We start from the raw sequence: 72089 nt of genomic DNA on the forward strand, positions 1-72089 counted from the left end.
TCGAATCTCATAGGGCATTAAAAATAAAGACACCAAAAAGAAAGTTTGTTAAGATATCTTTAATACTTCTTGAGTTACTGGCATGTAAACTAAGGCACCATTGGCATATAATGTGAAAAAGATTGTTAAAGTCAACTGTTTTTACTAATAGAACTTCCAATCTCTGTGTAAAAATAACATTATAAAGCTGCCATCTTTCTGAAGTCATTTTTACCCGCCTATAACTTGACTCTGAATCTAAGGTGAAAATTGCCATTTTGACCTCCCTGTACAAAATAGTGGATTACTCAGTAAATATTCATCCATTACATGTAATATTTAAATGCTATAATAATGACTTTCATCACTATGCATGTCTGTCTTTCCTCAGAAAAGTATATTAGCGAAATCAAAAATTTGAGCTGGGGAATTTTTTCTGAAATTTGGTTGATTTGACATGGAGTGACCCTTATATTCTCTCATAATGATGATGATTGACAGGATTTAATTATTAGGCTCCTAAGCAAGAGTTCAAAACTTCATATCATATCATGCTGATTAATAATAGCATCTTGACCAAATCTGGAAAATGTTCTATCTAAGAGTTTGTCCAAATAAGATAATTGTGGTTACTGGATTCTGTTTTTCTGTATGTATTTTCTTGTTTCCAGTGATAGGCACTTTTGCAAACTGCGTTTGTGAAGCTATGAAACATTAATGAATATTTTGTTTTGAAGAATGTATCAAATTTTCCAAGCTATGTGATTTCAGCAAACAAGGATTTGTTATGTCATACAACTTTGGTTTCAAAATTCAAATGGTAGTGGGATTTTACAGCCTTGTTAGCAAGACCTATTTAAAAACATAAAACAACCACTACTAATTAATAAAAGAGCACAAATTATACAGTATTGGTCATTAGACATGACCATGTTCTCAATGCATTTAAGTCTTTACCAGCAGGTGTCATCAGTGTATGATGTTTTGTGCTCTTGCAACATCAAGACATCTTTAAATAAAAGCAAGATAATAGTACGGTCTAGTATATTTCTTGAAACAAACAACCAAACCTTTCTTTCTTTCTTTCTTTCCAGTTCCCAGCCCTACTTAGTCAAACTTAACGCCACTTTTTGTCAAGCCTCCAGGTCTAGTAAAAAAAAAAAGTGCAGTCACATTTACCATTGTTCTGTGAATTTCAATAAAATTTTGCATGAGGGCCAAAGATTTCCTCTTGCAGATAATCCATAGAGAAGCAGAAGTCTTCATCAATACTGCTCCAGTTGTTTTCCTAAACCATCTACTATTGTGGCCTACTGACATCTAGTGGAAAAAAAGAGCAATTAAAAGGCAATGAAAGAACCTCTGAACGATAATGACTTAAATTAACTATACTGTGCTTCTCAGGTAGAAAAAAGTGGAAACATTCTTATTCCCTTTTACTATTCTTATCTCTCCCTGTTAGTACAAGTGAAATAACCATTCGTATAACAGCCCTGGTGAAAAAAACAACATATGCTGGTAGGTATGTTTTGATGCTGGTTTAAGCTGGTCCTTTGCTGGTTTATGCTGGTCATGTTGCTGGTCAAGGGCCAGCATAAACCAGCTAAGGACCAGCATAAACCAGCAAAGAACCAGCTTAAACCAGCATCAAAACCATACCTACCAGCATATGCTGTTTTTTTCACCAGGGAGATGTGCTGTATTTGCCATTTTATAACCTCTTTTTAAAATGTGAAATTTCTTAAGAATCCTTATACTGTTCTGCTTGTATCTTGAACTACAGTACACTATTGGAACAGGTACAGTATGTTTAAAAAAAAAAAAAATCTCCATTGTGAGTTACGCAATCAGTGTGAGCTTACTTTGCACACTGAAACAAACTCATTCACCTCACATCTGTGCTAAATATCTGCTAAATGCTACTTTATAAATTTGGAGGTATATATTAGCATGTTGATGTTGTCCAAGTGAAGAGACATGAATAAAAAGCTAGAAAACATTCATATGCACATCATGGGGTCTTTAACACTGAGTATGGATTGTTATGCTGTCAGATGCTTTATACGATCTTTAAGCACACCCACAGGCAGTACACCCACATTAGTTAATGTTACTCAACATGTCTAGCAATGCATTCATACATATATGTAAAACACTTTTACACTCAATCTGAATCTGTTACAGATATGATTTGGCATTATTAGAAAGAATATAGTTGTGTAATTTGTATTCTTATTATGGTCATTTTAACTTTAAGTATTATTTTTTCTTAAAATAAATTATTTTTATGATAAAAATATTTTCTGCACATTTTGAGCTTCAAATGGCTTTAAACGATCCCAGTCAAGGAAGGGTCTTATCTAGCAAAACGAACGGTCATTTTTGAAACAAATTGACAATTTATATACTTTTTAACCTCAAATGCTCGTCCTGTCTAAGTCTGTGAAGTACCGACCCAGTGTTCACAAAGTGAACATGCAAAGAAGATCAAATGTCCTTTACAAAAAAAAAAAAAAAAAAACGATTTTGACGTTGAAGAAGAAAATGAGTCGGCAGTTTTTCGACATACCCTAACTGTGTTGACCCGGATTACACAGACTACTCATGAGACAAGACGAGTGTTTGAGGTTAAAAAGTATATAAATTGTAATTGTTTCGCTAGATAAGACCGTTCTTTCTTGGCTGGGATCGTTTAGAGCCATTTAAAGCTGCATTTAAACTGCATTTTGGAAGTTCAAACTTGGGGGCACCATTGAAGTCCACTACATGGAGACCATTCCTGAAATTTCTTATCGACTGAAGAAAGAAAGACATGAACATCTTGGATGACAAAGGGGGTGAGTAAATTATCTGTAAATTTTTGTTCTGGAAGTGAACTTCTCCTTTAACCAACAATTTAAAGTTCACTGATTTAAACACATTAAACACATAAATTAATTGTTTTATTAGCTATTGAGAATTATTACTAATGTATATTGGGGTCACCGTCTATAAACACTAACTTTGTTAACATGTAAACAAGACACAAACACATGTGCTCTGAAGGCATCATCGCACAGAGCATGATCATAGTTCACAGTTGGTTTGCTGTCACCCAAGGTAGGACTGAAAGAAGAGGATCTGGAGGACAGGGGGGAGAAAGGCAAATGGCATCTTTGGTTTGACACAATCCCCAAATGAGGATCAGCTGCTGCAACACGACTGACTGCTGCTTTGCACTGCAAAACTTATCAACGCCAGCAGTCACTGCATCTCTAAAAAGCCCCAACTGAGAATCATGAGCATCTATTTGCTATATTTGTCTCTCCATCACAACCAACCAACTGCATGGCCGCTCCAGGAACCAAGACACATATATAACGTACAAAATATACTGCCTATTTGCTTAGGGGCTGCCTAATCATATAGTAGGTAGGCAGTGACGTAACTTTGTTTTTAAAAGTGGGACAGGAGTGTATGTGTGTGTGTGTGTGTGTGTTTTTTTTTTGTTTTTTGTTTTTTGTTTTTTGTGCAGTTAATGTATTGACATAGAACTCATTTTTAATGTGATAGTTTTATTCTTACATGCCCTCTAATAATATGTATTATTAGCCCCATGCTAGATGTTTTGGGTTCTAATCCGCCTTGGCATCTCTGTTTTAACAGAAATTAATGTATCATTGGCATTATTATATCTATGCCGCAAGATGCTCAGAAAAGTGGTGGGGACAATATCAACCCTAGCAAAAAGTGCTGGGGACATGTCCCACCCCTAAATTACACCTATGTAGATAGGCATATTTGGACACACAGAGGGGCCTTAAGGAATCTCAGACACCAAGGCTGTAAAAGAGACTTCAGGGAGTGTTGGCCTGAACAGGTATTTCAATATTTCATCAAGATTGAATGAATATGCACCACAGACATGCACCGAGGGACGACTGCACCAGAAAAGTCCATTGTCCTTGGAGGTGACCTGAATGGTCACATTGTAACAGAAAGGCAAGGATACGCATAATACCATGGAGGTCTGTGGACAACTGGACTGTGGCAAAGTCCACAACCTAGCTGTGATTAATATAAGTTTCAAAAAAGACCAAGGTGAGACCTGTTGGTGACCATCATCAAAGTGACCTCATATGATTCTATCCCTGGACATTCAAATGGACCACCTGCAATAGGAAAAAGATGCAACCAGCTGGCCCAAACAGATTACGTGGTGGAAAATTAACATGCACAAGAACAAGCTTACAGCTGCACTGACCAGCTTTGTGGTAATTCATGATCAAACAGTGAAGATTATCTGGAACAGTGGAACAGAAACTGTGGGAGGAACAAAGGCAGGCCAAATATTCACTGATAAGCAAACATTATGGTGGAATGAAGTGCGATTAAGTAATTAAAGAAAATAAGCTGGCACTCAACACGATTCAGTGTCAAATTGGAACGATACTGATCACTAAACTTGGCGGTAAAAAGGGTGGTGGCTGTCGCCAAGACCTGTATGCACAGTTGGACATGCCAGAAGAGCCAAACAATATCTACCACCTCGCCAAGTCTCACCACAGTTCCACCAAAGACACCAGCCACATCTTGCAAGTCAGGGGAGCTGGTCAACCTCACAGGATCCATCAGCTATCATGCAAGAACGATCCGACTATTTTTTCAGCATTTGCAATCAAGAATTTTCGCAACTGCCAGTTCCAAACTCTCAGTCCCTCAGTCCCCCATGACATTCTCTTTAACCAAGTCAAAGCTGAGAAGAAGGTCGAAGTGGTGATTTTCAGACATTCTTCTGAGAAGAGGCAACGGGTATTTCCAGGCTTTCCTGGAGGATCCTGCATAGCAGTTGACAAGCAGTTGAAAATGGCTTGACAGATTTACCTCCACACTTACAAAAGTAATTGGTAACATAGTAAACATGGTAAATAAATCCACTGTTTAAAAAACACTGTGTTTGTGAGTGTTTACTGTTAGTGGCCAGATGCTTACATCATAATGCAAAGTTATTTTAATTATACTATTTTAATTAACTTTTACATTTTGACTCATCCAGCCTCATACGATTACAAGAAAAAAAAAGTTTTTAAATTAAAGTGAACAGATTTGAAAATATTTCTTGCTTCTGGACTAACAGTGGAAATTTGAAGTACAAACAACTTAACCTATTTAGAGTATGTAAATTAAGCAAATAGACTTTTATCCATTAAATTCGATACTGAATAATAACTGTGTCACTACCCACTGAATTGAACAGTGAGAACTGTAACAACAAACACATTTTCCTGTTCCCTCACAATAAAAGTAACACATTCTAAAATTAATAATAAGTATTTTTTTTGTTGTTGTTGTTCAAAAGTTAATGAAATAAAAAATGAATAAATATATAAATATATAAATAAAAATTCACCTCTGTGTGAATGTCCAGATGTTTTCTGGCTGATGATTGCATTATTTTGATAAAATATAATTATATTATATTGCAGATTTTTCAAATATTTATAGTATTTTTTTAACGATTTAAGTAATTCTTTGAGAGTATATAAGGTATAATAATAATGATATAATAATAATAATAATAATAATCACAACTGTTAATAGATTAAACTTATCATTCAACAAAAATAAAGCTTATAATAAGGCAAAATAATGTATATTTAAATAGCATCTCTTCATTACGACACGTCATTACAAATCTCTTTTTTTGTTGTCAGTGAAGTTATTATAATAATCTATAATATTCTATATTCTTTACATCAGCACTAATTTGTAAAGCTGGTCTTAATAGAGCAAAATAAAATGTAAAAAAAACAACAACAACATAAAAATACATTAATTAAAAATAAAAAATGATTAAATAAATAAATAAATATAAAATAATATATAAAATTATAAGATAATATATAAGATAATATGTATAATAATAAAATAAAATATATATAATATATAAGATAATATATAAAATAATAAGATAAAATATAATTATATTTCAGATTTTTCACATATTTATAGTATTTTTTTAATGACTTAAGTCATTTTTTGAGAGTATATAAGGTATAATAATGATAATAATAATAATCACAACTGTTAGATTAAACTTATCATTTAACAAAAATAAAGGATATAATAAGGCAAAATAATGTATATTAAAATAGCATCTCTTCATTACGACATGTCATTACAAATCTCTCTCTTTTTGTTGTCAGTGAAGTTATAAAAATCTATAATATTCTATTTTCTTTACATCAGCATTAATTTGTAAAGCTGGTCTTAATAGAGCAAAATAAAATGTAAAAAAAACAACAACATAAAAATACATTAATTAAAAATAAAACAATAAATGAATAAACAAATATAAATTATATATAAAATTATAAGATAATATATAACATAATATGTATAACTAGATATGTACATTTCCTGAAGAAAATGTGAGTGGTGCTTGCAGTGGCAAAACTCTGCACTCGGTTGCTAGGGTGTTGCTATGCGGTTACTAGGGTAACTGGGGTGGTTGCTAGGATGTTGCTATGCGGTTGCTAGGGTACCCAGGGTGGTTGCTAAGGTGTTGCTATGCGGTTGCTAGGGTAACTGGGGTGGTTGCTAGGATATTGCTATGCGGTTGCTAGGGTAACCGGGGTGGTTGCTAGGGCGGTTGCTAGGGTACGCAGGGTGGTTGCTAAGGTGTTGCTATGCGGTTGCTAGGGTAACCAGGGTGGTTGCTAGGATGTTGCTATGCGGTTGCTAGGGTAACCGGGGTGGTTGCTAGGGCGGTTGCTAGGGTACCCAGGGTGGTTGCTAAGGTGTTGCTATGCGGTTGCTAGGGTACTCGGGGTGGTTGCTAGGGCGGTTGCTAGAGTACCCAGGGTGGTTGCTAAGGTGTTGTTATGCGGTTGCTAGGGTACTCGGGGGGTTGCTAGGGCGGTTGCTAGGGTACCCAGGGTGGTTGCTAAGGTGTTGCTATGCGGTTGCTAGGGTATCCAGGGTGGTTGCTAGGGTGTTGCTATGCGGTTGCTAGGGTACTTGGGGTGGTTGCTAGGGCGGTTGCTAAGGTACTTGGGGTGGTTGCTAGAGTGTTGTTAGGCAGTAACTAGTTGTCAGAGATCATTACTATGGAGTTTTATAGAGTTCTTAGCCTGATTTAACACTTAGCTAATCACTATTAACATGTAGCTATTTACTGCTAGCATGACTAGCATCTTAAAAATACCTATTTGCTAGCATGAGCCAAAAGAACCAAGTCCCATGTCTGTACGATGTTCTGATGTAGAGATATAGGACTTGCTAGATGGTTGCTAGGGTACTCTGTTTGGTTGCTAGGGAGTGGCTTGGCAGCTAACAATGATGACACTCCAAAGGCTCCTTGTCAGTATGAATGATATAAACCAACCCACCTTTTATCTATGACATTCAGATTTGAAGATATGTCTGTGTGGGTTTTCGTTGCTAGGGTGCTCAATAGTGGTTGCTAGGGTGTGGCTAGGAAGTGGTGAAGGTGATTCATGATTGGCTGTTTGCTGCCCTGAGTCAAACAAACCCACCCCCATGTCTCTATGACACTGTGATCCAAAGATATCCATCTGGGTCTTTTATAATGGCAGTCTATGGGATCTGTTGCTAGGGTGCTCTAAATGGTTGCTAGGGCATGGCTTGACAGCTTCACAGTGATCCCGAGAGTCTGATTGGTTGTCTGAGTTAAATGAGCCCTCCCCCAAGTTTCTATGACACTGTAAACCAGAGTTATGTTCAATGCAAAATTCCTATGTAAATTACCATAGTAGGAAAAAAACATGTTTTTCATGGGCCGTACCTCCCCATAGTATGTCAATGGGGCCACTTTGGGGGGCTCTTGCGCCTCAGGGGTACAACTTATACCCCATTGTGAGGTATGTTCTCGCACAGCTTGCGAGCCTCTCCAAATGTGGTGAATCGCATGTTTCTACGAAATTCTCGTTTGGCGCTAGGACCCCTCAAAGTTGGCCGTAATGCATTGTCTATGGGATTTTTCGGCTGATTTTTCGCCCCGTGTGCGAACATCGTACCCCCAATCGCTTATAAAAGTCATAGCACACCATTCCCGAATAGGCCACACGATTTGACGCCCGTTTCATGGGTCTGTGACAAAAACTGCGGGACTAGTTACGCGCCGAAATTTGTACGGAAGAATAATAATAATAAGCACACAGCATAGTAATAGTGATGCTTCGCCTTTGGCAAGCACCACTAATAATAAGATAAAATATAATTATATGATATAGCAGATTTTTCAAATATAGTATTTTTTATGACTTAATAGAGCAAAATAAAATATATAAAAATACATAAAAATATATTAATTAGATACACATCATTCTTCGGATTAATTATTAAAAGTCATCATGAGACAAGTAACTGAAATGCTGCTGACGAGATTCAGAGGCAAAACACTTGGAGTATGTTTTTGGAATGTTCACTGCTGATTCAGATTGTTCGGCAGGGGGCGCCCTTTCTCTTTATATAGCTAAACAAATTAAAGATTATATTCTTGTGCGTCCTAATCAGTTGTGATATTTGTGATAATTGAATATAGTAACCTAATGACAGTTTGTCATGTATGTGGTTTTAGGTCTTGAGGTCACGTGTGTTGTTGTTTTGAGATGTTTGAAAAAATAGAATTGCAAAATGATATTGATAATTAATAAAATAATTATAATGTTTATAATGTATGCGAAAGTAATGTATAATAATGTATAGATTATAATGCCATTATAATAGCTTTCAAAAACGCAGATGCCAAACGCGCTGATGCTGGCTCTCAGTACGTTTAAAATCCATCCTGTTATTTCCCTGCGTGCTGACGTCACTTAGAGAAACTCTTGCGCGTGTGGCCTGCAGTTCGGACAGCGGTCAGATCGTCTGATCATCAAACACCAAAAAACTCTCACAATGGGAAACTGTCAAGTGAGTATTTCGTTTCCTTTTTTATCCGCTAATGCGCACCGCACATACGTCAACGTCAGAGAGAGATGTAACAGTTACTTAAACATTCTGCGCAGAGTTCGTACAGGACACGTCGCATAATCGATCAATTCAATGCGGGTGGAAAAAGGAGAAAAGAAAAATTAATATAAAGAGAAAAGAACAAAGAACACAGTTAAAATATCTCAATAATCTGGGCTGCGTTTTCCCCTGCCAAGATGCTTTTGACAACCGCAGCCCTTTGCATGAACTCTGAATGTGATGCCGTATTATGCGTCTCATGTTTCTTTTCTGAGCTTTTCAGGATTGCTTTTGTTGTTAAATGTTGAAAATCCTTTTATCCTTTCACTTTTCGAATATGTGTAACAGCGCTTTAGATTATATGTGATTTTATATAGGGAAGGAATGTATCATAGTCCCGTTATGTGAATGAGTCAGAGGAAGCTTTGGGAGGAGGCTGAGACAAACTCAGTTTCATTTTGGCCTGTAAAGGGGCCTCCGTCTGGGATTATAGTGTTTGGACAGGACAGGGCGCTTCCTATGAGCATTCCAGAGCCGGGCTTTTGTTCATATGGAGGAGGCTGGGGCGCTAGTAACACAATAAACCTCTTCAGTCACTAAAAGAGTACAAATACTGTATCAGTACAAATAAAAAGAAGGTATTTTATTATCATTATTGTTATTTTTAGGGGTGTGTTTTGGCACCACTACAACAGTAAAAATATTTTAGGGCTTTTAAATCTTTAAAATATGTAAGCAACAATTATTTTGTGGAAGGATCTAGATGAAACTTCACTACTCATCAACTTATCAATACATTTTAATAAACAGGATTTAACTAATTTTAGCTAATAATAACACTGGTTTTATTTGTTTTAAACACATATTTTTCTTAATAGCTGTAAGAATTGTTTTTATAATTTTTCAGTAATAATAAACAGTGACATTTAAATATTTGCTATAGCAGGAGTAGTTGTAGCATGACTCTTATATTAAATTCAATATTATGATCAATATTTAATACAGTTGGCACATATAATTGATATAACGGTTCACAACTGTTGAATGCTAAAACATGAATTTAGTGATCTGGGCTTGTATTACTTAATTACAGTTGAAGTCAAAAGTTTACACACCATTTGCAGTATCTGCAAAAATGTTAATTATTTTACCAAAATAAGAGGGATCATACAAAATGCATGTTATTTTTATTTAGTACTGACCTGAATAAGATAATAGTGGAATTTATAAAAAAAATACCCTGTTCAGAAGTTTACATATGTTGTTACCTGAATGATCCAACAGCTGTGTTTTTTTTGTTGTTGTTGTTTGTTTTTTGTTTTTTATTAAGTGATAGTTGTTCATGAGTCCCTTGTTTGCCCTTATTTACGTGTGTAAATCATAATCCCTGTTCTTCAGAAAAATCTTTCAAGTCCCACAAATTCTTTGTTTTTTCAGCATTTTTTTTTTTTTGTATTTGAACAATGTGCAACTATTACAGAAGGTTAAAACCTGATGCTTCAGAAGGAAAAAACTATGCATTAAGAGGCAGGGGTGTAAACTTTTCAACAGAATGAAGATGTGCACATTTTTCTAATTTTTATTTTATTATTTTTTTCATTTAGTACTGCCCTTCAGAAGCTACAGAAGATATTTACATGTTTCCCTGTAGACAAAATAAGTTAAATTTACCCTGAACTTTAGATTCAAAAAGTTTTCACCCCCGGCTCTTAATGCATTGTTTTTGCTTCTGAAGCATCAGTGAGCATTTGAACCTTCTGTAATAGTTGCATACGAGTGCATATGATCTCAAAATCATACAGTGATTGTTGGAAAGCGTTCAAATTCACAAAAATGCTGAAAAACCAACGGGGTCATTTTTATAAATTCAACTATTATTTTCACTTGTGGACTATATGTAAACATCTTTTATGTGAAAAATCCTGTTCAGGTCAGTACTAAATAAAAAATAACATGCATTTTGTATGATCCCTCTTATTTTGGTAAAATAATTAACATTTTGCAGATTCTGCAAGGTGTATGTAAACTTTCGACCTCAGTTGTATGCCATTTAATGTGAAAAGGATCAAACATGATGAACTTTTTAAATAATTCTCTGCTTTTATTTGACAGCCAACCGTTGTTCCTTATGAAGACTTTGATGTAGTTGCTGACATAAAGGCCATCCGGAAAGCCTGCAAAGGTTTAGGTAAGATGCTTAAGTCAGTCTTACATTGTAATCAGCGTTCAGTATGTTATCAAATTAATCTCCCGTACAATTTCAGTTCTATGTGCTGTTATAGTTAGTCTGCTATTTACTGGATATTTTCATCACTAGAAGATACATTTGTGGTCTTTCAATAAAATTTTCAAGGAACTGATGAGAAAGCCATCATAAACATCCTAGCCAATCGAAGTGCAGCTCAGAGACTGGAGATCAAACATGCCTACTTTGAGAAATATGATGATGTGAGTATTCTAAAAACATAACAGAAATAGTTTTTGGGAGAATGGCATTTGGACATCTTTTAAGAAAAAAGAGCATGCCTTAACAAATTTATGTTCTCTATAAAGGAGTTGGTGGAGGTTTTGAAGAGTGAGCTGACTGGTAATTTTGAGAATGCCATTCTTGCCATGTTGGACCCTCCTCACGTGTTTGCTGTTAAAGAGCTCAGGAAGGCCATGAAGGGCGCTGGCACGGACGAGGATGTCCTGGTGGAGATCCTGTGCACTGCTACTAATGCTGTATGTTAATTTGTTTTGAATTAAAAAGCTCTGCAGGTTCCTGTGTTTGTCACCAATTCCAAAACTGGGACAAAAGTTTGTCCCCAATATGAGTCATTTACTACTTTTTGTTTTCTAACAGGAGATTGCCACTTACAAAGAAACCTACGCCCATGGTAAGAATGACTTAAACAGTATACTTTCAACAATGCCAAACTAAAAGCTTCAACATGAGGCATTTAAATTTTTAGGTCCCCTCAAGTATTGTCTTAAAAATTGTGCTATGTAACACTATGTTTTGTCAGTTTGAATTTATGCATGAAATGCAAAATGCCTCATTGCAAAATGGCTACCAAAATTAAATATCAATTTATTGTGTTACTACTAAATATTCCAGTTTTTAAATATAGAATTTTTAGTGTAATTTCTAGATTCTTAGAAAGCTAGATTTTAGACACTTCAAAAAGCAAAATTCTTTTTATTTTGTTCATAAAGGGACAATATTGTGTATATTTTAGCATTTTGACCCACAATTATTCTACAAATTGTTGTCAAATTCACTGCATCGAATTTCATTGCTGGTTATAATTACTATTGTAATAGATAATCTCAGGGATGCTAACTTTTGTTTTTAGGGGAAATTTGCTGATTTAAATCCAGAATAGGATATTTATGTGATTTGCATAGATCTGATGAGTTTTTAAATTTGGGGGGATTACCAAACTAAATTCTGTACTTGCTGAAAGGCGAATGCTATCAAACCCTCCTGGGGGTATAATGCACAGGTTTCTAATTACAAAGGCAAAGGTTTCTATTTATGCAGCGGTGATTATTTTAGCTAATCACAGGAATGTCTATTGAAAACAATGGCCAATCAGAGTTGTTTACATAAGGTTAGTCAGAATCCACTCAACATCCTTCAAAACACTAATACACTGAGTTTTACACAATCTCAAATCCTCCCATTATGACAAATAAAGCATAGACTCAATGTAAATAAACTGTTAGAAATTAGATTAACTGATTATAATTTTTCACATGAATGAGCTCAGTTAGTCTGGCTGTAAAGGGAGCACTCTTTGCTCATTTTATTTTTATAATCTATTCACAATTTGAAGAAAAGTTTAGTTTGTCATGCTTCTAAGAGGACCTATGTCCACGTATACTGCTAAGTTTCACGAGTGACAAATGCACATAATTACAGGAGTAAATTTGCTGAATTGTTCCGTGAGTCACTTCTGAAATTGCTATGATTAACATTGATAACCATAGCAACAAACTAGACAGAACATCTGACTAGCCTGTGTCAAAATAGATCTGTGCATTAAGTGTTGTAGTTTAAATGCAGGACATCTCTTTTCATATGTCCTTTTTAAAGCCATGTTTAAAAGTATTCGACTTTTTAAAATTAAATCTAAAATGAATTAAAGGTATTTGAAGCATTACTTAATTATTATTAGCATTAATAATTCACTTATTTCATTTGTTTCGCATTTTCAAGTAGTTAACTTGTTAAAATAGTTAATTAACCCCTTTAGGCTATTGGGGTCTTATTTATTTATTTTTAAATGTTCCCTTCTTGTCTAAATGACACAAGACTTTGTAACTTTTCCTACATATGCTATTTATTATACTTAAGTACAATAAAAGTCTCAAATGCTGTTATAATAGTCATGCAAAGAAAAACATCTTTGTCTCCCCCTGATGAGTTTGCATGAGCTTCTCTAGGGGGCACTCCATCCCATACCTGTGCCACTCAATCCCGGACTCCATTTCCCATTTACCCCTGCCTAGGAACTGATTACAGGCACCTGTTTCCAATCAGGCGGGCTATTTAAGGGTGTTTTCACACCTGGCACTTTGTTTCAGAACCTGGCGCTTTTCCCCCCTTAGCTCGATTCATTTGGGCATATGTGATCCCAGCAGTCACGCTCGGATCTGTGCCAAAGTAATTGGTCTGTGATCGCCTGAAAGAGGTGGTCTCGGACCAAGGCTATATCACAACGTATAATGGGTCATTACAGTTCCGTGAAAAGCATTAGCTTTGTTGTTTTGCTAATACCTCTAAAAATTTACCTGTGAATGTTTGTGTGGGCACGTGTTCGTCATTCAAAATCAAAGCGTGCCTTTTCATTTTATAATCCTGTCTTATTGCTCTCTCTGTAGTAGGTGCATTTTAAAAATGTTTTCCAGACTAATCCTGGACTCCTGCTCATAATTAGAAATTAATATAATGACAGCTACAAAAAAAGCAACAATAAGCCCGCAAAGCTGTTGTTGTTCCATCCTGATGGATGACAGCTGAGCGGAATTCCGGAAAATAAACAACTCGCGGTGGAACTTGCACATGACTTTGCAGTGAGAAAGCGAACTGCAGCAAGAATAAAAAGCAACATTGTAATAATTGTAATCCCTGTTTTGGAAAGCAATCGATCTACAGGTGTGAAAGCACCCTAAGTTGCACCCTTTTACCCACTGATCGCTGTGTATTGTTTGTTTGTAACGTTATTCCTAGCCGTCGTGTTTTCCTTGTTTTCCTGGTTTTCCTAGTTTCCTGGTTTCCTTGCCTGTGTTTAGACCCTTGGACTTTTAGCATTCGTGCACTGTTTATTGTACGTTTGCCGCCTTGGAAGGTTCTGCAGCAGAAGCTGCCACCTCGGGAGGAGTTGGAGTGAACATCCCCCCCAGAAGGAGGTGGAGCGGACTCCTGGTCTGGAGCAGGCTCTGGAGCAGATTCAAGGACTGGAATGGGCTCCGGATTCAAGGACTGGAGTGGGCTCCGGAGCGTATTCAAGGACTGGAGCAGGCTCGGGAGCAGATTCAAGGACTGGAATGAGAGGAGTAGTAGAGCAGTGTATAGCCTAAACACACAGGATGGCTACCGCCATTATAGGAAGCACTGAGGACAGGAGAACAAGCTCTATAACAGCCACTGCTGAGGCCCTTGGGACGCCAGCTGCTCTGGCCGTAACCAGCGGTGGGTTCGCCAAACTGGAAGCCAGCCTCATATGCCTGTGCAATGCATGGGTGTCTTCAAATGCAACATTTATGATGATCGGGAACACTGGAGTGGCATTTGTGACAATTGAAGACTGTGGCATGACATCCATGATGGCTGGAGGCTCAGGTGTAGCGGCCATCATGGAATGAGTGGCTTCTGCTGAAGAACCTCCTGAGGTGGCACACGTACAATAAACAGTCCAAGAATGATCAAAATCCAAGGATCTAAACACAGGCAAGAAAACCAGGAAACTAGGGCAACACGGAAACTAGGGCGGCTAGGAATAATGTTACAAACAACACACAGCAATCAGTGGGTGAAAGGGTGCAACTTAAATAGTCCTCCTGATTGAAAACAGGTGCCTGTAATCAGTTCCTAGGCAGGGGTAAATGGGAAATGCAGTGGCAAAGGTATGGGATGGAGTACCCTCAGAGGAGCTCATGGGCACTCCAGCTAGAGATTGTGACATTATTATGTGTTCATTTCTTTTTAAAAATACAGTTATTAATAGGGTTGCATTATAAATCGTAATAATATCGCAACCGAAATTAGGAAAAGATGCGATGTTCATGCGCACATCTTGTTAATCAGGCACAGTTCTGTAATCAGTAGTAAAACGCTGCCTGAAGGTCAAAGGGCTCTCGCGTGAAAACTCCAAATACGCCCCACAGAAGAAACCCAGGAAATCCCTATAGCAGTTGCTGAATAAACAGAAGATTTAATAGCTTTCATTGATTCAACGTGACTAATAAACACATGACTACGATAATATATGTTTTATCTGAGTTCTTCTTATAATTTCCCTTACAATAAAGTATATAATAATGCAGTGCTAATCAACATAGCCTTCCACTGCTTAGAATACTATGAAATATGTCGCGTGCCTTATTCTAAGAAGCCACATCATATCACAGAAGGATTCATTTCAAACACTTTATTGATGTTATGAAGTGAGCTTGGAGTAAAATCATGTTATTAAATGTGGTATTTTCACATGCTTTCAAATGGAGCAGCATTTACTACACAGAGCCAACTTCATTATCGTAGCGCGGTTTGATAATATTGACATATGAAATAGATGATTTTGTCTCTGTGGTTTTGTGTAGCTTATGAGTGAACTATGGCTCTATGTAGTAAATGCTGCTCCATCTGAAAGCATGCACGTGATGGGAATTTTCTACTGATCACAGAACCGGCTTTACTGATAAGATGCGCATGGATATCGCATGCGATTGATTGTGGAGCCCGAGTTATTAATCCTCTGAATCTAGCATATGAATTTGTACAAAGATTTGGCCATATTTTAGAATCATTATGGTTTATATAATTTGCTAAAGATTCGTAAGACAGTATAATGGGTGAAAAAAAAAAGTAGAATTATCTGGGGAACAAAATATAGACAATGTTCACATTTACAGGGTTCTCAGAAGTGAAAATCGTCATAGCTGGGAAAACGTCTATAGGGATGAACGGAAAATACAACAAATTTTTACAAAAATATGATATCTTGATTCTATGATTTCATAAAAGGCAGAAAAAATATTAAGAGAAAGAAATTAAATTTGTTAATAACTGTGTTACTACAATGTTAATAACTGTGTAAGTGTGTCATCAGAGTCTGTAAAGGGTCCACACTTGAGATTTGGACAAGTGCTTTTCTGGTTTAGTAAGCAACCACCAAGTTACCCCTCAATTCACCTTAGCAACCACATACCACAACATCAGTTCCCTAAAGTTCAGTCACAATCATAGTTACATGATCACAGTTTTTCCTCAGTTTGAACAGTTCTACTGCTTTATCAAATGAAGCAAACTACTACTGTGTTGCTGTCTACAGTGCATGAAAGGGATTTGGAGGAAGACATTGAAGCAGACACCAGTGGGGATGTTAGGAGACTACTAACAATGCTTCTCCAGGTAAATTCGTTCTAAATCAAAATGGTTGCTTAGGCCTTACAAAATGACTACTCCGCAGTCCCGAGTGACATAAAATGCTCAGTGAGGGCCTGTGTTTAGTACCCCTCCCTCTTCCTGCTGTCCCTATAGAGCACTGGAGCTTGGCAGTGCTTCAGATCCCCTTTCATTAGATAAGTAGAAGCAGGATTCAGTGACGTGACTCAGATTGGATTTCACTGTCTCGGTCAAGGGCGTCAATACTTTCTCTTTTGTAGGGCAACAGAGATGAGAGCTACGAGGTGGACGAAGCGCTGGCAGAGCAAGATGCCGTCTCACTGTTTGAAGTAGGATGTGTGGATAACATCTACAATATGATCCTATGTATAACTTTGAAGACATAATGTTACATATCCTTTGAGATTCATAACATTTATTTGAAATTTTGTTACAAGATATCTTATAACATTATAAAAGTTTTTACTGTCACTTTTCATCAGTTTAATGCACCCTTGCTGAAAAAAAGGATTAATTTCAATAAATAAATCAATCAATCTTACCAGCCCTAATGTTTTGAACAGTAGTGTTTTTTTTTAAACAGTAGTGTATTTTTATGTTATTTATTAGTATGTTTAACATTCAACATTTATAAAATGAATTTTACATATAGTTATATATGATTATGTGTCTAAAAGAGTTTATATTTTAGATGCTGTCTACACTTATGATATTTCATTTTAGTTTGTATCTTACTGATTCCCAAAATTTTTGTCACCCAAACCCCTTTAAACCTAAAATACTTGACATACCTCCTTTTTTAATATAAATTGTTTTAATGTTAATATATTTAAATAATTTAACATTAACAACATGTCTGTGGTTCTCTGATGTGGGTTATTTGACACTCAGGAAAACAAATATTTCTTTGACATTTTTATGATTTAATTGTTTAGTAACTTTTTATCCACTCACAAAGCCCTTGGAGATCCCTTTCAAGTTCCAGTTTGGGAAACCCTGATCTGTCAAAATAAAAAACAAATATGTACTGTATGAGTGCTAGAATGCACAGATATCTATGAATGAATCAGTTCTATTCACAGATCCAGTTCTACTGTTGTTTATTAATGTATGTTTTAATTCTCTGTAAGGCTGGAGAGGGCTGCTTTGGCACAGATGAGTCAACTTTCAGCTACATTCTGGCCGCCAGGAACTACTTACAACTGCAGGCCACATTCAAAGCCTATGAAGCTGTGAGTTTGTTCTGTTCTTTGATCTCAAGGCAGTAACTTAGCACAATAAATTATGTTAATTCACATGTAACAGCTCTGGATGACTTTTACATTGTATTTCATGTTGTTCTCCAACAGATTTCTGGAACAGAGATTTTGGATGCAATCGATAAGGAAACCTCTGGAACTCTGAAGGACTGCTACATCACTCTTGGTTTGTTTTAATCACAGGCTTTGTTTAAAAAAAGCAGCGAATGCAAATTTTTTTGCATATCCAACTCTATTCAAGTTTTTTTTGTAATATGAACAACAAAGATATTACTGTACATGACATCTAAGTAAAGTAAAAACTAAGTAAAGTAAAAACTATGAAAAAGTAATTGTAATATCACACACAAGTTGTGGGGGTGTCAGACCTTCTACTGTGTCTGGATTGACCTGTTTTCACTGAGATCAATTCATAGTTCAGCCCATCCAAGACGTAGATGAGTTTGTTTTTTCATCAGAGACATTCATGGAGACATTTAGCATTCTATTACTTGCACGAGTGGAGCTTCTGCAGTGAATGGGTGCCATCAGAATTATAGTCCAACATCACAATAATCCACAAGTAATCCACATAACTACATCCATCAGTTAACATATTTTAAAGTGAAAAGCTGTGTTTGTAAGAAACAAATACAGCACAAAGGCATTTTAACTTTAAACCGTTGCTTTAGGTAAAAAAAAGTCCATTATCCATTTTAATGCTTTCTCCAGTGAAAAAGTCCATCTACCAATATATTTGTTTAGAAATGTTTTTTATTTGTAAACAGTGCTTGATCAGTGCGTATTTCCATCGTGATTCGGACAAGAGGACTTTTTCACTGGAAAAAGTAATATTATAGGTAAAGAACTCATATTTTAGCCAGAAGCAATAGTTTGAGGTTGAAAATGTCTTGATGGGTTTGTTTATTACAAGCGCACAGTTTTTCACCTCACAAGAGTCACTTCCAAAACAAAAATGTACAGATAATGTACTCGCCCCCGTTATCCAAGATGTACATGTCATTCTTTCTTCAGTCGTTAAAAAAATATATTTTTTGAGGAAAACATTTTAGGATTTCTCTCCATTTAGTGGACATCTATAGTGGACGAGCCCAGCCAAGGAAGAAGGGTCTTATCTAGTGAAACAATTGGTTATTTCTAAAAAAAAAAAAATACAATTTACATACCTTTTAACTTGAAAAGCTTGTCTTGTCTAGGTCTGCATGAACTCTGTTTTTTCTGGTTCAGTACAGTTATCTCATTTTCTCCTCCAACTTCAAAATCATCCTACATGGCTGTTTTACTTTTTTTGTAAAGGGTGTTTGACCTTCTTAGAATGTTCACTTTGTAAACACTGGGTCGGTACTTCTGCAGCAGTTTAGGATGATTTTGAAGTTGGAGGAGAATTTTTCAACATTTTCCCTAACTGTCTTGTACCGGAGTTCACACAGACCTAGACAAGATGAGCGTTTGAGGTTAAAAAGTATATAAATTTTACATTTTTTAGAAAATAACTAATCGTTTTGCTAGATAAGACCCTTATTCTTTGAATGGGTTTAGAGTCCTTTGAAGCTGCATTTAAACTGCATTTTGAAAGTTCAAACTCAGGGGCACCATAGAAGTCCATTATATGAAGAGGAATCCTGAATTGTTTTTCTCAAAAAAACATAATTTTCTTATGTCTCAAGAAAGACAGACATGAACATCAAGACATAACAAGGGGGTGAGTACATTTTCTGTAAATTTTTGTTCTGGAAGTGAACTATTCCTTTGATTGATGGACTGGTGTCATGTGGATTGCTTGTGGATTGTTGTGATGTTTTTATCAGCTGTTTGAACAGTTATTCTGACGGCACCCATTTACTCCATTGGTGAGCAAGTAATGTAGTGCTGTTAAGCGATTAATCGCGATTAATCGCATCCAAAATAAATGGTTTTGTTTACATAAGTGTGTGTACTGTGTATATTTATTATGTATATATAAATACACACATATACAGTATATATTTAAAAAATATTTAAATGTATTTACGTGTATATATTTATATTCATATTTATTTAATTTATACATAAATATATTTAATATAAAAAAAAACCATAAAATATTTTTCTTAAATATATACATGCATGTGTGTCTGTTTATATATACGTAATAAATATACACAGTACATATATTACATGAACAAAAACATTTATTTTGGATGCGATTAATCACGATTAATCATTTGACAGCACTAGCAATGATAAATTTCTTCCATCTCTTGATGAAGAATCAAACTCATCTACATCTTGAATGGCCTGAGGTTGAGTATTTATTTCAGCATGTTTTCATTTTTTGATGAGCTATTCCTTTAAGTCACTACTATATGCAAACACATCAGATTGGGTGCTTTGTGAACAAAGCTAAACTGCCATGATAAAATACATCAATATTAGAGTTTCCAGTTTTGATTATTTGCCTAGCAATTCTACAGCTAACTGGTTAACACTTCCTATTTAACCCATAGTGAGGTGTGCTAAGAACCCACAGCTATTCTTTGCCCGAAGGCTGAATGCTGCTATGAAAGGTGCCGGAACTGATGAAGACACTCTCATCCGCATCATTGTGTGTCGCTCAGAGGTATAATGCCAGTTATCAAATCATCTTTCAAAAAATAAAATAATAATAATGATCAGTTGTCAAATTGGAAATTAAACCTATTGCACTGTGGAATTTTACATGATGCAAATGTCTATAGATCTATAGATCACAGACACTGATATTTAGCATGAAGCATATTGTATACTGCATAAAGTATGTGCTAAAGAGGTTAGATTAGACCATCTTATAAAACAACCTGTAATGGACTCTCTTCTGTTTGAATAGATTGATCTGGAGACCATTAAAGACATGTACCTGGAGAAATATGATGTGACTCTAAAAGACGCCATCAGCTCGGAATGTGGCGGAGATTTCAAGCGCCTCCTGCTGGCCATCCTTCACTAAGGCACACAATATGAGTGCTTACCATGGACCAAAGGAGGTTTCACTATAGTAACAATCAAGGCAAACTAACATGACTCATTTTCTGTCCTGTTGTCTACAAACATGTTTTTAGCTTAAAGTTTAATGTGGAGAATTAGTAACACAACCTTCAAGTACAAAATGTTTAATATCAATGTTTTATTGCACTGATATGTATTCCTTATATATTATGAAAATGTAAAACACCACGCAAAAGTCTCATGAGTAGCTGTCCTCACAAACACAAACATGCATTTGTGGCCAGTTTCTGTGACATTCCTTATTCTTGAGGCAAAATTGGCCAGTTGAAATTGTTTAAGGGGAGTCTTGTGCTTTCTAGGATTGCAAGATTACATTGCTGCATTATGGAAAATAGAATTTGAGTTTCCCCATACGCCAGTATTTTGCCACACTAAAACCTCACAGTTTTACTGTTTCAAAATGTGCATGACAATGTGAAATCTGAATATGTATGTGAATGACTTTGTGAAGCATGTGGAGAAATGCTAAAATTACAATGTAACATTTACGGTCTGCAAAACAATTGCATATTTATGAGACTAGTGCAGCCAATTTGTCTACTTGTGGTAAAATATCTAGATTATTGAAGCAGTTTTTACTCACCCAATTAGTAGTTGTTATAACTAACACAAGACTAAAGTATTTATATTATGTACATGGAATATTTTAATATAACTTACAGTATATTTTAATATATCTCGAACACAAGAATACAGGCAGAGTTCTGCTGTTCTCCCAACAATTGTATTTGATCAAATTAATATAAAGAACATTCACACATTCACAACACAGGCCAATGTGTCATTCGGTAAAACTGAATTGCAGGACTTGCTATTTGAAAAATGACCATTTAAGATACAGTTTGAATAAACATGAGATGGAATCTGGAGTAGTATGTTCTGTATTAACAGTTGTGTTTCACTCTATAAAGTAATTATGAATAAAATAAAGCGGATCAAAGTTACTGGGTGACTAGCCTTATTATTGTGTAATTTTCTCTTTTTTTCACTTATATATATTGTTACCTTTCTCCCCAGTTGTCAAAATAACCCAATCAGGTTTGTGATAATTCGATAATCTTTTTGTTCTGTACATTTTCTGTTGCTGGTTTCTCACTGTAAGTCAGTTACCAAATGTATAATTACCTGAACAAAATAATTGCAAGTTTTAGGTTGAGTTTAGCTTTCTGAAACTTATGTTAAAATTCTTTCTGATTATATATGTAAGAATATTTTAAAATAATTCAAGGTTAAGCAACTAAAAATCAAGATTGTCTTATTGTAATTCACACTTTAACATCCTTTCTTTGAAAAGAAGAGTTTCAAAGACAGTTTAGAAAAACATGAGGTACACTACCAGTCAGAAGTTTTTGAATAGTAAGATTTTTAATGTTTTTTTGAAGAGGTCTCTTCTGCTTACCAAGCCTACATTTATTTTATCCAAAATACATCAAAAGCAGTAATACTCCTTTTTTATTTGAATATATTTTAAAATGTAATGTTATAACTGTGATCAAGCTAAATTTACAGCATTACTCCAGTCTTCAGTTGTCACATGATCCTTCAAAAATTATTCTAACATGCTGATATTTAATATTTAAAACAGTTGAGTGCATTTTGTTCAGGATTTTTCAATGAATAGAAAGTTGAAGTTTGTCTGAAATAAAAAGCTTATACCATTTAAAGCTTGGAGTCACTATATATATATATATATATATATTTATTTTTTTTTTTTTTTTTTTTTTTTTTTGAGATTATAGAAATACTTTTATTTAGCAAGGATGCTTTAAATTAATCAAAAGTGATGATGAAGACATTTATAATGAATAATTTATATAGAATAATTTATAATTATAATGATTTCTATTTCAGTAAATGCTGTTCTTCTGAACTTTCTATTCATCAAAGAAACCTGAAAAAAAATTCTACTCAGCTGTTTTCAACATGATGATGATGATAATAATAATAATAATAATAATAATAATTTTTTTTTTTTTTTTTTTTTTTTGAGTAGCAAATAAGAATATTACAATGATTTCTGAAGGATCATGTGACTGGAGTAATGATGCTACAACTTAAGATTTAAAATCACAGGAATAAATGACATTTTAAAATATATTTAAATAGAAAACAGTATTAATAATATTTCAAAATTGTATTGTTTTTAATGTACTTTGGATCAAAGAAATGCAGACTTCTAAAAATTAAAAAAAAAAAAATCTTATTGTTCAAAAACGTCTGACTGGTAGTGTAGGTCCATTTTAAATGTGATTTATTCATTTGCAAAAGCTTTATAAATAAATAAAATCTTATAAATGTTTATATATTATTGGGTAAAATTATAAGCGCGTCTAACATCCTATATTTAAAAACTTAAAAAATATAATAAAGAAGAAGAAGAATAGACTATTCAACTCTTAATATTTCTATCATTTTAAAGCTTAATTTATTTTTAACAAATAAACATATCGGTGATAAATTAAAGCAATAAACCCCAAGAAGCCGTGGTTTCCGCTTCACGTCGTGCCCAACAACGCCCATTAGCTGTTATAAATTCACTGTAAACCACAGCTTCACAGGGCTTATTGCTTTTATAAAACGGTTATTCCATATACGTAGTAAAGTTTCACAAAATAAAACAGAGCAAATTAAGTGTAAGGTTTAAAATAAAAACAGTAGGCTATTCTTCCACCAAACAATAGTTCCTCAGAAACAGTTGTGGCTGCAACAAAGTGGTTGCCAAGCAACACACAAAAGTAAACAAAGGTGTATGTTTGTAGAGTAATTTACAACAGCTTCGAACGCGGCTCAACCAATCAGGATCAAGGACCGGAACATTTATAATATCAATGAATAGGTTAGCTAAAATCAAATAAAACAGCATTCACATGAAACTGTAGATTATTTCAGTCGTATAGTGAGCTCGGTTCTTGTGTTTGGATAGACTACAGCGCATATTGCTTATGCAGTAAACAGTAGGTGGCGGTGTGTTTTAGTGGCGCTCCAGCCGCCAGTGTCTCGTAGAAGAAGAACAACAAAGAAATTCTCAAAACACTCGTGGCTGTGTGTGTGTACAGGTCAGCAAGTCGCTACAAATAATTGTCCATTTGAGCTTTGTACGGAAATTTGAGCAGGTATGTCATGTAGTGTGACTCTAGTGCGTTGAAAGAGATAATAAAGGAAACAGTTTAACCACCGGATTTTTCGCATGAATATAATGTTTGACCTAAAGTGTGAAAGCTCTTCAGGTGAAGAGGAAGAGACGGAGACAGGAGAGCCCACTTTAACAGCACAGATATCCAGGTGTGCGAATGTAACATCAGCGGATTTAGACGAATTAGAGCACAACCGGAACGAGTCCAGTACTGTAAAACAAACAGTATGGGCTGTGAACTGTTTTAAAGCCTGGCTGCGTGAAAAGCAACTGACGATCGACTTTAAAACCGTTGAGAAGTCGGAGCTGAACACGGTGCTCCGTGAGTATTATGGCTCTATACGGACGAGCAAAGGAGAGTTGTACGGAATCAGCAGCTATGTCGGGCTTCGGGCTGGACTGAATAGGTTCGTGAACGACCCTCCCATCAACCGAGCGTGGAATCTAATGCAGGACGCCGAATTCAGGTCCGCCAATAATGTCTTTAAAGGCGTCGTTAAGCAGATCCGACGCTCCGGTCGAGATATAACAACACATTACCCCCCGATTTCACCTGAGGACCAGCACCTGCTGAAACACTCTCCTGCGCTGGACCCTGGCAACCCAAAAGGCTTGTTAAACAAGGTCTGGTATGACATCCAGTTACATTTTGGACTCAGGGGTAAGGAGGGCAACCGACACCTGCAGCCAGACTCGTTAGCTCTGAACCGAGACCAAAACGGATTCAAATACTTCACGATGACATTAAACGAGGACAAAAACCTACAGGAAAAGGACAAGAAAAACCGCAGGGCTATGTATGAAGAGCCCGGCAATCCGCTGTGCCCGGTTGCGTCTCTGGAGAAATATCTGAGCAAAATCCCATCCGACGCTAAAGCGCTGTATCTGCAGCCCAAAAGGACGTATGTGATCACCGACGAGATGTGGTATACTTCGTTTCCTCTGGGAGTCAATTATTTGTCTCAAATGCTTCCCAAAATATGCAAAGAAGCCGGAATGAGAACGACCTACACGAACCACAGTCTGAGGCTCACTGCCATTCAAAGATTGACTGAATCGAGGGAGATCGTGGCGGTATGTCTGCAGAGGTATGTTTAGCCTGAAAACAAAGCAAAACGTTCAGAATATAAACAGTGATTGCTCCTCTCCAGGTTTCATACACTGTCACAGATTTCTTTATGCTTATAATGTTAGATTTTGGCATGGAGTGCTTAAATTTCGTATAACAGCATTGGGCCTGTAACATCTGACTGTACTTGTCTATTGTTGCTTGGCAACACACAGCCATAGAAACAAAGAATGGTGCACTGGAAACTTTTTTTTTTTTTTTTTCTGGGCTGTCAAACAATTAAGTAAGGGATAATTTAAGGATTTTAAACGCACTACGCCGTGGCAAAGAACCACCTGATGCATAGCGGAGGGTGGTTGCCCCGGCAAAGTGCATTTAAGTGAGGGATAATCAACGGTTTGCTGTGCATTAACAGATTTTAAATGCACGACATGGGGGAAAGAACCACCCAACACGAAGCGGAGCACTTTGCCTTTTAAAATCCTTTAATGCATGGTAAGCCGTTGATTATCCCGCGTATTCCATGGTCATTTGCCAAGTTATAGACAAGTTAAAACTAGTATTGCTCATTAAAGCGCAATATTTGACTGAATGGGTAAAAATAATTTTTTTAGTTACGGCATGTTAATCTGCGATCTCCGACCTCTCACTGTGTGTGTGTTTGTGTGTGAGTGATGTGTGTTGGTTAGTGTGCATCAAAGCAGTGCGTTGATATGGAATATTGATTAAACTGACTTGGAACTACCTGTGGATTAAACGGTTTTACTGCATACCTGCCAGCCAATCAGAATCCAGTATTCAAACAGACCATGGAATAATCGCAATTAATCACATGCAAAATAAATGGGTGTTTAAATAGAACGTGTGTACTGTGTATGTTAATTATGTATATATAAATACACACGCATACATATATTACGCATACGTAATAATTGTGTTTGTGTGTGTGTGTGTGTATATATATGTTATATATAAAATAAGTGTTTACAGAAAATATGTCTGTGTGCTTATTGTAATGATGTATGTATAAATACACACAAGATTAGCCTATGTAATTTAAAAATATATGTATATTTATATTTACATATAATAGTGCTATCAAATGATTAATCATGATTAATACATCACAATAATCGCATAAAAAATAAAACTGTTTACGTATGTGTGTGTTCTGTGTATATTATGTATATAAAATAAATACACACATGTATGTAATTAAAAATAATTTTATATTTTTAAAATGTATATTTACATATAATTTATATTAGTGCTGATTATAGAAACTAATACTTTTATTTAGTAAGGATGCTTTAAATCGATCAAAAGTGATGATAAAAACATTTATAATGTTACAAAAGTTTTTATTTATTTATTTTTTTTTAGATAAATGCTGTTCTTCTGAACTTTCTATTCATCAAAGTAACCTGAAAAATTCTACTCCACATAACTAATAATAATAATAATAATAATAATAGTAATAAATGTTTTTGAGCTGCAAATCTGAATATTAGAATGATTTCTAAAGGATCACGTGACTGGAATAATGATGCTAAAAATTCAGCTTTGAAATCACAGGAATAAATTGCATTTTTAAATATATTCAAATAGAAATCTGTTATTTGGAATAGTAAAAATATTTCAAAATGTTACTGTTTTTGCTGTATTTTGGATCAAATAAATGCAGGCTTGGTGAGCAGAAGAGGCTTCTAAAAAACCTAAAAAAATCTTACTGTTTAAAAAAAACTTTTGACTGGTAGTGTATATTAAATATATATAATACTGAATATATACGTCAACATTTTTTAAAATTTATACTGTATAACGTATTAAAAAGTTTATATAGTAAATATAAACAGTAGGCACACTTGTTAACAAATGTTTTTTATTTCAGATGCGATTAATTGTTCCTCAGCACTAAGTAATATTATATGTACATATAAATATTTTGTATATAAATATAACATTTTTCTTAAATATATACCTGCATCTGTGTGTATTTATATATAGATCATAAATATACACAGTACACACACACATATAGGCAAACACAGAGTTTTATTTTGCATGCAGTTAATTGTTTCACAGCCCTTTTTGAAGCTAGTCTTTCCTGAAGGGCAAAGAAAAACAAAATAGAGGACTTGTGAATTGTGTTTGAAAACATAAGTTGACAGATGAAGGGATAGTTCACACAGAAATGAAATTCTGTCACCATTTACTTATCTTGTTGTTCGTTCGTTCTTCAGTGTAACGAAAGATGAAACGGTTGTTTGAACAATATTGTTTTGGACCCCACTGACATTCATTTTTCTTTTTGTGAGGGTATGTGTGTGTGTGTGTGTGTGTGTGTGCGCGCGTTCCACAGAGGAAAGTATTACAGGTTTGAAACGACATGAAGATGAGTAACTGATTAACTGTTTCTTTCTTTCTTTCTTTTTTTTATAAAAATATAAAAGCAATGTCACATTGACAATTGTGTTGTTGTACTAGATTATTATAACAGAGTATTTTGTAAAATGCTGTTGATAAGTAAATTATTTTTTGCAAAGTAAAAACAAGCTAAAACATTACAACTTTCCACTCATATACTCTGATCTGAACGCAGCAAAGGCAGACAGATACAAATAGTGAAAATTTCCACTGCTGTTATATGAAATATCAGCACTCTTGTAGTAGTAATTAAACAAGTCATGTATAAATGTATATCATAAAAATAATAAATGTGCGATTATGATCTCTCGCAGTGTTCCAGTTGAGATTTCTGCTCAATGGCAGCAGCAGCAGCAGCCAGAATCAACTCCATACTCTCCCAGCAGTGAACTCGACTCCAGCTCTGCCAGACAGGAGAGTCCCGTGAGCAGCCACAGTTGGGTGAAACAGGAACCAGAGCCTGAAGTCATAAACTCTGAGGCCGCCAAAGATCCTGAGAAGGACAACAATCTGAACAGTGCTGTTACTAGTACGACATGTTTTCATTTCACAAGAAGCCATGTCAATGAGCGCACTAGGATCTCCATAATTAACTGACAGGACATAAATTTGTTTTTCTCAGCAGCGGTACCTTCAATGGAGGGTTTACCCAGCAGTGTTATGCTGACCATCACCAAACTTCAGTGCCTACTGGAGAGCAAACAGGAGAGGATTGAAGCTCTGGAGAGACAGGTTCAGGACCTACAGGAGGATCGCAGGTTCCTCCGCTCACAAATCGAGAACCTCACTGGTGCTCGCTTGGTTTCAGTGCCTGAAGGTGCGGTGGAAAAACATCTAAAACACCTTGTTCAAGAATGAGACCAGTATTATAATGAATTTTAAAATTACCTTTTTGCAGTAATAATTTATGTATGTATGAATGACTTTGTGTGTCAGCAATAGTTCACCCAAAAATGAAATTTTAGAAGTAAATAAATTATGTAAACTGAAATAAAAAATGACTAAAGCAGTAAACACACTGACAAAAGGCAAGGTTCCATGACACAGAATATAGATAAGGTCATGAAAATGCTTTTTTTTGTTTTAAAGAATAGTTGTGCTTGATTGGGATGAGTATTTTAATTTCATGTTAATGTATTATGAACTGAAATTATGAACTAATGAGTTTACAGTTGATGTTCAGAATTTACAGATTTCCTATTACACTGGTGCTTGCTCATGCGCTCTTGTTTACTACTATTCTGTTTCTGCAGCGAGCACATCAGTGTTCTCTGGGTCTAGATCACGCAGAAGGCGGCGTAAGAGCTCTTCCAGCTCATATGTAGATGATGAGAGTATCACTGATGAATCTTCTTCTGAAGAGTCCAGCAGCGTCAGAAAAAAAGAGACGCCACAAAAAGAAAGCAAAGAGAGGTACCGCAAAAAAGTAGCACTTGTGTATTAACAGTTGTGTATCGGATTGTTTCGAAATTTGCCTTAGCTGTAGAAGATACCTTGTAAAATGTAATACACTTTAGCATACATTAAAAAAAAAAAAATTAACAAAAGTTTACATACACCCTATAGAATCTGCAAAATTTTAACTATTTTACCAAAATATTTTACTATTCTTGCAAAATTGCTTTAAAATCATATTTGTTAACAAAGTACTTTAAAAGGAGTTTCAGGTTGATGCAAAAGAAATTTAAAAAATAGATAGATGCATTTCAGTAATTACAGTTGAGGTCAAAAGTTTGCAGAATCTGTAAAATGTTAAATATTTTACCAAAATAAGAGGATCATTCAAAATGCATGTTATTTTTTATTTAGTGCTGACCTGAATAAGATATTTCACATAAAAGATGTTTGCATATAGTCCACAAGAGAAAATAATAGTTGAATTTATGAAAATGACCCTGTTCAAAAGTTTATGATCCACAGCTGGTTTTGTTTTGTTTTGTGATCACAAGTTCCCTTGTTTGTCCTCTATGGTTAAACTGCCTGCTGTTCTTATGAAAAATCCATCAGGTCCCATAATTTCATCACAAAAAAAAACATTCTGTTTAAAAGTTTACACGCCTGGCTCTTAATGCATTGTTTTTCCTTCTGGAGCATCAGTGAGCATTTGAACCTTCTGTAATAGTGTCATATGAGTCCCTCAGTTGTCCTCAGTGTGACAAGACGCATTTCAAAATCATACAGATACACAAAAATGCTGAAAAACCAAAGAATTTGTGGGACCTGAAAGATTTTTCTGAAGAACAGCAGGCAGTTTAACTGTTTAGGACAAACAAGATATTCATGAACAACTATCACTAAACAAAAAGCACAGCTGTGGATCATTCAGGTAACAACACAGTATTAAGAATCAAGTGTCAATCAAACTATTATTTTCTCTTGTGGACTGTATGTAAAAGTCTTGAATGTGAAATATCTTATTCAGGTCAGTATTACACAAAAAATAACATGCATTTTGTATGATCCCTCTTATTTTGGTAAAAATTAACATTTTTGCAGGACGTTTGACCTCAACTGTATGTGTACTGCTTTAAAGCATGTATTTAAAATGTTGGAGAAGTCCACTTCCAAAACAAAGATTCACATATAATGTACTCACCCCCTTGTCATCCAAGATGTTCATGTCTTTCTTTCTTCATTCGTAAAGAAATTGTTTTTTGAGGAAAACATTTCAGCATTTTTCTCCATATAATGGACTGCTATGGTGGCCCGATTTTGAACTTCCAAAATGCAGTTTAAATGCAATTCAATTCAAACGATCCCAAATGCTGTTGTAAACGATCCCAGCCGAGGAAGAACGGTCTTATCTAGCGAAACGATCGGTTATTTTCATTAAAAAAAATACAATTTAAATACTTTTTAATCTCAGACACTCCTCTTGCCTTGCTCTCCTTGAACTCTGCCTCAAGACAGTTAGGGTATGTTGAAAAACTCATATTTTCTCCCTCAACTTCAAAAATCATTTCAAAATCATCCTGCATCGCTGCAGAAGTACCTCACACTCTTTGCAACATGAACATGCAAAGAAGATCAAACACCCTTAACAAAAAAGGTAAAACAGCGATATAGGACGATTTTGAAGTTGAGGTAGAACATGAGATGGGAGTTTTTCGTCATACCCTAGCTGTCATGAACCGGAAAAAAAAAACCGTGCAGGCAGAGTAAGACAAGACGAGCGTTTGACATTAAAAAGTATATAAATTGTATTATTTTTATGAAAATAACCGATCGTAACGCTAGATAAGACCTTTCTTTCTTGGCTGGGATTGTTTACTACCGCATTTAGGATTGTTTGAAGCTGCATTTAAACTGCATTTTGGAAGTTCAAAATCGGGTCACCATAGCAGTCCATTATATGGAGAAAAATGCTCAAAAAACATAATTTCTTTACGACTGAAGAAAGAAAGACATAAACATCGTGGATGACAAGGGGGGTGAGTACATTATATGTGAATCCTTGTTTTGGAAGTGGATCCTTCCTTTAAACTTTGATTTCAATCTCTTCCCAACAGGTTCTGTTCCCCATCGTGACTAGGTCTTGATCAGCCTTTTTCAAGAAGAAGAGCATGAGTAGGGCTTTCCGCCCAAGTGCGTTACTAAAGTTCAAAGGGCCCTTGACAGTTATATAACAAGTGAGCCTCCATATGCCCAGGAGTACAGTGGGTTATGCCATAAAGGACCTAATTTGGGCCCACCATCCTCTGGGCTGTGCCAGCGCTCCTGGTTGACCCTCCCTGACAACGTCCCCAACACGGCCCTCATCGCAGAACTGCACCAGGTTGCTAAAAAATCTGTTCATCTGGTGGGTCTGATCAAGCCTTGTGAGGAAGTGAGCAGCGTCCAGCAGTGTGCCCTCTCTTCAGAACAGAGCAGTTCAGTTTGTAATTCAACAACCTAGAAAAAAATTAACATGGTTTGAGCCTTGCTCAAGTGGGTTTTTGATTTATAAGTACATATGAGTGAAGTCATATTGTTGGTTTAACAATTTGTCAAACGCAAACTTATATTCTTGTACTTATGTAAACGATGATTTTCATTTGAAAACCGGTAATCTGAAAACTATCAGTAAAACCCTAACAACTAGTCTTCCGGGTTGGTCTACCAGTTGAAATCACAACTGAACAGTTCTTTTATGCTGATTAAGCCCTCGCAGAAAGGATGGAGCAAATGAGAGAGGGCTTCAGGAGAACAGTTTCCTAGCACTGCTAAACAAACAAGAGCATTGTCCGTGACTGAACACTAGAGGTCACTCTGATACCATTGTTGAATGAAAGTGGTGCTGGAAGAAAATAAAGTAGCGAGTGACATTTGAAATGTGTTGTGATGCTTATAGTTAAGATGTTTGAACCTTGTGTCTGTTTGTTTACGGGAATTTTTACTAAGGTTGTATTCTCACACAATGCCGCCGTGTTCCTTTATGTCAGGGTTCTTGATATCTGGCCCACAAGGTCCACTGTCCCACTGAGTTTAACTTCAGTCTGAATCAAATACTCCAACATGCTAATGCAGGTCTTCAGGGATTACTAGAAAATGACAGGATGGTGAGTTGGGTCAGGGTTGGAGCTAAACTCGGCCGGACAGTGGCCCTCAAGAGCCAGAGTTCAAGAACACTGCTTGTGTTTTTTATGTTTGAAACGTTTTTCATTTTATGGTTTAGTGGAAGTTGTGGGCAAGATATGAAGAACCCTGACATAAGGGAATACGACGGCATTGTGTGCGAAAACAACCTTGGTGAAAATTTTCGTAAACAAACAGGTTTTGAAATTTAAACATTTTTAAAATGCAGGTCTGCCAAGTTGTTTAACAATTAAAGGTGCTGCAAAAAAAAAATTCAGCCATTTTGCTAACTTAGTGTAAATACTCTCTAAAACTCTGGTTCTCAAACCTGTCTTGGGGGCCCCCCAACCACAGCATATTTTGTATGTCTCCCTTATTTAACAGACCTGATTCAACTCCTCAGCTCATTAGTAGAGTGAGCAAGGATGTGGTCTATGAGAGACACACAAAATATGTGGTGGCTGTGGGTCCCCTGGACAGGTTTGAGAACCACTGCTCTAAAACACTGTCCTCGATTCTAGATGTATTTGACCCCGTTGAAAACATGAAAGTCTTTGCTCTGCCCCTTTTTTATCTTTGTATTTTCAGTTGCTAAATCTTTACAGAAATATTGTCTATATTGTTTAAATAAAAATACTTCTATTTGCGAGCCAACCTGTAACCGAGTGAAGCGACGTGTCTTCCACACTGAGACGATTTGTAGCAGCAAAACCAAGGCCCTTGAAGGTCAGTTCTGTTTGACGATGTCAAAAGGTATATACTACTCATTTCTGCAAATCAGTTCTTTTGAAGAACCAGTTAAAAACAATTCAGAGGTTCTTCTATATGTCTTCAAGTAATTACCTGACATCCTGAATTAGACCATGCATGCTAAAAAACACTAGCTAAACAGTACAACCCTATGTATGAACGTACTGCTGTTTATTATGGTGTTTAAATATTAATCATACTTAAGACTTAGAAATAGTTATTTTAATTTGCCTACTAAAACTTTGAACTAAATAACATTTGATTCTAAACATTCTGAAAGTCGTTTAGAACCTAAATACACTTTAGATTTGCCTCAATACTAACTATAATGACTTTTAACCCAGTCAGTAAGGTTGACCAGGTCAAGTCATGAGTTCACTTATGCTGTTGGATCATTACAGGCATGACAGAGACGGTTGTCAGTTAAGCAGCATTGGTTTATGAACCAATTCAACCACTTTTCAGAGTTGTCTGGCAAAGAAGTATTACATTTCATCCAAATGTAATAAACATCACATCCAAATTAACGAAATAATATATATGTTATGATGGTAAACAAAATGTATTTAACCGTCTATAAGAGAGACCGATGTATGGTATTAATCATAATTTCATTGAAACAAGTACTGAAGCTGTTCTGTGTGGTGTAACCCAGAGCCCCTCCCCACTCTCTGGGGTAACCTATGTTCCTTCAGCCCATTTAATTGTTTGCAAACCTGATTATGGCAATAACTATTATTTTATAGCATTTTCCTCTTGTTTTTGGACATTTTGTAAGCTAGTTATATAATTGAGGTCAAAAGTTTACATACACGAGGGATCACACAAAATGCATGTTATTTTTTATTTAGTACTGACCTGAATATTTCACATAAGAGATGTTTACATGTAGTCCACAAAAGAAAATAAGAGTTGAGTTTATAAAAATTGTCCTTGTTCAAAAGTTTACATAAACTTGATTCTTAATACTGTGTTGTTACCCGAATGATCCACAGCTGAGTTTTTGTTTTGTTTTATAATAGTTGTTCAGGAGTCCCTTGTTTGTCCTAAACAGTTAAACTGCCCATTCTTTTGTCTTTCAGCATTTTTGTGTATTTAAACCCTTTCCAACAATGACTATGATTTTGAGATCCATCTTTTCACATTGAGGACAACTGAGGAACTCATATGCAACTATTACAGAAGGTTTAAATGCTCACTGATGCTCCAGAAGGAAACACAATGCATTAAGAGCAGGGGGGGTGAAAACTTTTTGAATTTGAAGATCAGGGTAAATTTTACTTATTATGTCTTCTGGGAAACAAGTATCTTCCGTAGCTTCCAGAGGGGCAGTACTAAATGAAAAAAAGAAGAAAAAAAAAAAGATATTTAGGCAAAATAAGAAAAATGTACAGATCTTCATTCTGTTCAAAAGTTTACACCCCTGGCTCTTAATGCACCGTTTTTCCTTCTGGAGCATTAGTGAGCATTTCAACCCTCTGTAAAAGTTGCATATGAGTCCCTCAGTTGTCCTCAGAGTGAAAAGATAGATCTCAAAAGTATACAGTCATTGCTGGAAATGGTTCAAATACACAAAAATGCTAAAAAACCAACACATTTGTGGTTTAAAATTCCTTTTTTAAATCATTTGTTAGCAAATTTGATCACAAAGCAATTTTGCAAGAATGTGCATATATTAATCATCATGCACAAAATTGCCAGTATTAAGAATATTTATGCCATTATTGTTGTATGATATTTTCCTCCTGCGGCTCCCAGGTTGAGGTGAACTCTCAATGGCTGCAGGATTTTGCTCCATACTCTCCCAGCAGTGAAGTTGACTCCAGCTCTGCGAGACAGGACAGTCCTGTGAGCACCTATAGCTGGATGAAACAGGAACCAGAGAATATACAAATCCAGTGGGACGATACAAACACATTGGCAGCTGCCACTGAAACACAGCAGGACAACATTCCAAGCAGTGCCGAGTCTGCCGACTCCAGTATGTGATTTGCCGTTTGAATGTTTATCTATGTTTAATTAGCTCATCAGCATCTCCAAAAGACAATAATGAAAAATATATAGAGAATTGTCTGCATTAATGCACGTGGTACAGTTTTGTCATTAGACAGAGGGTTGTTTGTTCAGATGCCCCGATAAAATAACGCCAATTTTCCCTCGTCATGTGCTTCGAAGAGAAAAGCCAATGCTTTAGTGCTGAATAGGATTTTCTGTATTAAAAAGCGTATGTATGTTATACGACAAAACATGTCTAGTTGGTGTAACCATTCTTAAATTAGAACAGAGAGAAAATGTTTCAAATGCCTAAAGTCTTTGGGAGGGAAAAACACGTATGGAGCAGTTTGGTATAGTACTAATAATATTTTCATTGAAACAAGTACTGAAGCTTTTCTGTGTGGTGTAACCCAAAAAACCCCTCCCCACTCTCTGGTGTAACCGACATGCTGTCGTGTTGCTGTCATGTGACCGTGAAACAGGAAATGGTGTCTCAGAGAGGAACCCTGCAAATTCTAATGGCTGTATGTCAAGGTTAGTACGTCTTTTCAAATAGCTTATAGTTTTCTTTCTGTGACGTGAAGGTTCACATATCACATATTGATGAGGTTCACTTATCATTTGAAATGTCTGTTGGAAAACTTTGAAGGTTCATGAGTCATCGTAGGTTTATTTAGAAAAATGTGGTAACTGAAATGTCATGTGGTGTAACCAGTCACTCCATTTGACACTTCCTGCAAGATCTTGCATACGAACTATGGTGGATTCGTGATGCTGTAAATGTAATTTGAATTCTTAGAGCCATGTTGTTTTTAGACGTTATCATCTTTCCTTAATACAGTAGCTGTCATATGACATTTCTATCTAAAACACTAAAATATTCATTAAATATATCAGTTTAGATTGGAGGTGGAATTTTACTGTAATATAAAATGGAATTGTAACATCAGTTCCACAGCTAAGTGGACTTATAACTGTATTTAATACAACTAATGTCTGCTTATAATCAATATTGATTTCATCACTCAGTTTGACAATATCTGTTAGACTGTAAAAAGTGCATTTTTTTTACATTTTTATGTAGTATCAGCTGTAACTGTTATTACCGTCAAGTCTAACTGTAGCCTAAATGTATATCCCTTTTGTGATTCTAGCATATTCCTTCCACAAATTTTGTATTTGAACGTAATTCTTGTGTTGAATTTTTAATATTATTTTTTAAATATTATTTTATTTTATAGATGCGACTATCAAACAATGAGAAATCGGCTCGACACAGAGCAAAGGTGAATGCTGATCCTGTTGCCAGGGCCAGATACCTTGCTAGAAGAAGAGAGAGGTGTTTGATTTTTATTCCACAGATTATCTTAAATTCTAATAGCAAGCAATTCACTTATTAAAACTCACCTATATTTCATCTGTTATACTATAAAAGCAATAACACTTATGTGAATATGAAGTGTTTACATTTTATTGTGTACTAATACACTTTCTTTTTGTTTCAAATTCTTAGTTACCAACGAAGAAAGAGAGAAGGAAAGACTAAACATCCTCCAGTAGCTGAACTCTCTAAGGCAAGACAGGAGGAACTGAGGCAGAAATGGAGACTGTACCAGAGAAGTCGCAGGAACAAGATTCGTAATATACCACAGCAATCCACGTATGTTCCTTCAGCCCGTTTAATTGTTTGCAAACCTGATTATGGCAGTAACTATTATTTTATAGCATTTTCCTCTTGTTTTTGGACATTTTGTAAGCTAGTTATATAATTGAGGTCAAAAGTTTACATACACGAGGGATCACACAAAATGCATGTTATTTTTTGTTTAGTACTGACCTGAATATTTCACATAAGAGATGTTTACATGTAGTCCACAAAAGAAAATAAGAGTTGAGTTTATAAAAATTGACCTTGTTCAAAAGTTTACATACACTTGATTCTTAATAATGTGTTGTTACCTGAATGATCCACAGCTGAGTTTTTTGTATTGTTTTATTTAGTAATAGTTGTTAGTCCCTTGTTTGTCCTGAACAGTTGAACTGCCCATTCTTTGGTTTTTCAGCATTTTTGTGTATTTGAACCTTTTCCAACAATGACTGTATGATTTTGAGATCCATCTTTTCACATTGAGGACAACTGAGGGACTCACATGCAACTATTACAGAAGGTTTAAATGCTCACTGATGCTCCAGAAGGAAACACAATGCATTAAGAGCAGGGGGGTGAAAACTTTTTGAATTTGAAGATCAGGGTAAATTTTACTTATTATGTCTTCTGGGAAACAAGTATCTTCTGTAGCTTCCGAAGGGGCAAAAAAAAAAAAAACGATATTTAGGCAAAATAAGAAAAATGTACAGATCTTCATTCTGTTCAAAAGTTTACACCCCTGGCTCTTAATGCACTGTTTTTCCTTCTGGAGCATTAGTGAGCATTTTAACCCTCTGTAATAGTTGCATATGAGTCCCTCAGTTGTCCTCAGTGTGAAAAGATAGATCTCAAAAGCATACAGTCATTGCTGGAAAGGGTTCAAAAATGCTCAAAAACCAACACATTTGTGGGACTTGAAGGATTTTTGGTATGTAAAAAGTTTTTTTTATAGCAAATATGAACACAAAGCAATTTAACGAGAATGTGGATATATTAATCATCATGCACAAAATTTCCAGTATTAAAAATATTTATGCCATCATTGTTGTATGATATTTTCCTCCGGCAGCTCCCAGGTTGAGGTGAACTCTCAATGGCTGCAGGATTTTGCTCCATACTCTCCCAGCAGTGAAGTTGACTCCAGCTCTGCGAGACAGGGCAGTCCTGTGAGCACCTATAGCTGGATGAAACAGGAACCAGAGAATATACAAATCCAGTGGGACGATACAAACACATTGGCAGCTGCTATTGAAACACAGCAGGACAACATTCCAAGCAGTGCCGAGTCTGCCGACTCCAGTATGTGATTTGCCATTTACTGAGAATCAATGTTTAATTAGCTCATTAGCATCTCCAAAACACAATAATGAAAAATATATAGAGAGAATTGTCTGCATTAATGCACTTGGTACAGTTTTGTCATTAGACAGAGGGTTGTTTGTTCAAATCCCAGCTGGGCAATTTGGGTTGTCTTCTCTTCTTCAGTAACAAATACATGTACATAAACAAATTGTCATGTTTTTCTCTCTTTTTTCAGCTGTGATACCTTCTCCAAACATGGAGGGTTTACCCAGCAGTGTTATGCTGACTATCACTAAACTTCATTGTCTGGTGGAAAGCAAACAGGAGAAGATTGCAGCTTTGGAGAGACAGGTGCAAGACCTACAGGAGGATCGCAGGTTCCTCCGCACACAAATTGAGAACCTCACCAGCGCTCTCTCGCTTCATGTCTGTCGAGGGATTTCAGATGAAACAACTGGAAAAAGTTAATTGGAAAGTGCTCAAGAGCATAAACTGTAACTGAATGGACTCTTAATGGTCAGACATTTGCTATTGTTTGTTGTTGTTATTTTATTATTGTTATTAATTTATCTAAATTAACTGTAGGAATTAAATATTTTTTATACTATTATTATTATTATTAAAAATGTATTTACTCTCATTTCAAACTTGTATGACTTTGGGGACCACAAAATGTCTTTATCTTTTGTGGCTAAAATTGTGCTCACATTTATCATATTTATTTGGTGCCCCAGAAAATATTCAGCCACTGGAAAACATAGAACTCTATAGAAACTCTATAGAAACAAAATGGTTTTTAGACCATTTTCTAGATTATTTATTCATTATTTATATGGTTATACTAAAATTTAGCCCATGGCTTCGACAGACAGGATGGTAATGAAAGTACTAAGAGGGGCAGAGGGTGCCACTACCCTCCCGATGTCAACAGTGCCCCACATTTTTCAGCGTAAATCTGTGATGAAGAATGGAAATGCAATGTGCCCTAACTGAGATTCATATGGGAAGACTGTTACACTTGTTTTTATTATACGTTACATGAAGACAGTGCTTTTTCAATTGAAAAGCTTTAAAGGAGAAGTCCACTTCCAGAACAACAATTTGCAAATAATTTACTCACCCCCTTGTCATCCAAGATGTTCATGTCTTTCTGTCGTAAAGAAATTACGTTTTTTGTGGAAAACCTTTCAGGATTTTTCTTCATATAATGGACTTCAATGGTGCCCCGATTTTGAACTTCCAAAATTCAGTTTAAATGCAGCTTCAAAGGGCTCTAAACGATCCCAGCCGAGGAAGAAGGGTCTTATCTAGCGAAAGGATCAGTCTTTTTTTTTTTTTTCAAAAAATAAAAATGTGTATACTTTCTAAGCGCAAAAGCTCGTGTAGCACAGGTTCTTGAATGATTCGTTCATTTTGAACAAATGCTCCGGATTAGGTTCTGTACTGGAATTAATTCACCTCTTTCGAGTCTTTGGGTTTTTCGAGTCATTCGTTCATCTTATGGGGCTGTCACGTGATGAACGAACGACTCAAACCCGAAAACTTGTCAGATAAGAGGTGAGGTGAGCTAATCATAGACTAAAGACCCAAGTAAACAATGAATTGATCTTTTCTGTTTCTTATAGCATCATAGTTTTGTCTTGTTTGTAGTGTGATCAACGTTTGTGTAAGCAGTAGATGTGTTTGGGAAGTAGCATGTAACATTTTAATTATATTTTGCTAAAATGAATGAAATAACTTGAAAAACGATTTGTTCATTTCACTGAACGAGACTCAAAGGTCCGAGTCGGTAATATGATCCGAACTTCCCATCACTACTACGAATCACGTCTAAGTTCATCGTCTGTGTACTCCGGCTCAAAAGGGTAGAGAATGGCGAAAAACTCCATCTTATTTTCTCCACCTTCAGAATCGTCCGACATCGTTGTAGCTTTTTGTTTGTAAACAGCGTTTGACTTACTTCCACTTTCTTAGTCTTTGCGCATTCCCTTTGTAAACACTGGGTCTGTAGTTTGACCTTTTGACATAATTTAATAGTACATAGTGTCGTGGACGCGCATCTCAGAGCCTGTGCTACACAAGCTTTTGTGCTTAAAAAGTATAAAAAATTTTAGTTTTTGAAAAAATGGCTGATCGTTTCGCTAGATAAGACCCTTCTTCCTCAGCTGGGATAGTTTAGAGCCTTTTGAAGCTGCATTTAAACTACATTTTGGAAGTTTAAAATCGGCGGCACAATTGAAGTCCATTTTGAAGAACGTTTTCCTCAAAAACCATAATTTATTTACGACTGAAGACAGAAAGACATGAACATCTTGGATGACAAGGGGGTGAGTAAATTATCTGTAAATTGTTGTTCTGGAAGTGGACTTCTCCTTTAACACACAAGATCCCAGAGTTCAACAAAGCAGTTTTTCAAAACATTGCTTATATGGAACAACGTTATGTCAAATTCTTAAATAAATCACCATCAGATTATTCAAATTGTGTCAACATAGACTGACAATATGATTTCTTTGTTTAATATTAATGAGTTTGTCTTTATTGTTGCTTGTTTTCACTGGAATTAAAAAACAAACAAACAAAAAAACATTAAGCCACAAACTAAGCATTAGTTTTAATGGTGCACCCAAGTTTGAACCTCCAAAATGCAGCTTCAAAGGGCTCTAAAAAATCCCAGCCAAGGAAGAAGGGTCTTATCTAGCGAAACGATTGGTTATTTCCTAAAAAAAAAAAAAAATGTATATACTTTTAAACTGCAACGATTGTCTTGGTCTAGCTCTGTGTATTCCTGTTTACACTCTTAAAAATAAAGGTGCTTCACGATGCCATAGAAGAACCTTTTTTGTCTAAATGGTTCCATAAAGAACCTTTAACATCTGAAGAACCTTTCTGTTCAGAAAAGGTTCAAAGATCCAAAAATGGATCTTCTATGGCATAACTGTGAAGAACCTTTTAAAGCACCTTTATTTTTAAGAGTGTATGACAGTATGAAAATCTCCCATCTCATGTTCTCCTCCAACTTCAAAATCGTCCTACATCGCCGTTTTACCTTTTTTTTGTAAAGGGCGTTTGATTTTCTTTGCATGTTCATTTTGTAAACACTGGGTCAGTACTTCTGCAGTGATGTAGAGTGATTTTAAAGTTGGAGGAGAAAATGAGATAGGAGTTTTTTGACATACCCTATGTCATAAACATGAATAAACACAGTTTACACAGAGATAGACCAAGATGAGTGTTTGCAGTTAAAAGTATATACATTGGAATTTTAAAGAAAATAATGGTTTCACTAGATAAGACCCTTCTTCGAGCCCTTTGAAGCTGCATTTAAACTGTAAAAATTCCCATGAGTTCAGAAGTTCAAACTCATGGGCAACATCGTTTTTTTTTTTTTATACAACTTAAGAAAGAAAGACATGAACATCTTGGATGACAAGGAGGTGAGTACATTATCTATAAATTTTTGTTCTGGAAGTGAACTACTTTAAATAAGGGAAAAGATATGGCAAGCCATTTTGACTTTTATTCATTATGAATTATTGATATCAACAGTTCAATTGTAGCTAGTTAAAATGCTAATTATTGATAGCAGTAACTGGATTTTTACTAATGGCAATTTTTGCTATCAGGAATTTCATTTCCACTAGTAAAAATTTAAATTCTTGATATCAACAATGACATCATTACTCACAGAAATACAAAGTCTTGATGTCAAGAAATAAATTTCAACTAGTAAAAAACTTTTTGATAAAACTTTTTGGCACCATAGGCTGACATTCATATTTAATTGTTCAATAATTAATATCAAGAATTGATTTCTTACAGGTTAAAATTCTAGAACCTTCCAGGTCCCCACAGGAAGCTCCTTCACCTGACAGGACCCCTGTGCATTCCATAACCCCACAGGGACCAGGAGTGCTTGTCAGGTCTCCACCGGCAGAGGCAGTGCCCGCCGAACCTCCGAAAGGAGCAGCAGTGCCCTCCAAAATGATGAACACAAGAAAACGGAGGCTTGCTGAACATCAGCACAGGCCTGTTTCTGCCACCCAGGCAATACCCATGCCCTCCAGGGTCTCAAACGTGGCGCCTGTAAATTCTGGGACCCTACACGGAGCACTTTTGACTAAAAGTTTCCTACAACAGAGAGCAAATCCCAGAATTACAGAGCAGCTGAGACTGGAACAGAGACAGCGGAGGCAGCAGAAGCATCAGTAAGTTTCTTCTGTTTCTCATTTTTACTTCTTTTCAGATTTATTCTAAAAATTAAACATCGCCTTCACCTAAGCTAGTATGTTGTCTAGGTCATCTATCAGAAATCCCATTTTAAAACGATAGAATGTCTTTAGATTTAAGAAGCACTCCTTAAACCGGCCTAGCATTACATGATTACGTCTGTTTCTTCAACAGGACAATGCAGATGTGTGCAGTCTGCCTCCACAGAAAAAACTTCAAACTGGGGAGGCAGAACCATCAAGCCCCACAGCCCAGGTCCCAGCTCGCCCTGAAGATGGTTAGTCCCTTTAATCCTTTCTACGAAACTCTATTTTATTTTAATATGTAAGTTAATCTGGGATGAGTATCATATACTTTTAAATTCATAAACCCCACTCATGGTAGAAGCAATGTTTTAAGATTTTCTCATTACTCAATAAATCTAATCAACATTTTATCACAACAGGACCATGCAGTTGTGGGCCGGCGGTCACCTTCAGAAAAAAAGGAGTGCATTGCAAAAAAAATCACAGGCCAGCTGAAGGGACCAGGCAGCCTAAAGCATTTATGCAGCATATTTCTGTTTAATGGAATATTTGTGAATATTTAATAATTGCATATGCTGTGTTTATATATATTTAATATGATTGCATGCATGATAATAATAATAATAATAATAAAATATATATATATATATATATATATATATATATATAAACTGTTCATAGATTTATTTATTTTTCAAGGACAACACACACATACAGTTGAGGTCATAAGTTTGCATACATCTTGCAGAATTTTGTTATTTTACCAAAATAAGAGGGATCATACAAAATGCAATGCATTTTTTTTTTTTTTTTTTTTTTTTTTTTTTTTTTTGTGATAGTTGTTTATAAGTCCCTTGCTTGTCCTGAACAGTTAAACTGCTCACTGTTCTTCAGAAAAATCCTTCAGGTTACCCAAATTCTTTGGTTTCAGGATTTTTGTGTATTTGAACCTTTTCCAACAATGACTGTATGGTTTTGAGATCCATCTTTTCACACTGAGGACAACTAAGGGACTATATATATATATATATATAATGTCATTTTTGTACTGCCCTTCAAAAAGTTTTCACCCACGGCTCTTAATGCAGCGTTTCTTTCAGAAGCTTCAGTGAGCGTTTGAATCTTCTGTTATAGTTGCATATGAGTCCCTCAGTTGTCCTCAGTATGAAAATATGGATCTCAAAACCATATAGTCATTGTTGGAAAGGGTTCAAATACACAAAAATGCTCAAAAACCAAAGAATTTGTAGGACCTGAACAATTTTTCTGACAAACAGCGGGCAGTTTAACTGTTCAGAAAAGGGACTCATGAACAACTATCACTTAAAATACTGCATTTTTAGATGGTACAGTAAGAACACATTTTGTTTATTATATTTAAACATTTATAGCACACAAATGTCAGTACAGGGATATAAATGTTCTAAAATACTTCTGACAGACTTTAGACCTTGGCTGAAATTGACATTGCATTTCAAAACCACTAGAGGGCGCCACTGTATAATTTATTTATCCATAACTCCCCATTGGCTCCATATCTTTAAACAATTTTTAGGACTGTACTATATAGTTTTTTCTGGGATTATTAAAATGTACGTAAGGACAGTCACCATCTGCTGGAGTGAAGATTTAATCAAAAGCTAGCATACTTATTTACAGGAGACAGTGTTAGTGAAGAACACGGGCTGTGATGTGTGAACAGAAAAATGACTGTTATCACTTTTTAAAACTAACTGTTTTTATATTCTTGTTGAAAAAAACTTGAAATGTAGAGTACATTATTTATTATAAATACCTGTCTATTTTTAGAAGTTTTGGCTGGAATGTTGTATTGACCAATCAGCATCCAAGACAGCAGCTATCTATTTTTATTCTGTATAAAGACATCACGCTTATGATTTTTTTTTTCTTCCTCTGCTGGATGTTTCCTCTCTAGAGGTTTATATATAGCTAATGTCTTCACCAGTAGAGTGTGCCCCAGATGAAAGTTCTTGCGAGCGTGTCTTTGGGCAGCAGGAAGTGACAGTGTGGCGTGTTTTCACTGTCTTCCTGCTGTTTGCCGTTCAAGTGGAGTGACAAATTAGCAGTGCAAAGCCATTATAGGGCTCCGCTGTGGCTGTTTATCTTTCTGTGGGACTCTATCTTTGTCATTCACACACTTTTTTCTCAGCTTCCTGTCTATCTTTCCTTCCATTTTGTCTCATTCTCTTTTTTTTTACCAACGAAGTAGCAATTGCTAATTGATGACAGCTAGTAAGGCCTTCCATTGGATTCATTTTTGATGGGATGACTTCCGATGCATAAACAGGGTGAGTGTCTGAGAGTGTGTCCACCTGCTGTCCTTTCAGAGCAGACAGCTGTGGTCCTCTTGCAGACGCCTGAAGGTACCGGAGGGTCTCGCTGAAGGGGGCGCCATGCTTTGAACCTAATGGAGCCTGAAGCATCATAACCGACGTGACTGTAATGAGGGCCGAGCGTAGCAGCTGCGGTGGTTTTATATGCGCTGAATGTGTGGCAGGTGCAGTGGCATGATTTTGAGCCCAAGTTCACCATCCTTCCTCATGAATCTGCGCTTATGTAAGATTCCAAACGCTTGATGAATAGAGAACACCTGCAGGCTTATTTGACCAGATGACCAGTCATGACCGCTATATTCCCTATGTAGGGAATGGCGATTTATCAGATTGATATAGGAACAGTAAGTTTGGCAGTCAGAACTGCCTCCCAAGTTTAATTTTCTACAATCATTATACTGTTATACTGTATGTGGAATATGACAGAAATCAATTAGCAAACATGTTAACAGTGGAACTAAACTTTTCAGCATTTGCTTTCCAGCATTGTTAATGTGATCTGATGGCGCAACTACTTAAGTGTAAGTCTCTTTTAGTGTGACCAAATTAGCCACAATGTTGGAAAAATAAATTTCTATCAATTTTCTAACCGGTTGGACCAGATTGTTTATAACTGTTTGTGGAATAGGCAATTCCTAGATGAAGAACCCTGTGAGTTTTTTTTTTTTTTTTTTTTTTTTTTTTTTTTTTTTAATTCTGTTTTGAAGAGATTTTTAACAGAGGTAAGCCAAATACAGTTTTAGAGTTTTTGTGAAAAAGTGTTTTTTTTTTTTTTTTTTGTGAAAATAAATAATAAAAACCTGATGTTCGTGTAATCACGCGAAAGGTATAATTCTATAACATTAAATTTTATTAAACAAAAAATGTTTTTTCTTATTGATTTTATATTGTATTGACATTATAGTATGGTATTTAAATAGAAGATATATATTTTGACAGGTATCAGAAATAATCCCATATCTCATTCATCTGGTTTACCACTAACATTATATATATATATATATATATATATATATATTGCATGTTTTGTTGCTGTGGTTAATATTTGTATGAATGATTTTAATTACAAAAATGATTTAATGTAACTGATATTAATAATTAGTTTTTTTTACCATGCCTTCATTATTTATTTATTTATTTATTACCACTTTTATGTTTTATGTATTGTTTACCTAGATTGCCATTTTCAAAATATCAAAATAATAATAAAATAAATAAATAATAATAAATAATAAATAAATAATAAAAATAAAAAAATAGTAAAAACTTAGTAATAGTAGTAGACTTTATTTACTATTATTATTATTATTATTATTATTATTATTATTATTATTTTTTTTATTTATTTATTAATTTGTGTCTTAAGTAGCATGGGTATATATGTAGCAATAGCCAAGAATATATTGTATGGGTCAAAATTAACGTTTTTTTTAATGCCAAAAATCATTAGGATATTACTTAAAGATCATGTTCCATTAAGATATTTTGTAAATTTCCTACTGAAAATATCGCAAAACTTTAATATGCATTGCTAAGAACTTCATTTGGACAACATTAAGGTGATTTTCTCAATATTTAGATTTTTTTTACACCCCTTTAGATTCCAGATTTTCAGATAGTCTCCTAACAAACCATACATCAATGGAAAGTGTATTCAGATGATGTATAAAATTGACCCTTGTGACCGGCTTTGTGGTGCAAGGTCACATTTAGTATACGCATTATACTGTATGTTTGACATACAAAGTTGCTGCCCGTAGAGAGTGTCTTAAATCACTAAATCAGATTTAATTTCAGTAGCTGCCAATGTAGACAATGAGGCAGCTCATTGGGTTTTGGGAAGGAGCCACAATAAGCCAAGCTCGGTGCACTTCATAGTCAGTAAATGATCGATTCTATCATTGGTGGTGATATTGAAGCCCACAGACCAGTTGGCAGATCTGTTTAACAGAGAACTAACCAGACACTAGTGATTTTTCGAAGAGATCATCCACTGTATTATATTGATTCTTTCAGAACCGATCTGTAGTGCTTTAGTAAGCCCTTGAAAATCAAATGTAACAGTCCATTTCTTTCATTTGTCTTAGACTAAACCACCTCCACAGTATGAAATGCAGTGGGATAATGTGGTGTTCCCTGTTTTGTCTCACTAGTTGAATTGGGTTGCTGTTTTTGTCAAGCACAAAATTTCTCCCTGTCATGTTTCAGCCATTGTATTGGCTATCACACGTCAGCTTGGCTCTGGACTGCCTCACCATCCACTAAAACACAGTTCATGCTGCGTGTTTCTGCCGCAGGGTGTGCGACTGGTGTCTTAAAATAACCAGCACACCATTCTAAGTGGGTCAGGGCAGGAAGTGGTTGCCAAAGGCCCACACATGCACCAATGGACATACTGAGCTACATCCTGGTCATTTCCCCTGTAAGCGAATGTGAAGAATGATACAGTGTCTGTTTAATGCAGGTCAGCGTATCACAGACACTTACATTATGACAGATCTAAACTGTGGACAGCTATTGATACAGCTCTGTTTTCATTGCCTTAGTAGCCATTTTATTTGATGACTGATGATCAAATTTTTTTTTGAGTAAATTCCATTTCACCCACATTCAAGTTATTTAATGCATTTGCGTGCAGCAGGTGTGTGTATACTGTAGTATACTACCATATTAGGATGAATCTCACGAAACATGTCAAAAGCACTCCAAAATCAAAGAAAAAAAAAAAATAAAAACACAGAAATTAAAAACAATTTTTAACATAATGCTTCTGAAAACTCAGAAGTCTTATGCTTTCTAATGTCGCATTTATTTGATCACAAATACAGTAACAGTAATATTGTGACATATTATTACAATTTGAACCTGCTTTCTATTTAACATATTTAATATGTAATTTATTTATGTGATGCAAAGCTGAATTTTCAACGTCATTACTCCAGATTCAGTGTCACATGATCTTTCAGAAATCATTATAATATGCTGATTTACAGATTTTAACTGTTTTTAAACACACTACCAGTCAATTTTTATTTATTTTTTTAGAATCATTGCTCTAGTCACGTGATCCTTCAGAAATCATTCTAATATTTTAATTTGCTGCTCAAAAACATTTATTTTTTATTATTATTATTTTGAAAACAGCTGAGTAGAATTTTTTTCAGGTTTCTTGATGAATAAAAAGTTCAGAAGAACAGCATTTATCTTAAAAAGAAATATTTTGACATTATAAATGTCTTTATCATCAATTTAAAGCATTGTTGCTAAATAAATATATTAATTTCTATAGTTTCCACCAAGTATAAAAAATTACTCTGACTCCAATCTTTTAAATGGTATAGTGTAAAAAAAAAAAAAAAAAAAAACTTTTTATTTTAGATAAATGCTGATCTTTGGATCTTTCTATTCATCAAAGAATCCTGAAAAAATGTACTCTACTGTTTAAAATAATAATAATAATAATAATAATAATAAATGTTTCTTGAACATCAAATCAGCATGTTAGAATGATTTCTGAAGGATCATGAAAGAGTCAACACACTGAAGACTGTAGTAATGATGCTAAAAATTCAGTTTGAAATTACAGGAATTACATTTTAACATATATTCAAATTTGAAATAGTAAAAATATATCATAATTTTCCTGTTTTTCCTATACTTTGGCAAATAAATCCAGGCTTGGTGAGCCGAAGATCTTTATCTTTAATTAAATAATACATACTAATGCTATTGTTAAAAATTAGATTTTTTTCCACATTACTGTAAGAGTTATATTGTCTAAATGTGCTTAATTATCATAAAAAAATAATATAATACTTTAATAAATCATAAAGATCCTAAAATATTTTCATATTTTTGTTTCATTGTATATTTGAAGACAATTAATTTTTGTTTCTTTTTGTTAATTTTGGGGTGAAATATGTCCTGGACATTTTTGACTGGTTCCTCAACTATTCTCAGACACAAGGGGGCAGACATGCATTCTGCTGTAAAAGTGAATTGTTAAATGTCTTTCTGGCATATGCAGACATACATGATTATTGCGGTTTTAGGGGTGTATTTGTAGGATCTTAAGGATTGGATATATGTTGTTTTTGAACTGAAGTCAAACTGTGAAATGCTGCGGCTTTGTCAGGCCCTGTAATCATATAACATGCATCCATAAAATGCAGTGTTGACATGCTTTCATCAAACTACACATACGTCTACAGAGGAAAGTAAAAGCACAGTAAATATTACATTCACTCATCGTCTCTAGTATAAATCACTAATGGAGCTATATTCGTACTAGAGAATTCAATGCCTTATACATATTAAACAATTAAACCTTACATATTAATGAGATTTCATTACTAACCAAATTAAATCCGTAAACTGCACAATCTTTTCAATTTCAGATTTCCAGCTGTGTTGTTTTATCAACAAGTCTGCAGGTACTGACATCGCTCACATGTTCTCCATCTGGTTGGCACTGATAAGAACTTCCAAAGGCCTTCTGGGTAATAGTCTCCACTGACTTAAAAAGCTGGGACGTAATGTATTCTGGCTGAGACGGCCCTGCCGGCAGCCTGCGTCTCCTGCCCTGCACAATCAGCTGTGAAGAGTGCGGTTGTCAGAGGCGAGCGTCTCTCTGAGACTGATGATTCACGCTGCACCCCCATTTCAGAGAGAGAGACAAAATGGCTGCTCTCAGGGCCAGAGGGGGAGCCAAAAATCGTCACGGCATACTCAAAATTGCGGCAGAGATTGAATGGAAAAATACCGTTTCACGCTCCCAGATAGATCCACTTTAGTTTAGATGTCATGTTGGTTTCTATTGGAATTGTTCGACGATTAAATATTTGCATATACAATGACATTTAAAAGTTATTTTGATATCACACTGCAGAAATATGGGTGATTCTTAATAAACATGTGAAGAAATGGTTATGTTTTCTTCCAAAAGCAATAGAATTCAATTAGACGTTATACCTTCCTATAAAGAAAATGAAGCCTGTTTTTGTATTTGTGGTTTTAAATATATTTATTATAATATTAAAATAATTACTGTGTTATTTAAAGATTGCACAGTCTTTAATTTATGCGGAGTTATAGTCAAAAACATATACAGAAATTTTGAGACTTTTTTGGACCAATTGGTGGCATATTTTTGTAATATTCACCCATAAATTGCATGTGTATTTGTGGTTTTGTCTGTGGTTTTGACTTCCCCTCGTGCTCAGGGGCTTGTGTGATATGTAAAAAGGACACAACCTCTATTTTCTGGGTCATGAGCTACGGTTTTTGCCCCAGGTGTCTACTTCGCAAGGTGCATGATGGGATGCCAGATTGTATAGATATTACATGCAGGGAGGCAGGAGGGGGTGTATAACAGGACACAATCATGTAATTTTCCAGAAAGTCTGTGTAACTTTCCAGGCTTTATATCGTTTTATTTGTACAGCACCACAAATATCAGTGGCTGTTATACGTTGGCATTCTGTATATTTAAATCAATTAGATCAATTGTACAATCAGCAAGACAAAGGCAGCTGATAATATGTGATGCATTACACAAAAAAAGCCTCAAAACGCCCCTTTCCACCTCCTCCACCCAGTTGGCTTCAAGCGCTATGACGAAAGAAAGAACAGACGTCAGCAAGGAACAAGTACGTAGTAAGATTTCTCTCAATCCCCCCTCCTTACATTTTTGGTCAGACACACAAGGAGGTTTTGTTTCTTATTTGTACAACCCTTTTTGTAGTATACGTGTGACGTTGTGCTCTAAAAAACATCGCCTGGTGTTTGACCGCCTTGTGTTCGCTCCCTGAGGAGTTAATGACAGGGAAAATTAGAAAAGGACTGAAATTATGTAAACTGCCGGTCATTATAAGCCAGTAACAGCCTGTCATATCAGCCAATACAGATAGATGGGGTGCAGAGTGGTAACCAATGGAAACACACTGGTTTGTGCTCTTGTACTGGTGGTGCCTTAAAACACAATGCCCTGCCATGAGGAGCGTTGGGATTTCGGCTGGTAAGGGCAATGATTTGCTGTTTAAGCACTCCATGATCTCGTTAATGGTCTTCGGAAGGCATAATCGCGCCCTTTGCGAGGAAAAGGGATAAGTGGATGCCATATTCTTTATTTTCTCTCTCGGTTTGACCCTTTCGATAAGCCTGGTTAATGATGCGACGATGAGCTCACCTGTTCAGCCACAAAGGAAACGTTTGCTTTTTTTTAGGAAACGTTTGGGCTTTTACAGCATGTGTAAGTGCTGTGAGTGTGTGCTCTGTGAATCAAAGAAGATGCTAAGAAAGCTACAGCATTATTTTCTGGACAAAAAAATGAGTGGTGCAAAACTCGCTACTCTGAGAGGGTGCTGCTGTGTGGTTGCTAGGTGAGAACAAAGCCTATTGTCAAGTCTCCATGATATGTTAGTTCCTAGATATGGTTTAGGGGCCATTCTATAATTGTGGGTACATCTCATGTCCGTGAAGTATATTTTTAGTATATTTTCATCAATATAAAGCCCCAATGCTTATTTTTCTAGTACACAATTATATACTATATGTTGAAAAAGCCATATCTTTTGTTCAAATATTATGTTCATATCACATACAACCCTGGTGTTCAGCTGTCTGAGTTTGTAGTTGCTCATTCTACTGCATTTAAGCATGAAAATTACCTGAAATACAAATTAATTTCATAGTTTTGCCTTCAGTTAGATTAGATTATCAAGACATTTGGGTGTGTGCTTCAAAAATAAGTGTTTATTGTGATATAACTAGTTTATAATTCGCATAATTTGCACAGTATGATGATATTTCCTCTAGAAGCACATGGATGAAACACTAGAAGTGATGTTCTCTATCTTTCCTCTAATATTGGTTAAACTTGCAAACCTGTGTCAAGAGTGGATTCATTGACTGTCAACAGTGTTACACAAGTATTACTGCCGGAAATTGTAACAAGACAACTTAACTAAAACTTATGTTTTGTTTATGAAAATATATTTCTAAACATACCATATGCTTAGTAGGTCTACGCTTCTATGTTGAGTATAGGCCCAAAACACTAAAAAAGTGAACTGTGTTACCCAGTAAAAGTAACATGGTGGACAGTAGCAAACATAGATGGTATTTTATGCACATATTCCTACAGATCACCTTTATTTATGTAGCACTTTATGAAATATAGATTGTTTCAGAGCAGCTATGTAAGGTCATGTTTGGGTTTTTGGGAAACAGGAAAACTTTTCTTCACATTGTCAAATTCTAAATGTACCCCTAATTATAGATTGACCCTTAGGTCTCAGCATATTCAGTGCTTTTATGTTATCCACCAAGAGAAAATCATAAGGTGGCATCCACACAGAACATGTTTTTGTATTGAAAAAAGTGAGCTGCAAGCAGTAGAATGGAAAAAATGCAAGGTCTCATTTTTTTTTAAACCTGAATTTATTTCATTTTTTAGAATGTCTTGTCTTGCACAAGATCCTAAACATAGGCCTTAAGGTCAAAGATCTAGAAAAAAAGTCAGTAGAAAATAGTGACGTTTTTATGCATTATAACTCATTATGTGAAGTACTGTTCATGCATGTAGCTGGAACAAGGTATGCCCTGAATTTTAATGCAAGTATGAAAAATAGTGACACTTGCATTAGCAAACACCACTGATTTTTACAATTCAGTGGGTTAGCTTTTTGTTTTTAGGTCAAAATATCTCTCTAGCTGTACCCATAAATGTGTTTCTAGCATGGATACTATTTCTATCCATTTTGTGGTGTTTTCTATTGATTGTGTCAAATGCAATTACCTCACGGTGGCGTATGTGGGAGGATGTAGTGAAATACAAACATGAATCTGACTGGCTGGCGGTTGGTCGTGCTCAGGCGAGGTGACGTAGGCAGCCGAGAGACTCGTCAAACTGGGACAAGAGCTAGATGAGACGGCTGGAAAATCCTCCCTCAGGCCCGGGTAAGCATGAACCAACCAGCAGCCAGACCCCCACACATTCATAATGTCTTTTGTTAAGATTTAAACAACATTGTAGAGGTCCAGCAAAAGATGACATCCCAATACAAACATTTTGATTGGATATAATTTTGATTATTCCCAATTAATGGTGTTTTCTCAGACAAGCGTCATTATCCTTTTTCTCATAGTTGGGGTTAGATGTTTTTTTAAATCACTAACCCTGAGTACTGAACCCTTTATGACTTTATTTAGATAGGACAGTGTAGTTGGACCGGAACCAAAGTGGGAGAGAGAGAAGGGGGTGGGATCATGAAAGGTCCATGAGTCGAAATTAAATCTCGGGGTGCGCTATATGTTGGCGTGCTAACAACGAGGCTATTGGCGCCGACCTTATTAGGTAAGTTTTGAAGCATGACAGCTGGTCCTTAGCCTGTCATGAGCTGGTTTAAGCTGATTCTAAGATGGTTAGAAGCTAGTTATGATCTGGTTTAAGCTGATCATGTGCTGATTCTAAGCTGGTCCAACTAAAGACCAGCTTAAACCAGATCATGACTAACTAAGGACCATCTTAAACCAGCTCAAACCAGCTGCCATGCTTTAAATACCTAATTAGCATATGAGAGAGATATACAGAGTTATCCTGCAGTGTTCATGCTACAGACATAAGTGATGTGTCAAATAATGCTTAAAGGTTTGCTATTACATTTCTGAGTGTTGCTGGAGGACAGTAAAACTGCTGAAATAAATGCCATAGACCAGGAGTGCCCAATTCTGTTCCTGGAGATCTATTAGCCAGCTCCAGCCTGGATCAAACACAACTGAACCAGCTAATTAAGATCTTCAGGAGTATATAATAACTACAGACAGATGTATTGGAGCAAAACTCTGCAGGAAGGTAGATCTCCAGGAACAGGGTTGGGCATCCGTGCCATAGACCCACATGCTTGCATTAAAGAGAGGTTCTGAGCCATATCTGTAGTTCAGAACATTATAGAGCAGGGGTGTCCAGTCCTAGTTTACCTCCAGCACACCTGCTTGGAAGTTTCTACAGTGGGGGTGGCAAGAGATTCACTTTTCTGCAGAGTTTAACTCTAACTAATTCAACTATTCAAAAACACGTGGACAAGCCAATCAATGTCCTCAAAATTACTGGAAAGCTACATTCAGTTGAGTTGCCCAGGTCTGTTCTACAGCAGTAGCTCCTTCAACCTTGCTCCTGGAGACCCATTGTTCCAGTAGCCCCTCACTGCAGTACACAAGATCCATCCAGACTGTGGAGATGGTAGGTTTTAGAGTTGGAGACGGGTAGGTTTAGGGATATGTAAGGTGGGAGGAGTTGGATCTGGATCCAACCTTCCCCCCTGGATCTTGTGTCCTGCATTGAGGACCATCTCCACTGTTCTGCAGAGTTTAGCTCCAACTCTAGTCTAAGGGTGCGTTCACACTTGTCATGTTTGGTTCGATTAAAACAAACTCTGGTGCGATTGCTCTGTTAGTGTGGTTCATTTGAGTAAGTGTGAACGCTGCCATTCGAACCCTGGTGTGCACCAAACAAGCGAACTGAGACCACTAAAAAGATGGGTCTCGGAAGTAATGACAAGATGCGATGCTATGCGACATAATTTCATGATGGGAACAAGCGGTGTATCTAAACCAAAATGGGCAGAGGGCAAACGTGGAGCAACGAGGAGATAAAGTGCCTTTTATGAGTGCTTTGTGATTTCGCATGTGGTGAAAATAAAATCGTATGCACGCAACAGTGATTGCGTTTAGTCCCCTTTTGTCATTAATTACTCACCCTCATGTTGTTCCAAACCTGTAAGACAAGTTTAAGGTCCAGAAAGGTACTAATGATGTCATTAAAACAGCCCATGTCCACGTCAGAACGCCGGCTCCTGTGTCAGCAGCACCACTTGCATACATTGCGGTACTCTCGTTAACGCATGTTGAAAACTAACAGAAGAGAAGAATTTGTTGAATAAAGTCATTACTTTTGTTTTAGAAACCACTTAGAACACCACAGCAATCATACAAAATGCACTAAAACCACTCTAAACACCTTAACAACTGCATGGAAATGCGCTGATAACCACCTACACTGTAGCATCACGTTGGCAATTAATAAAATTATTACTGTACCACTGGTGTTACTCATACTGCAGTGTTCTCAATGCTGGAGTAGACTAATCCTTCTGGCGGATAGCTATGGATAAAGTTTTATACAACCTCAGAAGGCTTGATGAGCCATTTACTCTTTCTGTCAAGAGTCTCTCGCTGACACATAACATCATCTCCAAATGTCTACTTAGTAGTCAGCTTAGCAGAGGTTATGAAATGGCATAAATATTTTTGGATATGGTTTATTTATTTATTTATTTATTTATTATTATTATTATTATTTACATATTGAGAGCTCTTGTCTGACTTCACATTAATGTAGTTCAAGCATAGAGAACTTCGGTCGTGGAGGGCCACTGCCTTGCAGAGTTTAGCTTCAACTCTTATCAAACACACCTGAACAAGCTAAACAATGTCTTTAAGATCACTAGAAAGCAAGCTCAGGTATGTTTTTATCAGAGTTGGAGCTAAACTCTTGAGGACGGTGGCCCTCCAGGACTGAAGCTGCACACCTCTAATGTAGGTTTAGTTTTACAGCAGGGGTGTTCAGCCCTGCTTTTGGAGGTCCACCGTCCAGCACTGTTTCACAACTGAACCAACTCAAGGTCTTCAGGGACACTTACTGTTGGACCTAAACTGCAGTAAAGTGACCCTCCAGCAGCCAGCCCTGCTGAAAAATTAGGCATGTTTTGAAGCATGGCTGCTGGTTTGAGCTGGTCTTTAGCTGGTCATGAGGAGGTCATGTGCTGGTCCTAAGCTGGACTTGAGCAGGAACTAGTTGCTTAGGACCAGCTAAGGACTAGCTTAAACCAGCTCAAACCAGCAGCCATGCTTCCGAACATACCTAACCAGCATGCTGTTTTTTTTTTTTTTTTTATACAAGTTATTTTGGAAATTTTAGTGACAGTTATAAAAGGAAAATAAAGTTTAACCTTGTAAATTTACTGTTTTCCTATATAAGCCAGGCACTTATGCAAATGCAATTTATTTGTGGATAATACAGGTTTGATTAAATCATTAAAGAAATGATGAAACATTTCCTGTGGAGACTGAAGTTCACTTCATATGTAGATGAAATGTAGAATTCAATTTGTACATCAAAGACGTCTATAAATATAGATTCAATCAAGGCGCTGCATAATGGCTTCAAACAAACCACATCAAATTCAGTAAAATTCAACAGCCTGTGTTAACCAGCCTCAAAAATGAAGTGCAGACCACATGTGGGTTAATGTTTCACAGTGTGATGTGACTTCAAGTCAAATTTTGTAGGGTTGATGTTGCAGTCGTTAAACTTGCAGTAGCATGCTGGGTTTTGTACAACAGGTTATAGCAATAAAAAAATATTTGACTGTATTAAAAATAAATAAATAAATGATTGTAGCCCTCAGTATTCACATCTAATCTTAAAGTTGCAATGTAATGGAAGTAGCAACAGATTTTTCTTTTGTTTAGTGATATTCGGTCATTAATTACTCTCGCTTATGTCGTTCCAAACCCATTAAACCTTTGTTCATCTTTGGAACACACATTAAGATGTTTTTGATGAATTCCAAGAGCTTTCTGACCCTGCATAGACAGCAGGGCTCTACAGTGTGACCAGTTTGCGACCATGCTGCGTGCAACTGAAAAAAATATTTAGGAGCACCAGTGCGACTGACCCGATCAGCATATTTGTGTTTGCGCTGTGGGAAGCTTCAAAGGTTTATGCGTGTTTTTGCAACATTGCACAGACATATCTCACAAATCCTTTTTATAAGAGAGAATTATTGTGCAGTGTAGAGCTTCATTGATTATAATGGAACTTTGTGAGATTGCAATTAATTAAGATGAGTGGCAGATTTTAATTAATTTTAAGGCAGTTTGTAAATGAGATATTGATTTAATACAACAGTTAAATAAACAAGAAGTTAATATTAGTTGACTGACTATAACACTGTTGCCTGATTTTGTCATCAAAAATAGTTTGAAACAAGTCACAACTGAGCTGCTGCGCATCTCCATTCGAACACAGCGGTGTGTCGTTTATGACTGAATGTGCATTTTTTAACGAATCTAATGAGTCAGTGATTCAATTTCCCATTCATAACAACAGTCACTTGCTTTATTCCTGAATGAATCAGCTGTTCAAACGAATCAAATGAATGAATGATTTAGTAATTAAATCAGTGACTTGCTGCCACCTACTGGCAGTTTAATTTTTAAAATATCTCTTTCAGTTATTTAAATAATTAATATTTATATATTTTAAAATGTTTTATTTAAAACATTAATCTCAACATGAAATTATGAATTTGAATTAGGGCTGCACGATAAATCGCATGCGATTGTGAGGCTCATTTAGTCAGTAAAGCCGGTACTTTAATGAGTAGTAAATCTCCATCGTGTTCAGCTGGAGAGGCAATTAATACACAGAGCTGTAAATCACTGACAAGCTACGCAAAATCACGCTCATAATCGCAGATGAATCGCATTCGATTATGAAGCTTGTCAGTGAGTTCTGGCTTTACATATCGGCTTTACTGACTAAACGAGCCTCACAATCGCATGCGATTTATCGTGCAGCCCTAATTTGAATGCACTCATGCCACCTCTGAGCCTCATTAAACATATGAAAATACACCTTCAAGCCACTTTTGTGTTCTTCTGTGCCACCTCTGCAGTACATTCATTTGATTGGTAACTCATTCTACTTGTTCTTATTCTGTTGTTTTAACTAGAAACAGATTAGAAGCTTATAAAATATAATTTAAAAAACTGACATAAAAGATTACATACTTTTAATAGTTAGAAAAAATGCCATTACAAAGATAAAAATAAAATTCCCCTGTAAATCACTTTAAGAAGTCAAATATCACCTCGTAATGGGAAGGCTAATTTTTTAAGAGATTTTTTGAGTTAGGAAAAAAAGAAATTTTTAGGTTAGGAACACAAGTGCTCCTAAAAAGAAAAGTAAGCGTAGACCCCTGAGACAGCAGAGCAACTACTACGTTCAAGGCCCAGAACATTTCAACAGACATTTTTAAAATAGCCCATGACATTAGTGGTCAACCGCAGTTTTATAAAGCTATGAGAATCCTAACAAAAATAACGACTTTATTCAGCAATTTCTTCTGTTCTGTCAGTCTTTGATGTGCATTCGTGAGAGTACCATGACTTTTTTCTAGTGTTACCCTGCGTCTAAACCAAATCAGTGGACGGGGCTAAACAGGGGTAGGAATCTTCAGGCACTTCACGATCCGATCTGATTCTGATTCTGGGAGTCACAATCCGATTGCAAAACAATTCTTGATCTACATTTTTTCCCCAAATAATTCTTCTGCTGTGCAAATACATCTTTACAACCTTACATTTTAACCAAAACTGCAGAATCGATTCTGAAATATTTAGAATCGTTAGGGTTAGGGTTAGGGTTAGAATCGTCCTAGAATCAGAATCAGAATCGTCAAAGATCCTTATCATCATTATCATCAATCATTTTTTTTTCTCCCACCCCTAGGGCTAAAGAGGCAGTAATGTAGTAGCAGGCATTGATCTTCTTCTGCAGACACGTTTTGCATGATGTCAACCTGCGAATGCAGACGTGATGGCTGGATTGCGTTTACATTACACTGAGATCTGATAACAATGCATCCTCGCCTGGACCAGGACACACTGATCGGATAAAATTCCGATCAGAAGTGCATTTACACTTTTTAATGTGTATGTGGACAACATCCGGATACGGATAGTTGCTAATGTGACAACTTCCAAAACGAGTCATTTTGGCAGCTTGGTTTTAATAAAAGCTGCTTTTGAACTAACGTGAAAGATTTTAGCTCTGAAACATATACAATAACCTGTTATATTTCAAAAGATCAAGGGAAATTTGATTTCTCAGTTCTCAGTTCAGATGCCCATTTTCCACAAGTCGATATGATTCTTTAGGGTCTTAATGAAAAGTCTATAAAATACTTTGGTTAAAAATTCTCAATGGTAGTGTAAAACAACACCCTTTTTACCTTGCCAAAAGCTCTGCAAAAATCATCTCATTCTGGTCGAGGCTGCTCTGTTTGCCCCGCCCCTCTCTTCTCTCTGTGGAGTGACGAGCCTGTTTACTTTAGCCATGTTTAGCTAGCACATTATTAGGAAAGGCGATCGCAAAGATTCATAAAAAAACCCTTATACTCACTTCTGCTGTAAGTAAAGCTGGATCACGAATGATTTGCGCGAACATAGACAGATATATGTAGATCGGGAGGTGCATTCCCTTCACAAACAAATGTAATCCACTGCATCTTCAGCTGCTCAGATGTCAGGAATAAATGATGACCACTCTGTTCATTATTACATCTAGCAACACAACACCTCAATCACTCAATTCTTGTCTAACTTACATCCCAGCTGTGGCATCAAAACATGGAGGTTGGACTGTTACAACTGATCAGAGGTAAGACGCTCATGTCAATCAACAATTGTGGGAGCGGCTTCTGTGGGTGTAAAGCAACAACGACAGGCATCTGAGAATGGCTCGATTTGAAAACAGGGATATTATTTTTACAGATTAATTAAAAAACACTGCAAGGATTTTTACCATTATAGGGTAGATTTGTACTTACACTGCCAACACACATTACAGTTTTTTTCAGTTGCTAACATCCCTTTATCCAATCTGTAGTCACATTTTCAAAACTCTAAACACAATTAGCACAACATCTCTCTGTTGTGGCCATACCATTAACACAATTCATGTTGTTTTCACACAATATTCAGTCAATTTATAAGTTTCTAAAATGCTTAATTTTTCTTTTCACACAAGCTTAATTCATACCAAAATCATAGATCTTTCTTATCTTTTTTACAAATGCTTAAACACAGCATGTCAGAAATGAAGATCTGATGTTCCAAACCTTAAATACAGTATAAAGCGTCTACTTCTGCAACAACAACAGCTGAAAAGTATTGAAAAATATTTCTATATAAAATATTTTAACAACTAATATGCATTTTTAAGTAACAGATCAATTAAATATTTAGAAATAGCTGATTCCATTCTCATTTGGAGGAATAAACAGGTGTTGAAGCTCTTTTCATTACATCAACATAAAAATACCTCTTTGAATTGGTTTTGTGGATGCAGAACAACACAAAGAATCAAGGAGAGAAAGAATAATGTCTGGGAGAGGGAGAGAAATAGTTGTAGGAGGTGGAGGAGTAGTTGGATCAAAAAAGGGGAGAAGAAAAGGTAGGGGAGAGGAGTAAGAATGTGTGCTGGACTGTGCATTTTTATGTTTGTTTTTCCCCTTACACATGTGGAACCTACAAAAGCTTATGTCTGCCATGGAATATAAAGGGTACAGGGGAATTGTGACTTTTTTATCTCACAATTCTGATAAAGTCTAAATTGCAAGATGTAAACTTGGAATTCCAAGAATATACATCCGAACTGTGAGATAAAAATGGTCACAATTATCGTATTTTCTTTTTTTTTTCCTATGACGGAAACAAGTTTGCATAGTAACCAAAGGCCACGTATGTTGGAATTTCTGTTGATCACTGGCATCAGCTATCATAGGGCACCATCCACATCCAACCCCGACCCACTGGAAAGCAATTGCAATCAATGTTCCAATCGAATTTCTGCATAGAGGACTCTATCTTTTTCTATTGTACATTCTATAAAGTAATGATGACTCATTCCGTTTTAGATAGTATATTGCCAAGAAAGAACACATTTAACACCTACAAATGTAAAATGGGTTTCAGTTTAGGGTAAAAAAAAAAAAAAAAAACACACAACCAAAAACACAACAATAGATTTAAATATTGTCTGTTATATTTGGGTAGAACTGAAACATGACAATCAATGCAGTTTTTGTAAAGCCATCAGCTGTTAGTATTTTGACAGTCACTTTGCTATGATTGACTATATGTTCCTGTTGGATAGAAACTAGTGGTAATGTTTTGACCGAATGACTCGTTTTTGAATCGGGTTTGCTGTGTTTTGATAAAGTTGGTATATGTAGAAAAAGGTATTCAGCATTTTGAAATGTAGAGTTTGTATTTATTTAACAAAACATGGTTTTGGCCAGAAAATGAACAATTTGGCTAATTGTGTGATGTAGGTGTGTTGCTGTGTTAAGAGTTTAGAAAAAGTGCTTCAAGTATTGGTAAATGCTTGTTAGCAACTGAAAAAAACTGTAATGTTCAAACAACATGTAAAAGTGAACTTAGCATCCGATGACCCCTTTAAAAAAAAAAAAAAAAACAAATAAATAAAACAAGCATTGATGAGTCATTCACAATAATATCAATAATATGCATTTAGTAAAGAAATGCAATCTGCTTTTAATTATTTTTGGACTGAGAAAATGCTATCATCTGAAAAGGTGAAGAAACAGAAACACCAGACAGAAACCTGAAAGTAATGTGATATGATGTTGGTGGTCAGATTGAGCACCTTGTGTGAATAAGGATCTTGTAAAGCAGTACATCTGCTATCTCCAGCAGCAGCTGGGGGGAGTCATGCTCCAGTAGCCCCTCACAATGGTGAGCAGATTTAGTGGCGCTCCAGCAGGAACACATTCAGCTCACGTCCCCCTGCACGACAATGGCCTCATCATTGGCCGCATCAGTCTATTGACGCGTGCCTGCAACCCTCAGCGCCCATCAAACCTGCCAAAAGGATCTATGGCTTTTCACAAATCTTTTTCAGACATGCTGTCTCACTCTCTCTGTCATAGCAGAAGTATTACTTCCTCTGAAACATTTTAGATTTTTTGATGGATGTTTTACAGCATAGTAATGAAGGCTCATCACTTGATTGACATGTATGAGTTTAAGGAGTGAGCATATTGACTTCTCAATGTTTCAGTGTGTTGGTTACAATAGTGGCTTTATCAGAGCCAAATTTTTTGGCATGCACTGTCACTAAATGCATTAGGTAAGAATAGATCCCAAATGAGATCTCATTCATGTCTCAACTGATTCTACTACACAGAAATAAGATTAAATGGCACATGGAATGTTTCATTTCAAATGTGTCTTCTCTAGTATTGAGTTTCAGAAGAGATCTCAACAAGGTCTTAAACTGTGTTCGGCTCAATGAACTTCTGAGCTATGCATCTAAATTTATTTTAAATCCCCGGACTCTTACTTTTTCATTTCTTCTTGTGTTGTTGTTTTTTAAGGAGGAAACATCATGGAATGAATTTAAAGCTTAAATGAAATATAACTGGACTCACAGATGTATCTCACATTATTAACGAACGTTTGAGCAATGCATGTTTATTTTCCACTTCAGATTTGTCATTCTTGTTTCCTAATGGGTAAACTCCTTATATGTTCCCACTGATCTGACATTTTTATGATGGAGCTGTTTTAAACGATGGTTATTATGATGATTATCTAGTCTTGAGTCCAGTGTGTGGGCTTTCACCCACTGAAGCCACTTCACTTTGGATGAGATAATTGTGTTAAAAGCAGCTTCATGTATCCAAATCGCTCCGTGTAGAACTGTCCAACCATGTCTGGAGACAGCTGCATTCACCTCTGGTAAGAGCAACTCTATTTCCACCATAGCTCCATCTTTATCCATCATTAAATCTCAAACATTTTTCGTTCAGTCATATACTACCATATACTGCAAAACCTTAATCGTCGTCATCGTATGACAGAACCTGTATTTTCGAACATTTTGACAGCAGATGTACATTCGTTTTTTTTTTGGTCTAAAAAAGTAAGTGACTTTTGAAGTAATGTGTGCGTGTTAATGAATTTAGATTGTGTTCGCAGAATTCCTTAAAATATCTTTGTATTACTGTTTGTTGCTTTTGCACAGCAGGAAAATAGAATGAAAACAGTTGTGTAATTAATTGACCGTTGTTTTAGATGGTTCTGCTGATATTTCTTTTTCTATTTATATTAGTTTAGAGTTATAAAATTATAAGCCACAGATTTTTGAGGGAACTTTTTCATGAAATGTCTCAAATTGTTTATTCTATTGATTGTTTATAATTATATTCATCAAAGAAATATATTAAACCAGTGGCTTTGTAACCTTAGATACATTTTGAGATATTGTTGAGATCTCTTCCGAAACTATAAAGAAGACATGAGAGATTTCTTTTTTTATTTTGCTTTTTTTTTTTCCTTAGGAAGAAAAAAATATGTATATTTTGCTCTCCATATAATCTCAGTGGTATCTTGAATCACCAGTTAAAATAATAAAATCTTATTTAGAATTTTAGATTTTTCACAGAATTCTGGTTGAAATTATATTGATATTTCACAGCCCTTTCTCAGTTTTTTTATTTTATTTTATTTTATTATATATATATATATATATATATATATATATATATATATATTTTTTTTTTTTTTACTTTGATCTTTATGTTTTCATTTATTTATTTTTGACTGCATCGTCCAATGGTTTTGCTATTAATAGTAAAAATGTGATTTTTTGGGATTTTACAACCTTAAGAGGTTAATTACTGGACTTGAAAATGATTGAAATGGGTAGGAGGAATGAAATACTAATTATAGTGTTTTGTGTTTATTTTCTTCCTCGTGAAAATCATGAAGCCACACTCTGATACAGCTGTACTCACAGCAATAAGCAATTAAAGTCATCATGCTACAGTAAATGTGTGTTAGACAAACTGTTCCTCATGAATTTCTGCTGTAATATATACTGAATTATTTGTCATTCCCTTCACATTTTATCTGACACATACATTATATGTAAAAAAAAAAAAAATCTCAATTAGACTTGCTACCATCAAATGATAACCAATTATGTAGTGCATAGCTTACTTGTGTAGAATTGCTTTTCTAGAGTAAAGACAAATTATTAGATTGCAAATGTGTGCTATTACTATTGAAAAATGGGTATTCTTTTTACAGCTAATCAAATTCATAAAATAAATTTGCTAGGATAAAAAGAGCATTTAACTTTAGATATTGGAAAACCCAAAAAAAAAGTCAAATCTGGACTTTGATGAGTAAATTAACCTTGGTGGGCCCAACAGTGTTGGGGGATTTGATGAATTTGACATGCTTGTCACCCTGAGGCAAAGCCATTTGAATCGACACCTGCCTCACAACAGCCCAGACTCAAGTGTGTATGGAAACAATCACGACGCCTGTGTAAATACACTGGTTCTCCAGCTGTGATGCACTGATTGTGGAAAGAAACTAAAAAAAAAAAAAATGATGAGATGAATATGAAGAGACAGCTGTGTGTCTTCTGCTGTTGATGCTAATAGTGTACACAAATGATGCATGACGAGACAAAGGTCAGATTTTTACATTTTGCATAAATAGACACTGATTTTTTAATTTTTTTTTTATAAGCAAAACTGCAGTCAATAAATTGAAAATGAAAATGAAGTATGATAATATGTATACTAGTCATTTCTGTTAGGAAGTTCCTCTGGAATTCTGTAGCTTTTTGAAAAGGAATATGCTCACATTGCAATTCAAGGAAATGAATAGAATGGAAAAGGCTGAAGTTAGCCATTGCATTGAATGCGCTGACTATTAGCCTACACAAGGTCATTTCCTTTATTTGTTAAGATAAAGAAATTAACAAATGTGATTTCTGTTTTAATAATTTAATATTTTATCTGAATCATAAATCAAGTCATACATAATGAGGACGTCATAATGTACTGCATGAGCCAGAACAGAAATGAGCCCTGTATCTTAATAACCACGTGCATCTTGCATTAAGCGTCTGTCGGCATGGCCTTTTTTCTCATCATGATCTTTATTGTCATTGTAAGTAAATGGCAAGCATAAAATGTCAAACAGTGAGTGAATTATATTCAGAGAAGGCTGATGAACCATGAATCTAAGTAGAACATATGCCTAAAGCATCAGCCCACAGTCTAATGGAGAATGTAAGATTTCTCTGTTTCTCTGAATTGTTGAATTAAAAATCTTCATATCTTTATAACCTGCTTTGACAAGGTCTTGCTGATAATTTCACACATGTAACCTGCAAAATCCTTTTAATTACAAAAGGCAAAGAATCACCAATAGATTAATGTCATTGATAAAATGCATGCTGGGATGAATGCAAGCTGGTTGATGTTTGATATTCAGTTGCTACCTTTGCTTTTATTGTCTCACTAACAGCTGGTCACAGCCAATCATTTCATTAAGTAACTCATTAATGGGGCAGCTCATGAGACTAAATGCAGTTTTCCCACCTTTCTCAAGGTCTCAATCAATATTATTTGTAGGTTTTAGTAACACTGCTTGCTGTAGCAGTTACAACCCTCTTCAGAAACCCTCCACCTTCCCAAGCTCCACCTGTATAGATCTGCTACGATGTAATTTCATGCATGTTATACATGGGGGTTTTAATTCATAGATGCTATATGTGCAGAAGCAGTATTTCCTACATGCTCAACAGCATATTCCAACAGAAGGATTTGGTTTCTATTTCCTACCTACACTTTCCAAAATAAAAAAGTGGTACTCTTTCAAAGGGTAATAAAAAACAATATGTATAATTTAGGTACTAGTATGTACCTTTAAGGATTTAAAATGCCCCCTTCAGGGCTAAATAAGTTGAAAAGTGTATCTTTTGAAAGGGTACTGCCCCATACTTTTTTTCTGAGAGTGTAGCAATGATGCACTCCAGAAACGCCCTGCCAAACATTTAGAACTCTTTAGCAACAGTATAGTAACACACTGGCAACCACCTATGATATATTACCATTTTTTGTGCTGGCTTTTGCAACTCACATTGTCTTCAGATATTTTTTTGCTGGTTAGAGCATATACAGTTTTATGCAAAAGTTTGGGAACCCCTTGCAGAATCTGTGAAAATGTGAATAATTTTAACAAAAGAAGAGATTATACAAAATGCATGTTATTGTTTATTTAGTACTGTCCTGAGTAAGATATTTGACATAGAAGTTGTTTACATATAGTCCACAAGAAAATAGCTGAAATTATTTTAAAAAAAAAACTTCAAAAGTTTGGGAACCCTTGGCTCTTAATACTGTGTGTGGTTACCTGGAAACACAATGCATTAAGAGCCAGGGGTGAAAACTTTTTGTACTTGAAGATCAAGGTAAATTGTACTTAATTTGTCTTCCGGGAAACATGCAAGTATCTTCTATTGTTTCCGAAGGGCAAAGCTAAATGGAAAAAAAAGATATTTCAACAAAATAAGAAAAAATTGGACAAAACTGTTCAAAAGTTTTCACCCACCAGCTCTTAATGCAAAAGATGCTGAAAAACTGAAGAATCTGCAGAATCTGGAGGATTTTTCTGAAGAACAGTGCTCAGTTTAACTGTTCAGAACAAACAAGGGACTCATGAACAACCACACAAAACAAAAAACAGTCATAGATGATCCAGGTCACCACACATAGTATTAAGAACCAAGGGTTCCCAAATTTTTGAAGAGGGTTATTTTAATAATTTCAGCTGTTTTTAGGTCTTGTGGACTATATGTAAACATCTTTTATGTAAAATATCTTTCTCAGGACAGTACTAAATAAAAATAGCATGCATTTTGTATGATCTCTCTTATTTTGTTAAAATTATTCATTTTCACAGATTCTGGGGGTTCCCAAACTTTCGCATAAAACTGTACATAAAGAGACTGGTGAATCACAGAGACTGTACTTTCTCCACTTTGAATAAGAGGCCAGAACAGGTAATGTGTCTGTCTGGCTCATTGTCTGAAATGGGGGGCCGGCCTTGGTACAGAGATTCAGTCCAAGTAGGTTGTGGGCCCAGTGCCCACACTAATTATGGGGTCATTACGGCCACTGCTGTGTCTCCGCCTGTGGGTTGGACTGCACCATTTGTAACCCAACAGAGCAGGAAATGAGGCACTTTAACTGTGGTAACTCAAGCCTGGGAGATCCAGTTGAGGGAGCACCACTTAAGGAGGCTGATCAAATTGGACCCCTTTGGAAATGAAGGCCGTCAGAGGCCAGGGAGGCCTGAAGAGGGGGCGGGGAGGTGTCGGAGTGATGCATGACGAGGGGCCTCCTCATGGGCCGAGACGTGAACGACTTCATACAGAGTTATTGATTGCCTCTGGTCCTCCCATCAACCTGTGATTGATGCTCCACTTTCTAGAGGTTGAAACATCAATGCTGGCTTTTTCTCACTGCTTCGAATTATGATGTTTGCCTGGGCTAGTCTTATGAGAGAAAGCGCTAAAGAGAGAGCAAAGGAGTAAAAAGAGATGATGAAGGTGCAGTGGAAGAGGTATCTTTGGCATCTACTGACAGAGTCTTCCTGGGGTGCACACAACAAGCGAGCAGCATGGCATCTGGCGTGTCCTCCGGTTTGAAAACTGAACCTCGGGCAAGGGAGGGACCTAATGAACACCACGGGAGCTTCATAACAAACAAGAGAAACAGAGAAGCAGCCATGAATATTTCAGCTTTCTGCAGCTCTTCAGGTATAATACTCGATCTCTGCAGGCCACACAGATAGAGATTGGGCAGCAGCCCTGGTTGGTGAGTGTTGTCACCAGTGAAGTGTGAAAGGCTGCTGAAATTGATTGACAGAGGAAAAAGATGCTTGTCTATGCTTGCCAAATATTGGATGTTATAATGGGAGTTGAAAGCTGTAACTTACTGGACATCCAGTCAAGCAAAGAGAGGGTGGAAGCTCAGGAAAGATTCTGAGTCAGTGCTGATTGATGCAGAGAATTGATTGATGGCTTGAATTTGCATGTGGCATGAAACAAATCTATGAACCACTGTTACTGGTCTAAATTAGGTCTTTGCATCTCAACCATCTTAATATGAAGATCTAGTTTTAACAAGTTCTTGAGGTGGTTTTTAGAGAGTAAAAAGTTCTTTAAAGCATATACATGCTCCAGCATATGCAAGGTTTTCTAAAACACTAGATCAGGGGTGGTGAACGTCTGTCCTGGAGAGCCGCAGTCCTGCATAGTTTTGCTTCAACCCTAATCAAACGCACCTGAACAAGCTAATCAAGGTCTGAAGGGTTACTAGAAAGCAACAGGCAGGTGAGTTTTAATTAAGGTTGGAGCTGAACTCTGCAGGGCTGCGGCACTCCAGGACCGGAGTTTGCCATCCCTGCACTAGATGATAAAAAGTCAACCCAGGTTCATGAAAATACGTGTCTCTATATACATTTCTGCAACACTGTAATGATGTACCTTAATGCACGCTTCGTGGCAGTTTTAAAGTGAAGTGTCCAGAGAGTGGGGCTAAACCACACGTTCAATACGTGACCGTGCCACATTTTTATTATGTTGGTACAGGCACGCATTGCACACATTTTTATTACGCTGCTTGAGGTACGTATTCTGGCTGTTCAGAATTCAAATATCTATAAAATAGTGTAGCTAAAGGTTAATGCTCTATCATGTTGGAAATATCCCCTACAACAAACCCAACCCTAAACCTACCCAGTAGTGTAGACAAATGCAAAAGTAAAATAAAGACACATTTGTTGATGCAGTCGTGCTATTTTCACTTCCTTATGCCAATTTGAGCTGTTTTGTTGAACTGTAGTTTCACGGGGTTCGTACCGGATCTCTTAATTACTCAAGTGCCATATCATGTGAGCTACCGAGCAAACCTACTGAATTAGAAAACTCATGCATATGAAGCTGTATATTTGATGACAACGTTCAAAAATATCATTTTTCAAATTGCACAGGATTTTAAAATTGTTTTGAAGTCATAACAATATTCTGCAAGTAACTGTGTGAAAATTAGGCTTTATTAATCAAAACCTGTAAATCATACTTTGTGTTAGGGCTGCACGTTTAATCAAAGGCGATTGTCATGTGCATTTTGTCAGTAAAGCCGGTTGTGTAATCAGCAGTAAATCTCTATCACCTTCTTTCAGATGGAGCAGCATTTAGTACACAGAGCCGTAGCTCACTGACAAACTATGCTTTATCATGTTCATTAGCACGTGATTATGAAACCGAAAGAAATAGTTGAAAGTAATGACAGCTGTTTGCGTAGCTTCTCAGTGAACTATGGCTCTGTGTAGTAAATGGTGCTACATCTGAAAGCACATAAAAATACCACATTTAAATAACATTTTTACTCCAAACTCACTTTATAACGTCAGCCGAGTGTCTGAAATAAATCCTTCTGTAAGATGATGTGGCTTCTTACACAGAATAAGGCACACAACATATTCCATTGTATTCTAAGCAGTGATAAGGCATTGCTGTATTATATACTGTATTATAAGGAAAATTATAATAAGAAGAACTCAGATAAACCATAGATTGTCATAGTTGTGTGTTTATTAGTCATGTTAAATCAATGAAAGCAGTTAAATCTTCTGTTTATTCAGCTGCAGCCAGTGATAGGCATTTCCTGAGCTTCTTCTTCGGCGTATTTGGAGTTTCCACGCAAGAGTGCCCTCTGGCCTTCGCATGGAGATTTACCGCTGATCACAGAGCCGTGCTTCACTAAAAATATGCATGATAATCGCAGCTTTTGATTAATCGTGATTGCAGTTTCCTTTTGATTTATCATGCAGCCCTACTTTGTGGAAAAAAGAAATAAAAGTTGTCAGTTTTACTGCCTCTAGTGTCAGTACTGGAAACTGCAGTGATTCATACATAGAGGTATGTTTTTTCCAGTTTCGCAGAAATGTATATAGAGGCATGTATTTCCAATGGTAGCAAAAAGTTCTTTGTTGATCTTCAGTGTTCTCCAGTGACATGCTGTACAACCCAAAATGAGTAGATGATAAATGTTCAAAAAAATCTCTTAGGTTACATTCACACTGTCAGTGTGGATTGACAATCGTATTTACGTACAAGTGTCTTGAAATCTCCTGTTCACACAAATGCCAAATTGTGTCATGAAACTCTAGATGGCGCAGGCTGATGGGTCGTTAACGAAAACTGATGATGTTCACAGCGTTAAACTACATGGCACAAGCTTATTGGTTTATGTTGTGTACGCAGCCAATGAGATTGCTGCTTTATATTAAATGGCTGGTTAGCATTCACTAGAGCATTTCTCGGCATGCTTTCGGAATTACTCTTAAAGGGGTCATCGGATACAAAGTTCACTTTTACATGTTGTTTGAACATTAATGTGTGTTGGCAGTGTATGTACACATCTACCCTATAATGATAAAAATCCATGCAGTGGTTTTTAATTAATCTGTAAAAATAATATCCCCAATTTCAAATCGAGCCATCCTCAGATAGCATCACACCGACAGAGGCTGCTCCCACGATAGTTGATTGACATGAGTGTCTTACCTCAGACCCACCCTAAATCAGCTGTAACAGTCCGACCTCCATTGTTTCGATGCCGGAGCAGGGATGTAAGTTAGACAAGAATATCTCTGATTGAGCGTTTGAAGTGTTGTGTTGCTGGATGTAATAATGAACATATTGATCATCATTTACTTCCGACATCTGAGCCGTTGCAGATGCAGATTACGTTTGTTTGTGAAGGGAATGTGCCTCCCAATCTACATAAATGTGTCTATGTGTCCCAAATCATTTGTGATCCAACTTCACCTACAGCAGAAGTGAGTATAAGGGTTTTTTTATGAATCTTTGCAATCCTTTCCTAATAACATGCTAGTTAGCACGTTTTGTGGCTAAACGTGCTAAATGCAGCTAAAGTAAACAATCTCTCAGAGCCTAGCTCGTCACTCTACAGAGAGAAGAGAGGGGTGGGGCGAGCAGAGCTCATTTGCATTTAAAAGAACAATTCATCAGAATGGGATGATTTTGGCAGAGCTCATGTTGACAAGGTAAAAAATTTGTTTTACACAATCATTGAGAATTTTTTAACCAAAGTATATTATAGACTTTTCATTAAGAAACTAAAGAATCATATCAACTCATGGAAAATGGGCATCCAATGACCCCTTTGAAACCCTCCACCTTCCCTAGCTCTGTATAAATCTGCTACAGGTTGTCATCCTTGATATTACTTTAGTCACTGTCTTCCATGGTTAAATGTGATAGTCATGCAAAATGATAGCAAGATGATATCTGGTTTGAGTCACAAGAGGCCTTTCTGTGAGCGTGTTTTCCTTGTGTTAGCGTAGATGGGCTGCCCATCCATCCAGAGGGTTTCCATACTTTTAGCCTGAGGTGCTCGAATAGCCTCCTGCATCCCTGGAACCCTGCATAGATTCAAGTGGTTTGGATACTTTTTGGACACTTACCACTTTTTTATCCAAATAAATAAATAAATTCCAAAAAGTTCTATGAAATGATACAAATGCAGCAACTACATATTTCTGCACATACTATACTGATACAGAAATAACCCTGTCTGCTAGGTAATGGTGCTGTCATCGCCAGAGGCAGAGACACTAGATGTCTCTCTAAGATAGATAAGTCAAATGAAATCTTTTCGGCAGTGCAGGATTGGTTGTTCTGTTGCACTGCCATTGCGGGTTGAGTCTGAACTGAACAATAGCGTAAACCTCAAGGAAATCAAGCTGGTCTGCCCTTACCCTCCTCTTACCTAGTGCATGCACTGTAGGTAGAAACTCTATCACACTGGTATATAGCCTGATGTCTGGTGTCATGCCCCATTGCACCTATTACAGTATGGGTGTCCAAACAGTTGCCTGTTTTAATCTGTCATCTGCAAGCGATATTGCATGCCTTCCTCCATAGGTCACCTCAGCCTAGCGGCAACATTGAGGCTACATTAAAGCAAGGGTCAGAAGCCAAGCATGTTGGGATATTGTACAATATTGTGTTACTTTTTGTTGATGAATAATACATAATACAGAGAGATAACCTAACTGTAGGCAGTAACTAGCACAGTCTCTTTCCTCTGCGACAGGAGGCTATGACTGATTGATACCTGAGCATGTAGAAGCAGAGGCGAACTGTAAGTTGAAGTTCATTTAGTTGCATGGTGTGGGCTTTTTTACCTTTTGTTTTAAAGTTTGGATCTTAATGCAGGTGTTTACAAGTTTTAGAGTTAGAGACTGCAGTAAAAGATATGTGTAGTGTGTTATGTGTAAAAAGAATGTCTTTCTTTTCAATGCCATAGATTAACTTAGTAAGGGCAGGGCTAGATAACCAAATTTGAGTGATTTGCATACTTTCAGGTGTGGGTTTACCTGTAATTCTGTGCTTTGAATGTGTACATGTGCATGCGCCTCTGTTTAATACATTCCATAGCCACAATGAGACTTCTTAGGGATGTGGTTCTGATTTGCATCTAAAGTTTCAGGTAAACGCCGGTTACATTTTTTGATTAAATAATGATAAGTTGGGATGATTGGGAAGCAGTTGGTAGTTTTTTGCAGTAGCATGGCGAATTGACTTAATATTATAATGATATATAAAAGGTTAAATATAGCATATTTGGAGTAACATGAAAAACTAACAAAACGTTTTGTGTCATGTGCTATTGTTGATTCTTAATATGCATATTCGTTTAACAATGTTTGCATTTACATTTTATATGCCACCATTTTGGTGCATGCTACAAATGCTTAAATGTATCCTGATATTTATGTTTGTTGTTGCTGTAATGGTGTTTTAAAATGAGTCTTTCATCTTCTTTATCCTCTGCATGCTTTGCCCTACAAAGGTTAAACTGAAACTTCAACCCGCTCACAGCCTTGTAAATTAGCTCAGGTCTCTTTTCTTCCCCTGGCGGTCCTGGCTCCTGTTTCTTTGCTCTCCTCAAGTTGCTTCGACTTTTGTTCTTTAAAAAGGTGAAATAAGGCGACTTAC

The 72089-nt window shown here is 36.1% G+C and overlaps 3 protein-coding genes across 4 annotated transcripts; all 3 read left to right on the forward strand.

Annotated features, from left to right (window-relative positions):
* The first annotated feature begins 8773 nt into the window (after positions 1 to 8773).
* Positions 8774 to 21776, forward strand: anxa13 (annexin A13). The gene is made up of 11 exons (XM_051098439.1): positions 8774 to 8895; positions 11047 to 11122; positions 11288 to 11382; positions 11488 to 11658; positions 11780 to 11813; positions 16476 to 16555; positions 16810 to 16878; positions 17680 to 17781; positions 17899 to 17974; positions 20295 to 20407; positions 20654 to 21776. The coding sequence occupies exons 1-11, from the start codon at positions 8881 to 8883 to the stop codon at positions 20771 to 20773; spliced, it is 951 nt and encodes a 316-aa protein (XP_050954396.1). The 5' UTR covers positions 8774 to 8880; the 3' UTR covers positions 20774 to 21776.
* Positions 21777 to 23805: 2029 nt separating this feature from the next.
* On the forward strand, positions 23806 to 32660 carry zgc:174877 (uncharacterized protein LOC570025 homolog). 2 transcript variants are annotated; one of them, XM_051098766.1, is made up of 5 exons: positions 23806 to 25053; positions 27776 to 27990; positions 28087 to 28278; positions 28715 to 28874; positions 30971 to 32660. In XM_051098766.1, the coding sequence occupies exons 1-5, from the start codon at positions 24020 to 24022 to the stop codon at positions 30987 to 30989; spliced, it is 1620 nt and encodes a 539-aa protein (XP_050954723.1). In that variant the 5' UTR covers positions 23806 to 24019; the 3' UTR covers positions 30990 to 32660. The 2 variants fall into 2 exon arrangements, with proteins under 2 accessions (XP_050954723.1, XP_050954722.1); XM_051098765.1 differs by having other exon boundaries at positions 23808 to 25053; positions 28084 to 28278.
* A 694-nt stretch (positions 32661 to 33354) lies between these two features.
* Positions 33355 to 38969, forward strand: LOC127155608 (uncharacterized). The gene is made up of 6 exons (XM_051097943.1): positions 33355 to 33441; positions 34524 to 34746; positions 35243 to 35294; positions 36274 to 36420; positions 37478 to 37707; positions 37946 to 38969. Exons 1-6 carry the CDS (start codon positions 33355 to 33357, stop codon positions 38176 to 38178), a joined length of 972 nt encoding a protein of 323 aa, XP_050953900.1. The 3' UTR covers positions 38179 to 38969.
* The last annotated feature ends 33120 nt before the right edge of the window (positions 38970 to 72089 follow it).

Source organism: Labeo rohita, chromosome 24, assembly GCF_022985175.1.
Source record: "Labeo rohita strain BAU-BD-2019 chromosome 24, IGBB_LRoh.1.0, whole genome shotgun sequence".
NCBI lineage: Eukaryota > Metazoa > Chordata > Actinopteri > Cypriniformes > Cyprinidae > Labeo > Labeo rohita.

Excerpts from the sequence above, each read along its gene's own strand:
- anxa13 (XM_051098439.1), top strand. Across the intron at positions 11,123-11,287 it reads GAAAGCCTGCAAAGGTTTAG|GAACTGATGAGAAAGCCATC; the intron begins GTAAGATGCTTA and ends AAAATTTTCAAG. Across the intron at positions 20,408-20,653 it reads TCATTGTGTGTCGCTCAGAG|ATTGATCTGGAGACCATTAA; the intron begins GTATAATGCCAG and ends CTGTTTGAATAG.
- zgc:174877 (XM_051098765.1), top strand. The coding sequence starts at position 24,020 with ATGAATATAATGTTTGACCTAAAGTGTGAAAGCTCTTCAGGTGAAGAG. Across the intron at positions 25,054-27,775 it reads GTGGCGGTATGTCTGCAGAG|TGTTCCAGTTGAGATTTCTG; the intron begins GTATGTTTAGCC and ends GATCTCTCGCAG. Across the intron at positions 27,991-28,083 it reads TCTGAACAGTGCTGTTACTA|CAGCGGTACCTTCAATGGAG; the intron begins GTACGACATGTT and ends TGTTTTTCTCAG.
- LOC127155608 (XM_051097943.1), top strand. The coding sequence starts at position 33,355 with ATGTATGGTATTAATCATAATTTCATTGAAACAAGTACTGAAGCTGTT. Across the intron at positions 35,295-36,273 it reads TCTAATGGCTGTATGTCAAG|TTACCAACGAAGAAAGAGAG; the intron begins GTTAGTACGTCT and ends TCAAATTCTTAG. Across the intron at positions 37,708-37,945 it reads TGCCGAGTCTGCCGACTCCA|CTGTGATACCTTCTCCAAAC; the intron begins GTATGTGATTTG and ends CTCTTTTTTCAG.